The 72,089-nt window shown below is 38.3% G+C and overlaps 3 protein-coding genes, 3 long non-coding RNA genes and 1 other non-coding gene across 8 annotated transcripts; 2 read left to right on the top strand and 5 right to left on the bottom strand.

Annotated features, from left to right (window-relative positions):
- The first annotated feature begins 22,653 nt into the window (after window positions 1-22,653).
- On the top strand, window positions 22,654-24,481 carry LOC111343402 (uncharacterized). The gene is made up of 2 exons (XR_015996351.1): window positions 22,654-23,187; window positions 23,257-24,481. It is a non-coding gene; the product is annotated as an uncharacterized LOC111343402 (transcript).
- A 254-nt stretch (window positions 24,482-24,735) lies between these two features.
- LOC148742575 (uncharacterized) lies at window positions 24,736-26,215 on the bottom strand. Of its 2 annotated transcripts, XM_088757562.1 has the most exons (4): window positions 25,821-26,215; window positions 25,449-25,632; window positions 25,150-25,266; window positions 24,736-25,059 (listed from the first exon to the last, which is right to left on the bottom strand). In XM_088757562.1, the coding sequence occupies exons 1-4, from the start codon at window positions 26,144-26,146 to the stop codon at window positions 24,865-24,867; spliced, it is 822 nt and encodes a 273-aa protein (XP_088613688.1). In that variant the 5' UTR covers window positions 26,147-26,215; the 3' UTR covers window positions 24,736-24,864. The 2 variants fall into 2 exon arrangements, with proteins under 2 accessions (XP_088613688.1, XP_088613690.1); XM_088757564.1 differs by lacking the exon at window positions 25,150-25,266.
- Window positions 26,216-26,793: 578 nt separating this feature from the next.
- Window positions 26,794-27,429, bottom strand: LOC148742574 (uncharacterized). The gene is made up of 2 exons (XM_088757572.1): window positions 26,995-27,429; window positions 26,794-26,921 (listed from the first exon to the last, which is right to left on the bottom strand). The coding sequence occupies exons 1-2, from the start codon at window positions 27,410-27,412 to the stop codon at window positions 26,866-26,868; spliced, it is 474 nt and encodes a 157-aa protein (XP_088613698.1). The 5' UTR covers window positions 27,413-27,429; the 3' UTR covers window positions 26,794-26,865.
- Window positions 27,430-35,013: 7,584 nt separating this feature from the next.
- LOC148742571 (uncharacterized) lies at window positions 35,014-47,154 on the top strand. Its single transcript, XR_015994377.1, has 2 exons — window positions 35,014-35,355; window positions 46,590-47,154. It is a non-coding gene; the product is annotated as an uncharacterized LOC148742571 (long non-coding RNA).
- Window positions 36,563-38,968, bottom strand: LOC148742573 (uncharacterized). Its single transcript, XR_016000218.1, has 2 exons — window positions 38,861-38,968; window positions 36,563-37,253 (listed from the first exon to the last, which is right to left on the bottom strand). It is a non-coding gene; the product is annotated as an uncharacterized LOC148742573 (long non-coding RNA).
- LOC148742572 (uncharacterized) lies at window positions 41,270-41,741 on the bottom strand. Its single transcript, XR_016000217.1, has 2 exons — window positions 41,673-41,741; window positions 41,270-41,641 (listed from the first exon to the last, which is right to left on the bottom strand). It is a non-coding gene; the product is annotated as an uncharacterized LOC148742572 (long non-coding RNA).
- Window positions 47,155-50,007: 2,853 nt separating the features above from the next.
- Window positions 50,008-52,416, bottom strand: LOC111343397 (uncharacterized). Its single transcript, XM_022950565.2, has 3 exons — window positions 52,165-52,416; window positions 51,293-52,025; window positions 50,008-50,087 (listed from the first exon to the last, which is right to left on the bottom strand). Exons 1-3 carry the CDS (start codon window positions 52,336-52,338, stop codon window positions 50,008-50,010), a joined length of 987 nt encoding a protein of 328 aa, XP_022806300.2. The 5' UTR covers window positions 52,339-52,416.
- Between the last annotated feature and the right edge of the window lie 19,673 nt (window positions 52,417-72,089).

Below are 72,089 nucleotides of genomic sequence, written 5' to 3'. Positions count from 1 at the left end.
AGACTGCTTGATGCCAATTTCCCCGAAAACTACGTAATGCAGTTAAGTGGCCACAAAAACATTCAAAGTTTAAGCGCATGCAAATCGGCATCTTTGAGCCACCAACGCCAGATGTCAAATGCACTCAGCAGACGAAACCAGTCTGCAACGTCAAGCTGTACCCACCTAAATTTGGATGATTCTGTCAAGATTCCTTCTCCATCAAACATTGAGAACGCTGTGACGTCCGTCAGTTCTTCATATCCGTCAACTTCCAATGCACTTGAAGCCATCTTTGCTGGTGCTAACATTTCATCTGTATCGGACTGCACCTTTCAGATTATGACTGGGCCGGTCAATATCGTCAACGAACCAGCTTTAAAGCGACCAAGAAGGCACATCATTGAAAGCGACGACGAAGATTAAATATTTTCCGTCCCGCTCGATTTGGCGATGTTTGATCGCTAATTCCTCCCACCGCTCAACTTTTAGTGAAACCTATTTTGCCATTTACCAGAGACGGTTTCGCCGTGAAACGAATTTCCATTAAAGACGATGATTTTAAATTTGTTCAAAACGACAAAGCCTTAAGGTGGCTCGTACCAGTTTCCTCGCGCGGGGAACAGGTCACTCTTGCGTGACGCGCGCGAGAAAAACGTGCGAAAGAAGCGCGAGATCAAAAGATGAAAATTGAAAACAAAGATGGCGGCGCGTGGAATCTTTTCTACTTTTGTGAGAAGTTTACCTAAGAGCTTGTATTTGACGTGTTGAGCGGCCACTGTGAAAGCAGGAGATAGAAACTAAGATAACGAAGACGATTTTCGGTGAAGTAAAGGTTGCTTCACTTCACATTTAAAAGAAATATTCAACCGATATGAAATCTTGCGACGGCGAAAAAAGAAGAACTGAAGTGAAGGATAATCTACCTGAGGTGGAAGAAGACTTTGAAACTTCAAGGAAAATAATATGATTTAGCCAGAATTCATGTGTAGGATTTTTAAGATGAGCTCGGGAGGCTGTCTTTGACGGCTGTTTAATGATTTTCTTAACAGTAAACGACTGTAAACATCAGATCGTAGGTGCTCGCGCGAGCACACGCAATTGTCAGCGGTAGCTAAAACAGATCATGAGCAGATATCGATCACATAGAATCCAGATTTTTAAATGCGCGAGAACGCGCGTGGAAATTGCTAAACTAACGAAAGCTATTGCATGAAAAAAAGTCCGGTGACCCCTTCTTTTTATTGTTCCAATATGATAATAATGTCGAAAGGAATCATCAGAAAAAAAACTAGAAAACTCTACGGAAGGAAATTTGCGATGTGTGAAAATTGCCCTTTTTGTAGACTTTCTGAAATTCCGCTCCGTAGAATTTTTTAAAAATCTTTGTGCATTTTCCTTTTCAAGTGTCAAAAGCAATCTCTGAAAAAAATCAGGGGTTCACCGGGTTAGTTTTCGAATGATTTAAGCCACAAGCTAAAAAATGCGTCTGAATAAGCCTATGAAAGCGTTGCCATGGAAACTGCTAGTAACGAAATGACACTTATTTTTGGATAACCAATGATTATGTAATTGAACCCCGTAAAAGTGTTCAACTGGCCTTGGTCAGTCTTTCTGTTGTATTCTTTCAAAGTTACAAACCATCAAAAAGGTGAAAACCGGTACGAGCCACCTTAAAGTAGGGCACTTTGTTTAACTTATCCCTTTCCTCGTTAAAGCCTTTCAGTCACAGAAGTAAAGTCTCAGTTGACTCTTTGGGACCTTGCAAGAGATAAGTGTTGAGTGAAAATGGAACGTTGGCTTTTTTGACAGTTTTGACAGCCCATGTCACGCTTGATAGATTTGGTATCAATTAAAAGTTCAATTAAAAGTATCTCAAACTGATGCCTGCATTGTAATGACTTACACTTCAAAACGACACTCAGAACTTACGCGTTAAGTTATTATGTTTGTTCTTCAAATTTAAACACAAAACTAAAAGCATATTTCTACCGCCGTAAAATGTACACATGCTAAGCCCTCAGAATCGGGTCCTTTTTTTATCCCGTACATTTTTCGCATAATGTAACATGGAATTTGTGAAACACTTTCAAAGCTTTCATCGGTCGTGTAATAAATCTCTTATTAACCAAGCTTGCTCGGGACCGTACTGGAAGGATATCGGCCCTCGGTCTTTTTTGTATGGACCGAGCTGCGCTCGGTCCGTACTGTCAAGACCTCGGGCCGATATCCTCCCAGTACGGCCCTCGCGCTTGGTTAATAAGATATATATAGCGAGATAGATTTCGCCGAAGTTAAGAGGAAACAATAAAAATTGAAGAAAGGTATATCATGTGTGTGATTGATACTTCCCAATTTGGTCGTGCCATGTGCTTACTGATCGCTTGTTGAGTGCGAGTGATTCTGAGGAAAGGAAGCCCTTGAAAATTGAAACGAGAAAATGATGGGTCACGATCATTTCCTTTAAGTCACCGTGCAGGTGAATTTGAAGTTTTCACATTGATCCACGTGCCAAGCAATGCCTTATTGCTGACACTTAGTCTAGCGTAAAACTGAACGTTATACATGAAAGTTATAAATCTCCTCAGTATCGCTTAACCGTTCCTAGTCGATATGTGATAGTTTAAATTATATAGGCTGTCTCAGTTTCTTATATTTTTAGAAAAATTTTCGACTCTTGGTCATTTTCGTAACACCAATCATTTTCCAATAACCATGTAGATTATCGCTATGGCGTAACACTGTATTTCTCAATGAAATATTCATCGGTCGCGTTCCAAAAAATGCGAGAATAGGACATTTTTCGATATTTCTTCACATTTCTGTGCATCCGTGTGGCTGCCAACAGCTGGGTGATGTGTATGGAATCAGTGAACAGCTTGGCTTGAAAAGATTGTTGTTGAGATTATAGAGACGATTTAAAAAACCTTTTGGCCCCACTCTTTATCGAAGATTTCAAAGTTATGAGAGGTGAGCTGTCCACAGGTATACCTCTCCACAAAACCGTGTGGGTTTGGAGAAAGTGAAAATTAAGACATATTGTAAATGAATAATCAACAAGTGGGCAAATTTCAGAGTAGAATGCAATCAGTATTATATATGTGACAGACCTCTTGTTCTAAGATCAGGAATTAATTAAATAAATCCATTGGAAAAGATTTCTTTCTTGGTATATAGATTGGAGTGAGTTTGACAATGATCACCTGAATGAATTTGAAGGTGGAATAAGCTTGCAATGCTGCACATTCGGAACCAATATTGTTCTGTACTTAGTGATTGAGTTCTCAGATATATTGCGTTGCTAAGGTAGCTTACAGAAATGTTTATATGATGAAGGAGGTTTAACTGAAATAGTAATTCACTTCTAGTCATAAAATGGCGAGACAACTCTTAGAGAAGTGTAACAGTTCTAGTAGAAAGACCCAGGTCGGATCAGGATGACAAAAACCGATAGACCTAACAGTAGAGTGCACATTAAACTGACCCCCAGATTAAATGATATAAATTAACGTTTCTTTGTAGTAAAACAGAAGCTTTGTGTGACCAAGTAAACTAAACGAATTAAACCGATTCAATTAATAATCAATGCACCCGAAACCTATTTAATCTCCCCGAAAATTGAATTGAAAAGATTGAAATAACCAAACCGCAGTGCTCTTAATGTAACTACATGCTGAGGGAGTGAAAATACTTCACAAGGTTTTTGACCCATATTTTTTAATTTTTTTATTTATTTATTTACACCGTCCATTTTCTTTAAAGCGTAACCTTGGGTGAGCAATTTGACAAGATTTTCATGTTGTTACTAAGCTCCGATAAGGATTGATCATGGGGAATACAAACTTACCCAATTAAAAAGGAATCATCAAGTGAGAAAGTTTGAAATGCGCTGTTAGATAAAGCTTTGAACTCCTCCGCTCCCCTTCCCTCCTCCCTCGCTTTATTAAATACCAAGAAAACCTGTTTCTATAGCCACCTTATCTACTGTATAACTTTTTAAGCTTCAACTGCAGCTGAATCAGCACATGCTAATAGTTTGTTAATAAGTTGCCTCTCCTATGAAGCACCCTCATTCCAATGAGCTTCCCTTTTTTCAGCCGAGATTTTGAAGGAGTACCCATGCAGGTGCTTATTTAAAGAAGTACTTTCAACAGAATTGGTTCATTAGGTTTCACAGGAGCCATGCAACATGTCAAGATAAAATTCTCTGATTAGATTATTACATTTACAAATAATTCAGGATTTCTCTGAATTTTTGTAACGCAGTTTGACGCATCTACGCCGCGATAGACTAACAAAATGCGGCGGAGGGGTATGCTCCTATGTAAAAACTTCAATCAACTTTACCGTACGAAATGACCTACGCAAGGATACACTAGAAAATCTTTGCTTGGAAATCCATAAGCCAAATTCAAAATCTTTTGTGATTGTTACTTGGTACAGACCACCTGACTCTCCTATTGGCATTTTTTCACCTTTTGAATCCCTAATTGGGAAATTGGATAGTGAAAATGTAGAATTTTTTGTACTGGGAGACATGAACTGTGACATGATCGCTACTCGATATGACATTGACACATCCAAATTAAGGAGTATTGCTGATGTCTACGGACTCGAGCAGCTTATCTCTGAACCGACGAGGATAACACCCACCTCATCAACTCTAATTGATTTAATCTACACCAACTGCTCGGATAAGATTGCATGTTCGGGAGTTTGTCATATCGGAATAAGTGATCATAGCATGGTGTATGTATATAGAAAACTTGTCCTGAATGGGATGTCTAACGGACATAATTCTATTACATACAGAATTTTCCGAAATTTCGATCGCCAAAAGTCTCGTTATGACATTCTATCTCAATGTTGGGATAATGTATACGAGTCTTCCAACCCAAACGTGATGTGGCAGCAATGGAAATGTACATTTCTGGCTATCGCTGACAAACATGCCCCACTGAAAACGACGCGCGTTCGTTGACGGAGTTCTCCGTGGATTACCTCTGAATTGAAAGACCTTATGCATAATAGAGACATATTAAAAATCAAAGCTCGCAAGACAAATGATCTTAACGATTGGGCATTATTTAAGAAACAAAGATATATAGTCAATAGGCAAATACGCTCAGCTAAGCAAGTTTATTACCAAAATAGTTTTAATAAGCAAACCAGCGACTCCCGAAAGACCTGGCAGACTTTAAACGAGCTAACTTCTCGGAAATCTGGGAAAACGCCAGTGGCGTCACTAAAAGTGAACGGATTGACGAAAACTAATCCGTTGGAGCTATCAAACGAATCCAATAACCACTTTGCTAATATTGGTCCAAAACTTGCCAGTGAGATAAATTGTAATAGTGGTAGCTATCAAAGATATCTTACCGCAACAGATAAACGGTTTAAGCTCCAACCCACCAATCCAACTAAAGTATTTTCACTTTGAAATAAACTAGACAAGTCAAAGGCAACAGGCCTTGACAAATTATCTGCTAGGTTTATCAGGGAATGTGCTGATCTTATTTGTGTGCCGATATGTGATATTTTCGATCAATCTATTAGCCAAGGGACGTTCCCAGACGACTGGAAATATGCAAGGATTACCCCTCTTTATAAACAGGGTGACCGCGGTGATGCTAACAATTACCGCCCATTATCGGCGATTCCAATAATGGCGAAGGTGTTTGAAAGGATAGTTTATGAACAGCTATATGCCTATTTGGAAGAGCACGATATTTTATGTCAAAACCAATCAGGGTTTCGTGCTAATCATTCAACTGTAACAGCTTTGTTGGAAGCGACAGATTCTTGGGCATATAATATTGATAACGAGAAAATCAATGGAGTCATTTTTCTAGATTTGAAAAAAGCTTTTGACACTGTTGATCATCAGATACTTCTATCGAAACTAAACTATTATGGTATACATGGAAAATCTTTCAGATGGTTTCAGTCATATTTGGAAAACCCAACACAAAAATGCTCTGTCAACGGGTTGCTATCCAGTAGCTACTCGTTGACTTGCGGCGTCCCTCAAGGGACCATCCTCGGTCCCTTATTGTTCTTATTATATATCAACGATCTTCCAAATTGCTTATCAAATTGTAAACCGAGAATGTATGCCGATGACACGCACCTCACATATGCGGGAAGCAATCTTGAGAACGTTCAGTTTTGTCTAAATGAAGACCTAGAAAACGTCTTCAACTGGCTACAAGCGAACAAACTCACGTTGAACATGACTAAAACCGAATTCATGCTATTAGGGTCGAGGCAGAGACTGAATACTCTCACAGCTTCACCAACAATTAGAATGAACAATACTCAAGTGAGCCAGGTTACAGCTACAAAATCGCTTGGTGTAATAATAGACGATAAACTCGATTGGCATAGTCACATCGAAAAAATAACGAAAAAGATCGCCTCTGGTATCGGGGCCCTAAAGCGAATTAGGCGCCTGATCCCAGCATCAACCTTACATCTCATCTACCAAGCTTTAGTAAAACCTCACTTTGATTACTGTGACATTGTTTGGGGTAGCTGTGGGAAAACGCTACGAGAAAAACTGCAGAAATTGCAGAATAGAGCAGCCCGTGTGTTGACATTCTCTAACCATGATGCTGATGCAACTGAGCTACTCGAGTTTTTAGGGTGGAAAAATCTTGCACGCCAGCAGGAAATCCATAAAGCCACCATGATGTTTAGATGTCTGCACGGGCTAGCTCCAAGGTATCTATATTCAAAGTTTACGTGGCGTGACTCTGCTTATGACCTCAGGGACTCTGAAAATAAGCTTAATGTTCCACTACCGCGCACTAATTATTACAGAAAAAGCTTTAGCTACAATGGCGCCACATTATGGAACAGTTTACCACGCGATATAAGGAACACAGAGTCTCTGGGGTTATTTAAACGTAAGATCAATGACATTCTTTAAGTCTAACGCACGGCATTCACGGAAAACAGCTTTAGTGTTATAGTATGTAGTTTTAATTTTAAATATCTTAGCGTATGTGATATGTATTTTTATAGGCTGATGAATTGATCGTGTCTAAATAAAGATTACAATACAATACAATACAATACAATACAAACGATTTTAGTAATTATGCCGGAATTATAGTCGATCCTCTGACCACAGCATTATACCTAAAAGTAAGCTAGTATAATTCATCTGAGCCTATCAGTGACCGTCAAATAGCTTCAATTAAGGTCTTTCAGATCTCGCTATTCTTACTGCTCGTCAGTTCTGGATCTCGAGGACTCTTTGGATCTGAAGACTGAGAGGCCAGTCTCCGACTGTTTCTAAATATACTAGCTTTTAAAGTCATTCTCAGTATTACAGTTTTTCGCCCAAACACATACTTATATTATTGAAAATGGTTGAGAAACGCACTATCTTTACGCCCCTTACAATTAGAATGTTCTCTTTGCCTAGCATATGAGAGAATCGCTCAGACTGGGTGCATAGCATCCTCTCAGCGAATAAGCTGACACGTCTCTTGGTGGAGGCGTAGCGTTTTGCGTTCGCAATGATGTTATGGTGGACAGAAGAGAAGACCTTGAAAGGCCCGACATGGAAGGAATTTGGCTTGACGTTTTCCCTCCAAAGTCACGCAGTTTTTTAACTGGTTCTTTCTATCGACCGCCAAACTCATCTAGATATTATGATAAAGAATTTTGTTCAAAAATGAATAACACCCTAAACACTACTGTTTCAAAGGGTCAAGAAGTAGTTTTACTTGGGGATTGGAACACCGACCTCGCGTCGAAACGCACAACTATCCCAGAGTTTAAACATCTTAAATCTTTATTTAAATCACTGCAGTTTACTCAAATAATCAAGGAGCCCACAAGAGTCACCGCGGAATCTAAAACGGTGATTGATCTGATCGCTACAAACCATCTGGGATCGTCACTGGTGCTAGCATAGGCGATCTTGAAATGACTTTTTGTGTGAGAAAGATCAATTGGAAAAAAGCTCCACCGCAACTCAAAACATTTCGAAACTATGTAAATTACGACCCAGATAAATTCCTCTAGGATTTAAAAAACACAGATTTTGTTCTTCCAAATGACCACGGTAACAATAAGGACGTTAATGAGCTTTGACAGTCCTTCAAAGAAAAGTTTACCAACATAGCAGAACGTCACGCCCCCAATATTGTTAAACGCATTAGGGGTTTAAACAATTGTCCTTGGCTCAGTATTTGTATCAAACGTCAAATGAGACAGAGAGATTATTTACAGAAAAAAGCTCACACTACCAGACTTCCCTCAGATTGGAAAAGATACCGCTTTCAAAGAAATCGAGTTACCAATTTAATAAGAAAGGAAAAGGAAAAATACAATCGAAGGCTTATCGACGAGAATACTGGCGATCCCAACTCATTCTGGCGAACAGTTAAGAAAATCCTTCCCTCCGAAAGCAAAAAAACCATCTCCAAAACTCAAAGTCGACGGTCAAGTATTAACTGAAAAGAGCTACAATTACAAATTATTTCAACAATACATTCGTAAATAAAGCTGTCAACCTTTGCAAATCGTTTGTAAATGATGCATCGAAACTCTTATCAAGTAGATCTTTAACAGAAGCTACGAACGCTACTTTTCTGTTTACTGATAGTTCTGAAACTGCTGTTCTGTCTGAAATCCGACGACTTAAATCAGGAAAAGCTATGGGCTCAGATAATATTCCACCAAGACTTCTAAAGGACGCTTCTGCAATAGTCAAAAAACCTATTACAGTAATAATTAATGCTTCACTGTCTCAGAGCAAAGTTCCTGACGACTGGAAAGCTGCGTACGTTATTCCATTATTTAAGAAAGGGAAGAAAGAAAATGTTAACAATTATCGCCCCATATCTATCTTACCTACAATATCTAAGTTACTTGAACGAGTGGTGCATACTCAACTAGTGAGCTATTTCTTAATACCACCAAATCTGAAGCCATGCTGTTTGAAACTCATTCTAAGCTGTCTAAACATAACGACTTTGTTATTAATTTTCACGGACAAAGTTTAACACGGGTGAACAACTTCACTTATCATGGTATTATATTTGATGAGGCTATCTCACGCCTCGCAGTTGGGCAACCTAGGACTGCACACATTCGCCCCGTCCTTAAGGAGCTACACTGGTTACCTGTGGAGCAGCGAGTTACCTTTAAAGTATTACTGTTAACTTTTAAAGCTCTCAATAGTCTGGCGCCTCTGTATCTAAGTCAACTTATAGTCCCATATAGCCCTACAAGAAATCTTAGGTCAGCTAGCAAACATTTATTAGAAGTACCGAATGTGCGCCTGAAGAGCTATGGGGACCGGGCCTTCTCGGTCGCTGCCCCAAAGCACTGGAATGATATTCCCTTAGACATTAAATTAAGTCGATCAGTTGACGTCTTTAAATCTAGATTGAAAACTTATCTTTTCAGACTTGCTTTTAATTGATTTTGTCTTGGTAAGATTGTTAGTTAAATGTTTATTAGATTGTAAACTGAAGCGATATAGAGCTTTTATATATACCGCTATAGAAATAAAGTTATTATTATTATTATCATTATTATTATTATTATTATTATTATTATTATTATCATTATTATCTCTTGGGCTCCCCACATTCAGCGCATTATATCTAAAGCTGGTAAAAGGCTAGGTATGCTATCTCCATTGCCAAGAGATTTAACTTGTCATGCTGCCAAGACTTTGTATCTATCATTCATTCGTCCAATATTTGACTATGGTGAGACTGTATGGAATTGTTGTGGAGTGACAAATGCCAGACTGCTGGATAATTTTTAAAGAAGGGCATCCAAAATTGTTTAAAAATCTAAGGATAGTGGTCAAGCTTTAATGGATCTTAAATGGCCTGTATTACAGTCGAAAAGAGACGAACATACTTTTAAACTGGTTAATAAATGTATATCTGGTAATTGTCCTCAATTTTTTAAGCAATATTTTAATTTTAATAATACCAGAACAAGACAGGGAAATTTGCTTCATTTGCCTCGCGTTAGAACTGAAACAGCCAAGAAATCTTTTTTTTATCATGGATGTGTTGTTTATAATAGTCACGTTAATTAGAATTTTCTGCAATATTGTATTGTATAGATTTTTTATTCTATTATATTTATTTTTGGATCCTATTCACCGGGGCTCCTATTGATAGCAGAGCTTTATGTTCTGATGGGACTACCCTGATGTTGGGATTTCTATTTATTTTTAAATAAAGGTCTTATTCATTCATTCTCTTAGGTATTAAAGGAAATTAACTCAGCCCTTAGCTAGTCTCCGAAACCGAATTAAACAGTCGATGACGGAAATATTCCAAGAATTAGCAAGATTTGTTTTTTTTCAAGGATTGCTGATTTGAGCAAACAAGAGGTTCCAACTAATATGTCGATAGGAACGGGTATCAATCAGCCACTATTAAAAATTAAAACCAGGCGTCAGCGTATTAGTTGGGACTGAGTTGCCGGCGGTTTGGATTCTCCATTCTATATCCCCAAATCGCTTTCATACAAATTTGTTGCTAGATAAGTGACGATCGCTAAAAGTGCCAGAAGCACTTGCACTAGTGTAATTAAATGAAAAACTCTGATCTTTGAAGCCCGGTCCAACAATTCAATGGATGTGACTGTCAGGTTATCCTCGTACTGCACCCGAACTTGTAGCGAAAAATTATAGATCCGTACTCTTAGCGTCGAAGCATAAACTGGTTGATTTTTATTGGACGAGATCTGGCGCCCTTTCACCCACAGGCAATACTACTCTAGCTCATTAACTTGTCAGGGCGGAGTTACGAAACAAAGGCCTCGCCAGTTATTGTTTGTGCTATTGTTTCGTTTTATCACACTTTGCCCGCGAGTTTTAAAACCTAGCTATTGAAAAAGCTAAGGCCTACAGCGGCCGTTTGCGTCCGACTTTCTGCCAAACCATTTAAAATCAACAAACATTTTTTTGTCATTGAATACCCCTCGAGTTTTATTGAAGTTTAAGCATTATGACTATGAAGAACATACTCATACATAGCGTGTACTTCTGAGAAAGCGGTCAAGAACTAGAGATTATTCAAATACAACTAAATCAGTTCACTTATTTTTTTTTTGCTTTTACACATCGGACTGTTATCGGAATGCCACTGTCAGTTTATATTTGTACTGCACCCGAACTAAATTATTACTGAGATGGCGATCACAATGAGAAAGGAGTTTATTAGAATAAAAAAACTAGAGATTATTCAAATACAACTGAATCAGTTCACTTTTTTCGCTTTTACAAATGGGACTGTCATTGTGTAGTAAAGTAACTTATGAAATTCATAAGGTTGTCGATTTGAGTTTCCATTTACTCTAAAGAGGAGTTATTCGGGACTCACCCCAATCTAAATGTTGTTAATAAAATCAAGAAGGCTGTCGAAGCACCATGTAACAGTGCAAGTGTTTCCATCAGGTTCTTTATCGAGTTAAAGTAATGTTTCGCTTAAGTTATAAATTGCAATAACGTAGGTGCTGTGCGCTCTTTGTTAGACCGCGATCCCAAGATCGCAGCCGACACATGCCGATGTGGTTATCATTTCTAGTGATAGTCAGATCCAGTGTATGGTTACAATCAGTGATCGCTTCCGGCAGTTCTACGTTCAATAAAACTTGGCTCTGGACAGTGCAAACCTTCGTCAAAATCACTTTTCTGATATGATTTTTACAAATCAAACGAGAAATACGATACTTAATTATCGATTTCTCTCGCCTTGATGAAACCTTAAAAGTGGGAACCTTCTCCACATAAAAACGTTTGTTTTCAGTCAAATTTAACCATCGGGATTCAAAAAACCAGAAAGACCATGCTTCAAGCTATGGCACAGATTTCGTACTGCGAGGTTTATAGTGCAGAGTTTCTTTCCAGAGGTCAGCTTCTAGTCCTCGTTTGGCGGGTGATAGATTTGTGAGAGCGAACCGGGGGACATAGGAGCGGGGATGTAGAATTAGACCGGTGGTGTTTTATTGGTCGCCATTGATTCTTTTCTCCACTGACTCTAAATTTTTCATTTGCAAGGAATGCAATTCTGTGTGAGACTGTTTCTGTCCCTCCTATTACTCGCGTGGATGTTACAGCAGTAATTAAAAATTTATGTTGGTACTTACAGTCTTTGGAGCTCCCTATTACTCCCCAGGGATAGGTTGAAATTGCCGAGCTTTTGAATCAACATTTTATTGAGATCACGGAGAGTGTGAGGGCGGTGAGCGAAGAGGAGTACCGTAAGAATTTTGTAAACCATCCAAGTATTATAGCAATACTACAACGTAATAGCAACGCAAGTTCGTAGTTCCAGCACACTAATCAAATACAGATCAAAAGCCTGCTGTTGGAAATCAATTGTCGCAAATCGTGTGGCCATGACATGATGACACCTAGGCTTGTGAGGGATTCGGCGGCTGTGTTATCTAAACCTATTGCAAGCATTTTGAACTCGGCCGGACCAACACTCAGGGTCTTAAAATTAATTGAGAAGATTATGCTTCCTTTCTTTAACATCAAAAAATGGTTAGATATTCTAGTCTTCTCGGACAGGGACGAATAAATGGAGGTCACGTCTCCTGCAGGGTTAGGGGTAGGAGACGTTAATTTCCCACGCACGAGATTACTGTGTGATGGATGTCCTCCCTGGGGTGGCTTGGGTGGGTAGGTGAAATCGCTACGGACTAAACACGGCTGCTAGAGGCACCTGTCTGATTTCAACCTTAAAAACTGTAACTAAACACGTGTGTTGTTTGGAAAATAGAGACCTTTACCTTTATCTTTACCTTTACCTTTACTTTTAAATGGTCTTGAAAGTAGACTAAATGAGTTCCAGTTCACTTCTGTTACAACGCCTCGTACAGAAGGCATGTTCGGAGTATACAACCGAGATCAGATGGTTCCATCTGCACTTGAATTTAAATATCTTTCTTCTCGCAGTGCATTGGAATGTGCAATGAAATCCGCTATGGGGCTTGGATTTAAGAGGAAGAGTGAGACGCGTTATGAACACAGAGATGACTTTCAAATGCCATAGCTCTACACAAAGTGGAAAGATGATCATTCTTTTAATAAGGAAAGTTCGCGGGTAAAGAAAGAGGCGTCGGAAATGCGTGACTTTTGCCGTGTGTACGGAAAGGGTGTTAAAGTTAGTGGAGTGAGACAAATCTACAAGCAGAGGCCAGGCTCTCTTCCTTTGTACTGGCGAAAGCCAAGAGCCACGGTGACATTGCACGATCAAGAAAGTGCTCCTTTGTTGCAGTCGTTGGATTCTGTGACACAACAAACTGGAGGGAAAAGAGCTGAAAGGGCGAAAGGGAAAAAACCAGATATGTCCACTGAGCAATCATCCGAGGCCAGTTAGAAAAGTGTGATGGTGGTTGGTCATCGAGTAACCAAAGAAAGCGTGGAGTACCTAGTGAAGGGCACACAAGAGCCTGACAGTGCCGGAATATGGCTCCCAAAAGAGAATGTCGATCTCGCTCTTGTAGCGGCATACACAAGACGGCAGAGGGCTTCTCGTTGCTCAACGTAGTCAACGGAATACTTCAGGCTTCTTTTACTCGTACACGTTACCACAACTAATACCTCATTATCGGAAATGAACGATGCATGCTATGCAACCAAAATACCGCCATTTTAAAGATATTTTGTTTCTTTGTTAAGTAAAATGCAAAACGTATAATATAAACTTTGTTGATATATCCAAATTATTTCGTTACTCCCACCGACGCAGCCCCAAACAGTTTCTTTCGAAACTATCAGCCTTTATTCATTTATAATATTTAAGGTTACACAAGTAGTAAGAAACGGCTAATCTTAGAATATATGCCGGGAATTCTAGAAATTTCGGGGAAAGTATCGCAAAAATTCGGGACGATGATCCAAATTTCCGGGACGACTTAAGTTAAGACCTTGTATTGCTCAAACAGCGTTTGTTAGAGTTGTCACCCCCCGTAAAACTGCATTAGTAAATGGTCAGAGACATGACAAATAATTTCGTCTCGTCCGTCTCGTCTCCATGTCTAAATGTAACTGTTGGGGTTTTCAAGGAAACGTGATTGGCTGTTTTTAATTGCCGTGATTAGTGATTGTAAAATGTTTAAGGCGTGAACTGTGAATAATATGCCAGTCGCGATGCGTGAAACAAAGATACTGTTTTCCGTTATTCGTTATTACTAAAAAGGAAACGCATTTTTTCGTGAAAAATTACTTGCCGAAAATATAAAATCTTTTCACCAAGCCTGTTCCGTTAAGATGGCCGGATTGGTCAGCGTTCTATTGTTTTAGGATCTGTCAATTTGATGCCAAAAGCATGCACATCAGTACGTGCATGAAGGTCTGTAGCCAATGCTTCTCGGCGTACATCTCAAGCAAAAAAAAGAGACTGCTTAAAATCAGCGAGAGAGCCCACAATACGCCATGAATTTTGGTCAGAGGATTCTCTGGTGCAACAGTTGACACTTTAACATCTCAATGTGGATGCACAAGCACGGTTGAACTAATGCATTGGAGGATTATTAAATTTAGGACCAAATTTTATTACATTTAGGACTTTATTACATTTATGACCAAGTGTTATTACATTTAGGACTTGTATTAAATTTATGAAAGCTATTACATTTAGGACTTCAACAAGGTGTTCCTCAGAGGAGTGTCCTAGGACCAATGCTCTTTAATGTCTTCATTAACGATCTGTTTTATCATGTTACGCAAGCCAAGCTGAATGTATCAGATCCTTTAGCAGCCTAGCTACTGCTAAGAAATACCTCAAAACATTCCTTTTTAAGATAGCGTTCAGTACTAGTTTATAATGCATTCCCCCCTCTCCTCCTCGCTTTATTAAATACAAATAAAACCTGTTTCTATTGGCCCTTTATCTATAACTTTTTAAGCTTCAAATACTTCTGAATCAGTACAGGCTGATAGTTTCTTAATAAGCTACCACTCCTATGAAGTACCCTCATTCCGAAAAGCTCCCCTTTTTTCGGCCGATGATTTTGAAGATAACTAGAGATCACTCAAATACAACTGAATCAGTTCACCTTTTTTTTCGCTTTTACAACTGTCAAGTAAAGTAACTTTTGAAATTCATAAGGTCGTCGACTTGAGGTTCCATTTAACTTAAAACTGAAGCAATTACTTGGTATTCGTTCCCATCTAACTATTGTCAATAAAATCAAGAAAGCCTTTGTAGCTTCTTGCTGCATTGCAAGTGTTTCCAACAAGCTCTTAATCGAGTTCAACTGATGTTCCGCATAAGCGTTGCGCTCTTTGTCATATACTGTCTGAGATTCCAAGATTGCGGTCGACATATGCATATACCGAACAGATGGTGTGGTTATCATTTCTAGTGATAGTCATATCAAGTGTATGGTTACAATCAGTGATCGCGTCTGGCAGTTCTACGTTCAATAAAACTTGGCTCTAAAAACTGCACAACTCTGTAAAAATCACCTTTTTGATATGCGTTTTACATATAAAAAGAGAAATACCATACTTCTTTTTATCGACCAATGTTTTCCTTTTTCGTCTGAGAAAAAAAACATTAGTCGAGTAGGTTTGAGGGAAGGGTTTTTTTCGTTGAATATGAATTGGGAATCATTATACAACTAACCAAGATACAACTCTTTGGTAGAAGAATTATTTAGAGGGATAATTCAAGATTTTTGGATATTTAGATTTTCATCATTTTTGTGTCACCGTGATTTTAAATAGCTACAGAAATAAGGAAGTCGACAGTGTATTAGAGATCATAGTTCACTTTAAAAGCCACTCCCTGCTCCGTGAAATATTTTATTGCCGCCACTTTGGCAAGAATTATTAAGATGTGCGCTCTTTGTCATATCGCTGTAGAGATATTTTGGGAAGATATATCAGCGATGCATCGAAAGAAAATTACTCTTATGCTGTAAATCAACGAAGTTGATCGTCTCCCGCCGTTAAATGTGCTCAAGTAATTTTTTGCCCTTTGGGTTATTTTTCTCCGTAATTATTTTATGATCGATTCTAGTTTAACACCCCGTCAAGGAGACTTTTTATTTAACTGTGGCACAAGCGATGGTCACATTTCCCATGTAGTGCACCTTTTCGTCTGGCCAATCGAAGTTATTTAAGCTAGGAGGCCTTCCCGATTATTGTATATAACATTTTCGAGTTATGGAGTTAGGGCTTTATGTTGAGCTTGAACTATTTTAAGGCTGACATCTTTCTAGACAGATATTTAAGGAAAGTTTCAACAGCATTGCGTAACGGTCTGAGATCCCACGATCACATCTCGAGGAATCTTTGGATCGAAAGACTGAAAAGCCAGTCTCCATGTTTCCAATCATATTCACTTTTTAAAAAGTCATTCTCAGTATAAGACTAAACGCGTAATCAGAATATGTTAACTAGCTTGTTTCTGAGAACTGTGGTTTGAGAAACATTCCATCTGTCTAACAGGAAGAAGAATCGTCAAGAGTAGGTGTATATCATCTCTTAAGCAAATAAACTGACACATGTCTTTGGGAAAATGAAATTAAAGAAACCTTCTGCTCTCTTACTTTTTAAATTTTCTCAGCCTTTGCTAGTCTTCAAAACCGAAACAGTCAAGACGGACTAATTCTGAGAATCCGCCAGATCTTTTCGCCGGATCTTCGATTTCGGATATATTACTGTAAAGCTAGCATTTATGACTTAGAGAATCTGAAGTAACAAAATTTTTGATAGGTTTTGTTTTGGTTGGCACGTGCAAGCCTTTAAGGACAAAACTGACGGTGTTTGTTTATAATTAACTGAAATACCAGCCTTTGCATCACCGCGGACATCCAAATAAACTGGATTTTACCACTCAGCTGATAAAAGGCTAAAAAAGGATGTGAGTAGTTTTCCGGTATTTCAATTGGTTCCCGAAGGAATCTATATTGAAGTTGGACTAAAGAGAGTCATGGGTTTGGACGAATATTCTGGCCAATTATCATCAAAATCAGACAAAACTACAGATATACATATACATATATATATATACATATATATCCTGTCAAGAGATGGAGCTTCTCTTGACTTTGTACATGCGTGTGGCTCCCAACAGTTTCCACAATTTTTCCAAAGTGACGTATATGGAATAAGTGAACAGTTCCTAAAGATTGGTGTTGAAGTAGACACGAAAAAGTTAAGGGAGACGCTTTTGACCCCTCTGTTTTTTTGTCTGCCAAAGGACTTCAACATTATGGGAGGTGACCCGTCTTATACCTCTCCACGAAACCGTCGAAAAAGAGATTCCGAACAAAATTTTATATTTAGAAAGTAAAAATTTTATGACATTGTAAATGAACAGTCAACAAATGGGCTAATTTAGTAGAAATCAATTATGTGACAAGACCTTTTGACAGACCTCTTGTTGAAAGATCATGAATTAATTAAATCAATATATTGAATAAAGTTCTCTTTCTCATTATACAGATCGGAGCGAGTTTGACATTGATTGTCTGAATGATGGTCGAATGAGCTTGTGATGCTGCACATTTGGAGCCAATATTGTACTTTACTTAGTGGTTAAGTTCTCAACTATATTGCTTTGCTAAGGTAACTTAAGAAATGTTGATATGATGAAAGAGGTTTAAAATTAAATAATTTCACTTCTAGTCATAAAATAGTGAAACAACTTTCATAGAAGTGAAATAAGTCTAGTAGAAAGACCAAGGAGGGATGGGGATGACAGAAACCGATAGACATAACAGTAGAGTGTACATTGAGCTGACGCGCAAGATTAAATGATATAAATTAACGATTATATGAAGTAAAACAGAAACTTTTGTGACCAAGTTAATTAGACGAATTAAACCGATCCACGTGCATGTAATGATTAATGCGCCCGAAACCTATTTAATTTTCCCCCAACATAGAAGGAAACTGATACACAAATTAAATGCAAAATAAAATTGACCAAACCGCAGTACTCTTAATGAAACTGCATGCTAAGTAAGTGAAAATATTTCACAAGGTTTTTTGACCCATATTTTTTCACGCACTGTTTTTTTTTTTAATCCACACCGTTAATTTTCCAGAAACCGTAACCTTTGGTGAACAATTTTGACAAGATTATCATGTCGAAACTGAGCTCGGAGCTAAAAACCATGGATATCCTGAGATAAAATGGCAAAAAGTCTTGGTTCACTTTAACTTACCTGGATATTTGGTCTTTTCCTTCCCTTCCCACTCCCCGATACAAGGTTGAGTTTGATTTTGAGGCCAAATTCTAGTCCTCGTTTGGTGGATGATGGTTTTTGCAAAAATGAGTGGGGAGGGGGGGGGGAGGATAGATGATGAGTTCGATGGTGTTTTACTGCTCACTGTGGATTTCTTTTCTCCACCGATTGTATATTTCCAGCTGGTGGATTTCTGCTTGAGACAGGTACGAGCCCTCGACTCACTTGTGTGGATGTTACAGTAGTAAATAAAGATTTATGTTGGTTGGTACTTACAGGTTGTGGAGATATCGAACAGTCCTGAAAACTCCTGGGGGTAAGTCCTCTAATTTATTATGGGATAAGTCCCTGTCAAAAAGAAATCATCACATCAGAAAGTTAGAAATGCGCAGTAAGATAAAGCTTTGAGCTTGCCCCACCTCCCACTTCTATTAAGCGCTCTCATTCCAATAAGCGCCCCTTTTCTCAGCCGAAATCTTCAATTAGCGCAGAATGTGGACAAGTCAGCTTTAGGCTTTCCTAGAACAAATCTTAGCCAAAAACAAGATAATATTTGTAATTCACGCTTTCCAAACTCTTAAAAGAAAACTGCGATAGGATTGAGACAATTTGAACTAACTACTTGCTTGCAACTTCGTGTTTATATCATCACAAATACCACATCATGCCATGGACACCTGGACAGGCTATATGAGTTAAATGTTCGTCATTTTTATGCAAAGTTTACCATCGGACAGAATGTGTGGACGTCAATAATTATTCATTAACGATAAAGTGGCAAATTTGAACGTGAAGAGTCCTAAATTAGAGAAGAATGGGTCAAAATCAGCACACAAGAGTTCGTAAAACTCATTCTTGCAAGTTTTAGAATTGTTTGCTTGTCAATCAGCGCATGGCTTTTTTGAGACTACAGATGTATCTACAATTTTACATCTAAAATAAACGATTTCATTCAAGCAGAAGCATTGTCATTTTGCTCTTGAAAATACACTAAACACGGGCATTTTTAGTGAGAAAGTCATTTTCAAGAGCGATTTTCTGAAAAACCTTACTACCCTCGAAAAATCAGCGCACGGCAAATGACAGACTGATGAATCTTTAATCCAAAAGAATCTGTTTTAATTTTTAAAATTGGCCAGAGGGAACCTTTATCCACTTCAGTTTGAAGACGTTTAGTCAAAATTGCGCTCAAAACTAGTGCGTTTTGACAGTGGGTATTCTGCCCAATGATAGCCAGTAAAGAAAATAAAGCAATTTTTAGCATGAAAGAGTAAAAAAGTAGCCTCTAAAGTAACTTGAAAATACGATTCGTTCCACAGAAATAAAAGTAAGCCGTTCACGAGGCACCCTAATCACACGCAAAGAAACACGGCATATTTAGCAGTCCCACAATAGAGATTCGAAATGGTGTTTACGTCAGCGGTCAAAAGTTAGAAAACTAAACCTTTCAAAGAAGAACGACTCTAACGTCAACCGTAAATAAGCAGCTAATCAGTGATTGCGGCCAGATATATCATATTCGAAACTTTGAGCATTGTACTTTTCAACGTGAACTCTCAAAATATAGCATTATGCCTAAAGCCACCAACAGGTAATAATAACAAGGTGTTTAAAGCGGCTTATTGCAACTTCGCAAAAAAAATTACCATTTTATTGGACCAAATTCTTAGTCTTCACGTATTTTTGTCTTATTGAGTGCGTGAGGCAGTAGTGGTACCGGCCGCGGAAGGAGAGATCGAAATTAAATCATTTACATTGAAAGCAAACATACAAGCAATATGGCGGACCAAAACGAACCTCGTGCGTTTAAATATTCTTTTTGCCACGGTAACCCGTGACAAATACGTTTACATGGGAAGGGGAGGGGTGGTGTCCATTTTCTCAACTTATCCTTAACAGTAGCAACGCTTTTAATAAGGTAACCTTGTCTAAAAAGTGTGAGAAGAGAAGAATTAAGAAACGGCGTTTGAAACGTATATGCTGAAAAGGACCCCCAAAAAGTCTTTTTAAAAGTAATAGAAACGCATTTGACACATTTACGATCAAGAATGTTAGTATTCATGCCGGAAGTATGTTGATCATTAGTCCCAAAATTATTCCGGTAAAATTTATCTAAGCCTATCGGTGACCTTCAAACGGTTTCAATTCAGGTATTTCAGATCTCAGTATTTTAACTGCTCGTCACACACAGTTCTGGATCTCGAGGGCTCTTTAGATCTTAGAACTGGAAAGTTAGCCTCCAAATGTTTCCAAGTATACTTAATTTAAAGTCGTTCTCGGTATTGTAGTTTTCGCCCGCACGCATACTCTGAATAATCATAATAATAATCATAATAATAATAGTAATAATAAAAATAATAATTTAATATTTATATTGCGCAAATTAACATGTGGATATGATCAAATGCGCATCACAACACTTTTCGGGGGACTTTGGCCGGACTGCATCAGCAGTTTACAAACAATCGAAGGAAACGTATTTGAAGATGCCCCCTCCCCCCAGTTCTCAGTAAACAGGGCAGACCACATCACAGTAATCTCGTGAGTGGGTTCTTTAACGTCCCCTGCCTAACCAAATTAACTAATTAATAGATGCAGGAGACGGAACCTACGGTTTATTCGTCCTTATCTGAGAAGAACAGAGTGTCTATCCATTTCTTGATACTATAGAAAGGTAGCGCATTCTCCTCAGTTATTTTAAGACCTTGAGTGTTGGTCCGGCCGGGGCTCGAATTATCGACCTCGACCTCCCACACAACAATCCAGCGCTCTAGCCAATTGAGCTAACCGAGAGGTGAAAATGTTAAATGGCTAATTTCATTGAAAATTATCGGGAAACGCATCATCTCTTCACTCCTTATAATTCCAAGAATTACCAAGACCTTTTTCTGCAGGATTGCTGATTTAAGCAACAAAATACTTCATGTAATATTTCGGTAAGGACGGGTGTCAATCAGCTACAATTTAAAAACCACTGAGGCGTCAGTGTATTATGAAGGACGATGGAGTTGTGGCGGTTTCGATCTCCACTGATGAAATCGCTTCCGTTGGAATGTGTTGCTGAATAAGTGAATACCGCTAAAAGTGTAATTAAATGGCATACTATGATCGCTAAAACCCGGTCTAACATTGTAGTGGATATCACTGTCAGGTTATATTCGTACGGCACCCGAACAAAATTATTTCTGAGATAGCGATCAAGATGGGAAAGGAATTAACTAGACTGAAATAAAGAGAGATTATTCAAATATAACTAATAGAAATTGATCTTTTCTTTCCCTGTAGCAGTGCAAGTGTTTCTGTCAGTTTTGTCAGTTCAAGTGATATTTTCCTGGGGCGGATCCTCTGGTTTTATGATCGATTTAATTTTGACTTCCAATCAAGGATAGTCTTTATTCGCAGCGATAGGGTCTAAAAGTACTTACGAGTGACCACGAGTGACCACGAGTGACTGAGAGGCCAGTCTCCAACTGTTTCTAGATATACTAGCTTTTAAATTCATTCTCAAAATTACAGTGTTCGCCCAAAAACATACTTATTACGCCCCTTACAATTGGAATGTTCTCTTTTCCTAGCATATGAGACAATCGCTCAGACTGGGTGTATATCATCCCCTCAGCGAAAAAAGTGACACGTATTTTGGGTATTAAAGGAAACGTCTTGCTATCTAATTTTTTAAATTAACTCAGCCCTTAACTAGTCTCCGAAACCGAAACAGTCATGATGGAAATATTTCAAGAATCAGCAAGAGTTTTTTTTTTCAAGGACTGCTGATTTGAGTAATCAAAAGGCTTCAACTAATATTGAGAATATAGGGACGGGTGTCAATCAACCACTATTCAAAAATTCCAGGCTTCAGTGTATTATGTAGGACAGAGTTGCAGGCGGTTTGGATTCTCTATTCCATATCCTCAAATCGCTTTCATACGAATTTGTTGCTAGATAAGTGGCGATCGCTTAACGTGCGAGAAATACCCGCACAAATGTAATAAAATGAAAAACTCTGATCTTTGAAGCCCGGTCTAACATTTCAATGGATGTCACTGTCAGGTTATCTTCGTACTGCACCCGAACTTAATGATTAGGCAAAATGCCCATTGTTCTCGAGACATTTACTTGTGGTAGCGAAAAAATTATAGATCTGTGCTATTAGTGTCGAAGCGTAAACTGGTTGATTTTCATCGGACGAGATCTTGCGCCCTCTCACCCCAGGGAATACTGCTCTAGCTCATTGACATGTTAGGAACTAGGGCGGAGTTAGGAAACAAAGGCCTCGCCAGTTATTGTTTGTGCTATTGTCTCGTTTTATCATACTTTGCCGGCGAGTTTTAAAACCTAGGTATTCTTCGATTTCAATATACGTCACAGGTTGATATACAAACGCTCTTGACCTCAGTCATGCTAAGCGACTAGGTCATTATCCCTACACAATGCCCGTTTTATGCACTGTATTTCACTGCGGTCACGACGCTACCAGAGACAAAGAGTACAGATACTTTAGATTTCCTAAAGTAATCACATCTCAAGGGGAAAAAACGCAAGAACTGACCGAAAAGCGTAGAAAAAAGTGGATTGCCAATATATCACGTGCAGACTTGACAGAGGAAAAACTTCAACACACACGCGTCTGTAGTTATCATTTTATCACTGGTAAGTTGTTGTCAAGATTCGAAGAAAATTATACTATAGTTAATGTTTGGACGTTTAGTGAACATTTTACTACAAGTCTGATAGTAAATGCTAGTTTAAGTTTCGCAATGTCGCACTCCACGTGCTACTTATAATAGAGAGGTCGCAACCAGTAAACAAATAATTTATTTTGACCAGGAAATCCATCAAGCCTTTATGATGTTGAGAATCCTGACTGGGCACCCACTCTTAATATGGGCCATAATAAAGTGAAAACAGTGAAGACTCCAACGTCTAAAGATCGAGCTGAGCGTGTGACGCGCAGATGTAAGAGGCGCCAATCTTCCACGACAACACAAACAACTAAAATATCTAAAAATGGTAAGAAGCTTTAAATCTATTAGTCTAAAAAGAACGCTCTTAAAGTATACCATACATTTGCCGTTTTAGATCAAGCACAGAATGTTGACCATTCTCATGAGCACGGCGTTCAAGAATCAAGTGTAGTACCAGATACAAATGTACCACCTGAAGTAATAGAGATACCATCGCCCGATCTACAGGAATCACAAACTGAATCTGCCACTGCTCTTTTCAGCGAATCCATAAATATTACAGAATTGTCAACAAAACTCAATGCGCAATGCCAGACAGACCTCAGTTCACAAGATATCAGCAACATGGAGGACTACATCACTACCACAACAGACGAGATAGTTGACTTAAAGAAAACTGTAATTGAGTTGGAAACTAAAGTCCTACAGTCAGCGTTGACGAAGGAAAGTTTTACAAATAATGATGCCAAAACAAAGTTTTACACAGGTCTGCCAAATTTTGCAATAATGATGGCAGTTTTTAATCTAGTTGCTCCCTCTGTCATGGCAACATCAAGAAATTGTATAGCAAAATTTTCAGAATACATATTAACTCGTATGCGTTTGCGTTTAAACCTGCCGTTACAAGACCTCGCATACAGATTTAAAGTCCCTCTCCTACTGCTGGTAGGATCTTTGAAAAATGGGTTGATGCTATGAGTGATAAATTGGGATTCTTGATTTGGTGGCCTGAGCGCGAGGAACTAGGGAAAACAATGCCCAGAGTTTTCAAGAAAAATTTTGGAAATAGGGTCGCTGTGATAATAGACTGTTTTGAAGTTTTCATTGACAGACCATCTAGTTTAATTGCAAGAGCAATGACCTGGAGCAACTACAAACACCACAATACTGTGAAATTTTTAATTGGCATAACACCACAAGGTGTCATATCATTCATTTCCCAAGCTTGGGGTGGTAGAGTAAGTGACAAATATTTAACAGAGAACAGTGGGCTTCTCAAAAACTTGCTGCCTGGGGACATTGTACTGGCAGATCGTGGCTTTGATATCTCTGATAGTGTAGGCCTTTGTCAAGCATCCCTAAAAATTCCAGCCTTCACCAGGGGAAAAAATCAACTTTCAGCACTAGATGTTGAAGAAACAAGGAAGATTGCAAACGTTCGGATTCACGTAGAAAGGGTGATTGGTCTGGTACGAAGGAAATACACAATATTACAGACAATTCTACCTATTGAATTCGTGACCGCAAGACATGGGAAAGCTGAAGCCCCTATTGACAAAATTGCTCGTGTATGCTGTGCGCTTACTAATTTATCAGACTCAGTTATCCCCTTAGTGTAAATAACACATTTATCTAATTGCTTTTTATATAATTTGAATTTTTAAAATCTATATAAAAATAGTGAAGTTGTCCTTCTATTTAGTACTTATTCATTGGGAAATATATTTAGCAAACTAACAGCAATGTAAACATATCAACATTGTAAAAATCAGTATGAAACATTACAAAGAAACTGTTAGGGTTGGAATATTTGTAATTATTGCACCTGTTTGTGCACATTCCACTATATCTGTGAAATAGTATCATTACTAAATTGTGCAAATTTGAATAAGTTAATTATTTTCCATTGTTTGATCATGATCAGCACAATTTTGTATATAATTGTGCATTGCATTTCACAGACAAAATGAATGCATTTTTAAAAACATTAAAACATCCTTCTTCATAATGCAGCCTTAGAGTGCCATTTTCCTAATAGTTCTGGGAGAATTCCCTTTTTAAAAAAACTTGTTGCTTTGATTACTGTATTGTCCCAGAATACAGTGTCTGCAGTCACTCTTTCTATGTGTATACTGCTTTCGGTCCACACAATAAAATCGCAGTATGCTACTTCAGCAATATTGATCTGAGCTTGCACCTAAAAAAATGTACAACAAAACTGGTTAAATTTTTTGTATTAATTTGTATTTTAATTCAATGCTACTTGTTGCGATTGTTACAATCTTACCTGGTAAAAGTAGGCATGGTTCCTATCTAACTGGATTTTGCCATCATTCTCAATTAAGCAACTTTTCTTGTTGGATGCCAGAGTTTCTATTGATTCATTCTTGTGACAAAATGGACACTAACAATACATATCAAAATCAATACAAATATTTAGACATCCGAAATGCAGTTATTCAAAGGCAACTTTGTGTATAACATTTAGAAAAAAAATGCTTGTAATGGGCATTCCTATTTTGTAAGAATCCTTTTCAAAAAGATTTAGGGCCTGTTTTAACATGAGGTAGACTTAATATACCATACCTTCACTTCACACAATCCCTCTCCGCAACAGTCGCAAAGTACAACACTGTCAGGCAAAGCTCCAAGATGAGGCCATTTGGGATTAATGAGTAACCCACTGTCAGCCACTGTAAAGCTTTCATGATGTTCTGTCATTATCTTCACATAGTAATCTCTTGCCTTCTTCTCATGATTATATCCCCATCTGAAATGTACAGAAAAGAATTTGTAACTTAAAGCTGGAAAAAAAGACTTCATTTGAGAATAAATAGCCAATTGCATGACTGTAAATGGCACTATACTGCCTAAATGTATATTTTTGTTTTGTTTTCTAGATGATCATTAGTTTATTTATAAGAATTAATATACATAGTTGCTAACCTTGTTGCTAACCTTGTTGCTACAGAAGAAAACTGATGTGCCTCTGGGTAGCAGATTTGTTTTATTAGGCTTTTTGATGGGTTTGCAAAATTAGTGTGGCATGCTGATCTTAACCTGGAGGCAGTAATTCTTCCAGCTCGCTGCTCAAACCAGACTCTTGATTTGGATTGTTCCTTTGTATCTGATTCAATTGCCCTGCATTGTTTTTCTGTTAGACTGACCGAGGTATTTTCGGCCAAGACGAGTAACTCGGCCAGGGAGAGATTCTGGTTTTTCTGGCTTAAACAAAGAAGTAAGAGGTGGAGCAAGGTGGCACATCTCACTTGGTTTATACCCATCACTATATCCCGGGACTAAGGATAATATAGCTGGTTTTGTGCCTGCCATGGATAACTGATGAAACAAGTTAGCCATTTCTTCATCAGTAGCTTTGCTCGGTGGTCTGTCATTAGCTGGCATTCTCCTTGATGTTGTTGGAAGCACATTTTGTGTCTGCAGCAAGTCAAAATTCTTTTTTTCTAAAGTAAAATCCATTTCATTCACAGGTATGTAAGGGATCTATAAGAAAACACTGGCAATAAGATTTGATTGGATGAATATTATATTTTTTAACTTCTTACAGGTTTATATTGGATTGGATAAATATTATATTTTTTAACTTCTTACAGGTTTATACCGTGAATGACAGAGGATGTCACCCAAAACCCAAACGAAAACCACAACATACAATAAGGTTATACTGCACTTACATCTTTAACATAAGCTGGCATTAACCACTTGATTTTTTCTTGAGTACAAGTTGTCGATGATCGCATCCTTACTCCAGTTTCCAAAGCGAAAAGTGTCGCACAGACGTGAGAGCATGCTTCAGCCAAACTACACGGTTAGGAAAAGAAAAATCAGTCGAACAGTACTAATAGAAAACACCTAAACATGTGGCTCGAACTTGAGATTCTATCTGACAAAATTTCTAGTAAGCTTGTTTATATTTGTGTCAAGTATTCGTACTTACCCCGCCATACAACTGGAGTGAGCTGCGATTACGCTCTCGTTAGTCTCAGAAAGAATCCAAACTGATAAAGGAGTTTCTCTCGCACGTTGCGAGTGTTTGACCTGCATTTAAAGAGTGCGATATTTACACTTCCGTTCAGTGAAATGTGCATGTAAATGTATGGCATTCACTTACCCGAGAGAAGATCAATACTTTGTCTGGCTGCACTTCTTTGGCCAGGATAGAATGAACCCAGCCTGACACAAAAAAGTTGTATGATTCCAACGATTTGTACGCCTTCATCTCCTCTTTTGTTCTCCACGAAGTTTGCACCAAGAGATAGTTCACAATATCTGGGTATTCGGCCGATGGCCAAAGCTTTTGTTAACTTAAACGGGTCGAAACCAATCATCCTAACTTTCTCCACGTATCGCTTCTTCGTAACTTCATCTAACGTCTCGCAATACGCTGAAAGCATTGGAGAATGCACTCCAGAGTCACTGTTCGACGCCATGTATACGCCATGTATACGCCATGTATACGCCATGTATACGCCATGTATACGCCATGTATACGCCATGTATACGCCATGTATACGCCATGTATACGCCATGTATATGCTGTTCGACGCTTTGTATATCAAGCAAGATGGCGCTGATCGGTTACGTCACAGATTTTTACCACGTGATTGAAAACGAAGAATTGAAAATGCTAAAGCCTACAACGGCCGTTTGCGTCCGACTCTCTGCCAAACCATTTCAAATCAATAAAGTTAACATTCTCGTCATTGAATACCCCTCGAGTTTTATAGTAGTTTAAGCATTATGACTATGAAGAAAATACTCATACATTGCGATTACTTCTGAGATAGCGATCAAGAACTAGAGATCATTCAAATACAGCTGAATCAGTTCACCTTTTCCTTTTTTTCGCTTTTACACATCGGACTGTTATCGGCATGTCACTGTCAGGTGATATTTGTACTGCACCCGAACTAAATTATTTCTGAGATGGCGATCACAATGAGAAAGGAATTTATTAGACTTAAAAAAACTAGAGATTATTCAAATACTACTTAATCAGTTCACTTTTTTTCGCTTTTACAAATGGAGCTGTCATCGTGTAGTAAAGTAACTTATGAGATTCATAAGGTCGTCGATTTGAGTTTCCATTTACTCTAAAGAGCAGTTATTTGGGATTCGTTCCAATCTAAATGCCGTCAATAAAATCAAGAAAGCTGTCGAAGCACCATGTAACAGTACAAGTGTTACCATCAGGTTCTTTATCGAGTTCAGGTGATGTCTCCCTAATGCTGTTATAAATTGCGATAGCGTACTTGCTGTGCGCTCTTTGTTAGTCCGCGATCTCAAGATCGCATATGCCGATGTGGTTATAGTTTCTAGTGATAGTCATATCCAGTGTATGGTTACAATCAGTAATCGCTTCTGGCAGTTCTACGTTCAATCAAACTTGGCTCTGGACAGTGCAAAGCTCCGTCAAAATTACCTTTCTTATATGCTTTTCACAAATCAAACGAGAAATACGATATTTTTTTATCGATTTCTCTCGCCTTGATGAAACCTGAAAAAAGTGCCAACTTTGTCCACATAAAAACCATTGTTTTCAGTCAAATTTAACCATCGGGATTCAGCAAACCAGAAAACCAGGCTTCCAGCTATGGCATAGAGCCGTACTGCGAGCGTTTCTAGTGCAGAGTTTCTTTCCAGACGTCAGCTTCTAGTCCTCGTTTGGCGGGTAACTGGGTGGAGAGTGCTAAAAACGTTGCTCGGATTTCGTTTTCACCTCGAAATACATAGGTAAGGATGGGCCTTAACGTTACCAAATATCAGTTAACTTTAATTTCCTACCTCAACCGGAACAAATAACATTGGTCGATAAGGCTTGAAGGAAGGTTTCTTTGATAAACAAGAAGTGGGACTCGTCATACAACTAGCTAAAATAAGACTCTTCGGTAGAAGTATTATATTGACAGATAATTCAAGATTTTCCTGGATTGGTGCATCAATAGGTAAAGGTGAAAATGTAGAATTTTATGATTTTTGTGTCACCATGAAGGATATGAACCCACCGGTTTTCAATTATCCCCCCCCCCTCCCCCTCATTCATCATCGACGACTGTTTTAAATAGCTACAGAAATTACTGAAGTCGACTGTGTATTAGAGATCATAGTCCACTTCAAAAGCCACTCCCCCCTCCGTGAGATGTTTTATTGCCGCCACTTTCGCTAGAATGGTTACAATCCCATCGATAAAATTGTCGTTGCAAACAATGAAAATAAAGCAACATTATCTAAGACTTAACAACGGAGTATCAGGTAAACTGAAGCTTTTCACACATTGTTCTATTAATTTGTGTCCATTTTCTCTTACGAGGGTCACTTTATTTTTCCATATCATATGAATATACTCAATGTATCCAACTGATTCTGCAAAAGACCTCACTTTCTATCGGTTACTAATGTAAAAACCCACGCAGGGTGCCAGTAAGAAGTCGTAATAAGGTTTATATCAGCGGTCAAAATTAAAGAAACCCTATGCACTTTGACTTTTTAGAATTTCTCAGCCTTTACTAGTCTTCAAAACTGAAACAGTCAATACGGACTATTTCTGAGAATCAGCGAGATGTTTGAAGGATTGCTAATTTAGGGTTACTGAAGGGTGCCCCCCGGAAAAATCGTTCCGTGCGTGTTTCTATAAAAGAAACCATGAAAAACTATATACCACTGTAAAGCTAGCGCTTATAGCGCATAGATTCTGAAAATAACCAAAGTTTTGATAGATTTTCTTTTGGAAGGCGCGTGCAGGCCTTTAAAGGCAAAACTGAGGGTGACTGTTGAACTGAATTACCAGCCTTCGCGTTACCGCGGACACTCCAACAAACCGGACTGTATCACTCAGCGAATAAAAGGCTAAAAGAGGATGCGGGGCTTTTTCGATATTCCTCTAGGTTCCCGAGGGAATCTATATTAAAGTTGGACAAAAAATGTTTGGACGAATATTCTGGCCAATTTTCTTCAAAATATGACAGAACTAGATACTCTTTTAATTCGTTTAAGTAAACTCGTGTAAAATCAGACATCAAGGTTTCGGTCTCCAAAGACACTGATTTTAGGTTTTTGTCTAGCATCAAGAGTAAAATGTCAAGGGTTCAAAAAAGTGAACGAAATTTATTAGTTACTTAATTTTTTATAACTATTTGTATCTTGTGGTCAGAAATGTTCGCATGTTAACAAGCGCGTTATCTCAATTTAGCACTTTCTCACATTCTGCCTTTTTACTTGCGCGTGTTTTAGTGCGTAATCAAGTTCGTAGTGAAAGGATTTTTGACAGTGTTCTCCTGTCTAAGTAATCTTTGTTGGATGTCTTTTGAAATCTGCCATGCTTGATATGGAGAAGAAACTAGAGAGTTTAAGGTTTGAATCAATCAATTCAAACAATCACTTTATTTAAACTCACACGAACACAGTGTACTAGAGAAGATTATAATTATTACAGAAGTGTTACAAATATATATATATATATAAGGAATACAGTACAATAAGAGAACAGAAAAAAAATAAAAATAGAGAGTTTAGGGTTTGAATCAATCAATTCAAACAATCACTTTATTTAAACTCACACAAACACAGTGTACTAGAGAAGATTATAATTATTACAGAAGTGTTACAAATATATATATATAAGGAATACAGTACAATAAGAGAACAGAAAAAAAATAAAAATAATTTACAATTCATTGTCACTAAGGATATCTAACAATTGAGGAAGGAGAGGAAGAAAAGAATATCTAAATACATATGCTAGTTGTGTGGAGTTTGGGACAACCAGATTAATAGTTCTAAGAACTAATTGGGTGGGCGTCCCAGAACAAAAAATTCAAACAAAGGGAACACAGTTATGATAAATTAGGTAAGAGAGTATTACTTTCATACTAACTATGAAGAATAAAATATATTTACACAAACTATTTAACACTATTATAACCATCAATCATAGAATTCTTTATATTTTGACCAAAACTAAAACGGGAGTGATTTGTTTAACATCAATTACTTATGAATTCAGAGAGTGGTACATGTGTAACCAAGGGAACGAATAGCATATTGAGTTGTTTGAACTGGGTTTACAAACGCATTCTCATTCAGTGATTGACGTGTATGTAATGTGAATGAACAGAAGAAATTGGCTTTAAAAAAAATTAGTAAAGCAGGAAGAAGATTTTTTTGGGACCACTGACAAACAAAAGAAAGAATCTCAAAATAAATTATGTCAGAGAATTTTGAAGAGGTTGAGAGATTTCAGGAGTGGTTCTGAGTGTGATGCTGCTTCAGAAAATGTCATAACTCTGAGTATACGCTTTTGTAAAGTAAACACTGGCTTTAAATAAGTGGAGTAGGTTAAACCCCAAACTAGGATACCATATGTGAGAAAGGGGTAGATTAGTGAATAATAAAGCATATGAGGTATATCAATGCCAACATATTACCTCAATTTTGAGAAGGTTCCTACATTTTTTGACAGTTTTAGGCAGAGCTCATCAATATGATTCTTCCATGTCAGACTTAAGTCAAAGGTAACACCTTGATATTTTACCGTGGAAACTTGTTGGATATTCAAACTATCAATAACAAGATTAAATGACTTGTGTGGTTTTATGTTTGAGAATGTAAGATAATAAAATTTGTTTTAAGAATACTAAGGGCTATTCTGTTAGATTTCGTCCACTCTGCAACTGCTTTTAGCACACTATTTAACTTTAGTTCAGGATCGTTAAGGTTCTTAAGAGCAGTAAATGTTAGTGTCATCTGTAAATAAGTGGAAGGTGAGCAATTTTGAAGCATAAGGTAAGTCATTGATTTATAACAAAAACAAAGAAGGTCCAAGAACAGATCCTAGAGGAACCCCACAAGTGACTGATAGGGAATCAGTGTCATGGCCATTAACACACAAATTGTTCTCTGTCGGATAGATAACATTGAAACCAATCATAGACTTTACCTCTTTCTCCATAATGATGCAGTTTCAACAAAAGAATAGATTGATTTACTGTATCAAAGGCTTGTTATAAATCAATGAAAATACCACAGCCAAACTCATTGTTGTCAATTGTGTTTACAACGAATAGATACAGTGATACTTTTGAGTGGGTGATTGGTTGAACACTTCTGCCTGAAGCCAAAATGAAGTGAGTAGAGAATATTATGACATTCAAGATAACCATAGAGGCACTTATACATAGCTTTTCATATATTTTCCTGAAAACAGATAGCTCTGATACTGGCCTATAATTATCTTTGTCTTGTCTAGAGCCTTTCTTGAAAACCAGAGTAACTCTTGTCAATTTAAGTTCATTTGGAAAAATGCCATAGAGAAAAGAATCATTAATTAAGGACGAAAGAAGTGGAGAAATGTTGATTTAAGAACTTTTAGCAATGTGACTGGAATACTGCAAGGGCCTATAGATTTGTTATTGTCCATTTGAGATATGTAAGTAGACCTTCCAACTCTCACGATGTCGTCGTGAGACTCACGATTTCAAGACTCATCTCATGGTCTCACGATTTAACTTCCAAATCTCACGGTTTTCCACAATGAACTAGACGCTCGAGGAGCATTCACTCGGGCTTCATTTAAAGCTATAGCATTCGCACAAAACACGAGTACAATTCTAATATACATTCTATGCATAGCGAGATCTGAATTGTTGTACTTTTATTGACACTGTAACATCATTATGTTCCTGTACAGTGGTCATATTGAAAACTTTTTCGAGTTGATGACAGTAATCATCATGTCTTCTATAATTTAAGTACTTACAAACAACTCCTTGGGAAGAGCAAACCAACATTCACGATATATCGCTTGTATAATAGTAATATTGGTTATGTACGAAGGACCAAATCGTACTTTACAAGTATTGAAACCAATAAAAACCAATAACAGAAACAGGATTTTTAACGGAAGAGCTAAGCTTAAATAGTTAACCTTACTATTCAAGTTGCTTCTGTCAGTATCGTAATCCAAGTCGCTGTTGTTGGCGCCACCTTCGAAAATGTGTTCTCGAACATTCTAATTTTATCAGCAAGTGAGGTGTTCGTCTCCGCATCAAAGTTTGCTGTTACATCGGCTGTTCCAGTTTAGCCAGAGTTTTCGTAATTTAAACTTGCATATGGCTCATTTGTTATCTCGCAAGAACTAGTATGAACTTTGCACATTTGGCTAGCTTTCGAGCCATAGAGTTCGTGGACCGGACCATTCCGAAAACTCCCGACATCATTTAGCGTGGGCCCACCACAAACGGCGTGTGCGTTTGTATGTGAGATGAGCGTATAAGAAAGGAATATTCGCCACATGGTCTTCACCAAACACAGCATTCAGTAAATTATTTTATTTACAAAGAGCGGGTTCGTGACGACGTAACGAAAGCTGTCACACTCTCATCCCCAGTTTCCTCAGCTTAAGCAAGGAACGCCTCGGACCATGACCCCCCTTTAGGCGACTAACAACGGCTTGCATTTTAAGACTCGGGCTTTCCTACGAAAGCCCGATTAATTACAATCCCAATCAGACATGGGGTAAAATCTACTCAATTTACAAAATAATAGTTGCGAATGGCCACGTGCATTTCTCCTCACGGGGAATCTCGGCCGAGCTATTTTTAAACCTCGCTCTGAGTTCCAATAAGAGCGTAAAGTTCCCTTGGAAGGATTTATTTCATGTTATCAGTATAGCCATCCTCGGAGACCCAGGGGCTGAGTCGATTTCAAGTTAGGGCATGAAGAGCCCCTGGGGACATTGTCTTACAAGACTAGTTCCAAACGGTCGCACTCGTTCTGCCATCTGATTGGTGCCAGAAAATCTTTGTGTTTTTCTGCCCAATCAGAGTGAAGTGTGCTTTAGAGTACTTTCGTGTGTTTTAACACGGACATATACTAGTAGCTCAGTTGCTCGCTATGTTTGTCTGGACCTTGCAACGGAGATTTGCTTGAGGTGAAAAGTTTCAGTCTCAGCACACAATGTAAGAGAAGTCGATCAGATTGTCCGCGAAAATCTTACCGGAAATTATACTGAATACTTTCGCAGGTATCACTAGAGAACGTGTTTTAAAGTTTGCGAGGTTTGTATAAAACACGATGATTGCAGTCATTGATATGTCGCTTTAAACGTTAAAGGAGATTAAAGTTTAAATCTTTCTAGATTTTTTGCATAATTTGCTGTGACTGAAACTTTGCCAATCCCATGAAGTTATTTCGTCCCACGGGCCACGCAGGTATGTCGAGCAACTGGCGCATTCGCCTACGTAGCTTTCTGTTTTCTGTGCGCGCCAAAATCTAATCTTAGTAGTAAAGACAATACGGCCAAGGTTGCAGAGAACGTCGAGTTCGTGGACGACCTCCAGCAAGTGCTAAGAGAAAGCTTAGCTGTGTTTCCGGTTAGCTAATTAAAATCTGAACAAAAACTTATGAACGAGAACATCGCGGGAAGGAGAGATGTTTTCCAGCAGTTACCGATGGGCTTTGGAAAGAGTTTAATCTTTCAACTGCTGCCTAGAGTGTTGAAATTCTTGAGCCAGGAAGGCCACGGATTCTCTTCTTGTCCCTTGGTCATTGTCATTTCACCTCTTAGATCGATTGTTTAAGACCAAGTTAAATACCTTTGATCATTGGAAATCGATCCGATGCTGTTTTCAGTGGGAAAAACAAAACCAAAGACCAAGAAATTTTGGATGGAAAGGGCGGGTTTACTTTATTGCAAATGTCAGCTTAGTAGAACAGGATCATCTACCCACATCTAATAAGCAAAAGTTTCCACGCTCAGCTTTTCTTTTTTTTCAAGCGAAGATGAGATTCGATTTTGGCACGCACAGAAAGTTGCACAAGAACCAGTTGCTCGACATACCTGCGTGGCCCGTGCGACGAAATAACTTCCCGGGATTGGCAAAGTTTTAGTCACAGCAAATTAAGCAAAAAATCTAGGAGGATTTAAGCTTGAATCTCGTTTAGCGTTTAAAGCGACATATCAATGACTGCAACCATCGTGTTGTGTACAAACCTCGCAAACTTTAAAACACGTTCTCTAGTGATACCTGCGGAAGTATTCTGTACAATTTCTGGTAAGATTTTCGCGGACATGATGGATTTCTCTTACATTGTGCGCGGAGACTGAAACTTTTCACCTCAAGTAAGTCTCCGTCGCACGGTCCAAACAAACAAAGCGAGCAACTGAGCTACTAGTATATGTCCGTGTTAAAACACACGAAAGGACTCTAAAGCACACTTCACTCTGATTGGGCAGAAAAACACAAAGCTTTTCTGGCACCAATCAGATGGCAGAACGACTGCGACCGTTTGGAACTAGTCTTGTGAGACAATGTCCCCAGGGGCTCTTCGTGCCCTAACTTGAAATCGACTCAGCCCCTGGGTCTCCGAGGATGCAGTATAGCGGAACGAACTGAGCGATCCTCTGAAAACGTCCAAGACCCTCCTGTCGGTGTTTAATGCAATGATGAGCACAAATGAGCGCCACATAATTAAGGTACTTGTTTGTCTAATTTCTGTTAATTAATGCTAAAAGGGCACTACCCTTACCAAATCTACATATATGTGACATATATATGTTACATATGTATGCCACATATATGTGGCATATATGTCAAATATATGCCACATATGTGTAACATAAATGTGGCATATGTAGGAATTTGGCACTCATGTTGCATATATATCACATATATGTGACATATATATGTAACATATATGTAACATATATGTGGAACCTGGGAACCACAAATGCACCCTTACCAAATCTACATATACGTGACATATATGTTACATAAGTTCAATCGTTGCACATATATGCCACATATATGTGGCACACATGTGTAACATGTATGTCACATATATGTAGATTTGGTGAGGGCATGCATATGCAGGTCAACCTAAAGGCATAGATGTATTATAGTTGATAATAGCTAGCCAAAAACAATTGCAGTCAATAAAGAATAACCACAATCCTTAATTGAGATCACAAAATCATATATTTCTGTAAGGCATGGCTTTGCGAAACCTGTTAATATGTAAACAAAATAGAACTCATATATATATATATATATAAACGTAAAAAACCTTATCCTTGAATCATGGAGCTTTGTAAACAATTATTTGAGAAAATAAAAATTAAAACTTCGCACTAAAACTTCGTGCAAAGTTTTAATTTTTATTTTCCTAAATAATCGTATATATATATATATATATACATATATATATATATAAGTAGAAGCTTGTAAGGGGTCCCACAAACAATGCTGATCAGTCTCAAACGCGTTGCCTGGAGGATCACTGAAGCGATCGTAGGCTCTTGAAATAACGTAAATAAAAGCAGAAATGTAATGGTCAAGAGGCCAACTCCAATGTAGCTTTAGTGGTCTATTAGCCCAACGTTTCGACCGTCTTGGTCTTCCTCAGGAGCATACTAATTACATACTAATCACATACAAATTACATACTAATCTTATTGTAATTAGTATGCTCCTGAGGAAGACTGAGACGGTCCAAACGTCGAGCTAATAAACCAACAAAGCTACATTGGAGTTGGCCTCTTGACCATTACATTTCTGCAGTTCTTCTAAATTTTATGAGCCAATCTTTTTTCATATTAAACAGTTATATAAAACATGAACAGCCTGTATATGCAAATGAAAAGCTGTACCCAAATGTAAAGCAAGAAAATGCTCATAGACATATATGGTTGTGGCAAACAAAGCATATATTTTGTATTCCTCCTTAAACAAAGTGAATGACTGTTTACATCAATAAAATGGCCTGAATTACAACGTACCGCATCAAAGTGATGTATTTCAGTTTTATCCTACAGGCAAATTTTATTTCCATTTGTTGTTGGATATATGGCTATATGCAATAATGATAGAGTTTAATTAATACAAACGAAAATAAAAATTGAACCTAGGATAAAACTGAACCACAACATGTACACCAGTGACATGTACTTGGTAAATTACAGGTCAGTTGGAGAAACTTCTCTTGAGTTAAAGCACATCAATTGCCACAATCAAGTTTTTTTCTATTTTCAAGGGCATTATAGATAAAAAAAGTAGATAACAATCTCCCTCAATGGATGGTCCCGCAAATATGCAACATTCAAAAACATTAACTCAGAACCCATCAAACAATAAACCAGACATTCAACTGAGAAAATGATAAGTCTATTGCCCATATAGGTTACTGATGAGCGCATGAACTTCAATGGAATGTATTGGACAAGATTAAGGGTCATAAAACGCAAGTGCATGCTAACGATATAGTGTCAACATTCTTTCCTTTTTGAAATTCCTCTGTGGCATCCTGTGCAGGTGTCCTGGATGGTTTTTTGCACAAGGGCCACTTTTGAGTTCTTGAATTGGGACTATACAAATGCTGTCAAATGAGAAGCAAGATATATACTTAGAATCATAGATTAGTTTGTGATATATCTTAAATATAGTAATACTAACAAAAGGTTGCCACTCATTGGAACCCAAAAAATTCCCTGACTTTTCTCTGACTTTTCACTGACCTCAAAACATTTTTCACTGACCTTGAATTAAATTAATTACCAAATTATCGAAAGCGCAGTGCACAAAATATTATTAGCACAGAGTCAAGCAGGGTTTGATGGTTTGTTTTATTTCCTTGGGGTGCACAACTCAAATATAAAATGGCTAAGGCTAAAGACATGCAGGGAACAATTTATGAAATTTCTCGGAATAGCATAGTTCTATTGTTCTATGATACACTTCTCCATCGCTTTTAAGCTTTCTATCCGATTTGCTACACTTGATCGACTACTTCACAAACCTCTGTGGAACCCTCAAATCAACATTCCCCTACTTTTCACTGACTTTGACGAGAACTAAGATTTTCCTTGACTTTTTGCAAAATTCCCCTGTAACTCTTCCCTGACCTTGAAAAATTTGCGGGGTTTACAGACAGATGTAAGGAAAATTAAAAACACGATCACCCACTTTTCAGCTTACCTTTATATATCCCCCTCAATTTTAAATAGAGAAATGCTTGGGCCTCCATATTACCGTCACCATTCAACGTTTTTGCAGATTTTGGAAAGATTTTCGTATAACCCCCTACCAGTCAAAAACAAAGCTGTAGTCCCAAAGGAAATACGTTGTTTTTCCTCTGCTTTCCTTTATCCAAGAATTGAATACATAATCAAGTATGGGGATATAATACGGAAGTCTTGTCCAGATTTTTATATTACAGACGTTTTTTGACATTGCGTACAACTCTCGCTCTGTTTGCCCCGTTTCCAAAATGGCGGATTTTAATAAACAGTTTTATAATAATAAACAGTGTAACGTGGAGAAACACTTAGCTAGAAGCTAGTTTACAGGTTTTCCACGAAACAACTTAAACAAATAATTCAAATTGAAAATAACGTTGTTAAGAATCCCAACTGGCCGAAGGCAAACCAGTTAGCTATATTTCAAGCATGGCCGAGGATTTGAAATTCGGGGCTAATCCAAGTAGTCGCCAAGGCGGGACTTGAGCCCAGGAGCGACAGATTGCAAGTCTGGCACGCTGACCACTCGACCATGCTGCCCTCCTTTTACCGCGAAAAGAGCTATTGCAGCATGGAAAAGCAAACACTGTACCGTCCTTTGTTATTTAGTGGCCTCTGTATTGACATCAATGAAAACAAACGGAAATTTCGGCTCATCCTCGGTGTAAAAACCTGTAAAGCTCACGAGTGACGTAAAACAAAGACAACTAAACATTAAAAACAAAAGCGTACAGCAAAACAATTCCTCATGACACAAAGAAAACCTCATCAGGTTTTTACACCGAGGATGACCCGAAATTTCACGCTCTCAAAACATGCCGAAGGTAGCGAATCTTTATGGCAAAGTTGAATCCGCAATCGGCCTAGCTTTCAAACAAAATTCCTCTGGAACCAAGGTACAGCGGAAAGCATTTATTCGCAGCTAAGACAACTATCCATATAACGCAGTTAATTTTGCATGACTTACCAAAGCCGTTAGCGAAGCGAGAAGGCGCCTTTGTTTCTCTCATTATGAGAAAAGTTGTCCAAAATGGGAGAACACTAGCGAAATTTATCCGATGAAACAATGCTTCGGTGTCACAGTGATATGTGTACCCCCGTGATATGTGTACCCCCGCACACATATCACTAGTGATATGTGTACCCCCTCCAACTGGCGGCCAGTGATATGTGTATCCCCCACCCCCCTCCCCTCCAAAAAATAAATAATTACGGCTAGCTTGTGTTAATAGACGCAAATCGTTCACTGAACCATCTTCCACAATCAGAACTGTAAAGACACGACTCGCGAGTCCGACAGTTCTTATGGGCCAGTAGCAAACATCAAACAATCTATTGGTAATATAAAGGAATCGAAATAGTCATGTAAACAAAAATATATGTTGGGGATACACATATCACTGGTGACTGCAATCGTATCGGCTTTGTCGCCTGTCTAGCACTGAAATTACTTGCCACTAGCTCCTTTACTGGCTAGTACGTAAGTGCATGAGATATTTCACCAACTGACAGCAAGTTTTATTGATTCCCAATCATATTTGTCACTGACAAATTTAAAAAGTACACAGACGACATCGCACTAGCCAGGGGATACGTATATCACTGAGATCTCTCGTTCAGTGATATGTGTATCCTCAACATATCTCGGGGTTAAGCATATTACGGAAATCGTAGTAAGTGATATGTGTATCCCTTGGTAAAGCAAGCGCTGTTGTCTTTCTAGCAAATTACTAGCTAAGCTTATATATGTCTAGTAAGTGTATTATTGATTCCAAATTGACAGACGACAGCGAGTTAGTCAGGGGATACACATATCACTGCGATCGCCGTTCAGTGATATGTGTATCCCCAATACATCTAGGGGATACAATGTGGATACGCATATCGCGGCAATCGCAGTCAATATGTGTATTGTTATTCAGTTGCATTGTGATCTTCTTCCGTTTATATTTTGGATCGGAAACTTTAAAATATAAAACCACAAAATTTGTTCCTCGTAGCCATGTTTTCTTTGAAGGTCTAAGAGGCCCGGGTGCAAAGCTTCAGTGTTTTGTGTATCCCTAGCAGGGGTACACATATCACTAGTGATATGTGTGCGGGGGTACACATATCACGGGGGTACACATATCACTGTGACATCGGCACTTGCGACTCAAAAACTCCCGCTCTTGTCGACGCTCTTGTCTAGTCACATGAATATTACCACGTGATGCGTGCCCTCAGGCATTGTGGTCTTTCGTGATGAGTGCCCTCAGGCATTGTGGTCTTTCGTGATGAGAGGGCATGCGCTTTACATGCCATGTAAAATGGTGGAACGTTAAGAAGGCGAGATGGGCACAACATTCATCGAAGAGAAGTATCCCTTCAAAAACCCAAAAGCACTTTTTATCGACAGCAGGATAAAACGGTACAACTTACCTCAGATGAAGATGAGCAAACTCCCGAGGAAAGTGGGAATGTTTCGCTAGGAAATCGCAAATCAGAGTATTCAGATGACCGTGATGACAATTAATGCGGACTTGAGTATGTCGGAGACTATGTCAGATATGTCATTGCCTTCATCTCCGGACCATCAAGGAATGTCTTCGCCTGAAGACAACAGCGATGATATTTTGGACATGAATTGGAGCGGTGTCTCTGAAGGTGATGGAAGAAGCTATCGTGAAAGCTTTTCAGATGATGAAGAGAAATCAGTTGGTGGCGACATCTCCAATCAAACAGAAATTTTTAAGGATCCCTTTGTGTACCCAGGTTCACTACTTAAACTGTCTGAGAGCGTTCTTTTGATCCTTACTTTGGTGGTTGCTCGCAATCTAAATGGAAATTGTCTTTTAGGTGTAATTGCTTCGATTAATTTGCACTGTATTCCTGGATTACTTAGCAATTCAGTGTGTCAGCTCATTGAATGCTCTTAAAAAGTACTTTGCAGACTTGATACATGCATGGGCCATAAGGTAGAGTTGTACACAAGCCATGAGACCCACACCATCAGAGCTTATCCTTGCTATATGGTTTGCCTGTTTTAGCTACATGTATTTAAAGAATTAGTGGCACCGAAATTCAGGTATTTCTCTTTGGTATTTGTAGTTCAGAAGAATCTCACTTTTTATCAAATAATTTAAGCAATTTTGTTATGATGACAGCATAAATAACCCAGCCTAGCTTCACCAAAAACTTGGATTGCATTAATTCATTTGAGAGAAAGGTTCAAGCAGGATACATGCAAGCTATCGTTTAAGTAGAGGCTGATAGTTTCTAAAAGAAACTGTTTGGGGCTGCGTCAGTAGGGGCAATGAAATAATTTGAATATATCAACAAAGTTGAAATGGTAAATTGGCCACTGTTACGATTATAAAAGCTGACGTTATCATTTAAGTAGGATTGGCAAAATGTTAAATATTTAATAGTTCACAATCAGATCTGCATGCATGAGTATATATAATGTGCTTATAGAGATTGATATAAGCACTTTTCCATTTTAAGTTTGTTATTCATACAGTGTAATAAAAATGAAAACAGCACTGCATCATGTAATATTTGAACCCTACAATGGAATTAGGGACTCCTCAATTTACTGTATCAGTCCATGCAAGGCTATATCGATAAATATGAGCAAACATAAATGCTACATATATGTGCAAACTTGCATACATGTTACATATATGTTTTCATCCTCGCCAATTTTCATATATGTCACATATATGCAGACATATGTGACATATATGTAGAAATGACTGTAGCATTTTAACTATATGTCACATATATGCACATATATGCACATATATGTGACATATATGTGCAACAATTGAACCTATGTCACATATATGTCACATATATGTAGATTTGGTAAGGGTAGTTAAGGCAGTTTGAACACTGCTACGTATAATTGTTAGCGTTGAGATTCCTTCGTTTTGAACCATTTTTTGTAAACCTCTCTATTTGGTCCTGAAAACTTGTTTTGTAGTTTTTTATCAGCTGAAACACAATGGATACATCTCCTAAAAATACTTGGCAAGTTTGTTGATGTTAAAGACTATTCATATCATGAATTATAGATAATTTAAACTGGGAGGAAAAGTCAAGGTTGATTCAGAGTGACCCAGTGACGTGTGCACAACATTTTGGTTACCAGTTCAATCAGCTTTTAAGGCGCTTTCTAATGAGCAATGCTGCTCCCTTAGGAAAAATTTCAGACTGGTTTCAGAGTTGAATACGAGCAGAGAGGTTCACCACATATTTGTATGTTAATTTGACTTGAAGTTACACCAGTGTATTATTCACAAATAATCACTTGTGAAAAATCAGTTAATGATCCAGAACTGGGACTGCTTGTCAACAAACAGATTCATAAGCACTCTCAAACTCGCGTAAAAAATCAAAGATGGAATGCAGATTTAATTATCCACAGCCTCCAATGAAATCAACCAGAATTCTACGTCCTATTGGCAGTGATGTTTCTGAAAGTGACATATTAGAAAACATAAAGAAAATTGCAAACACATCAGTAAGCATTAGAATGATTTGAAAGAGGCAGATGACATCACTTTTGAACAAATGCTAATTAATCTGGACATCACTGAACAAAACTATTATCTTATAATGCTATTTGATCCAACCTAAATTCTCCCACCATATTTCTGAAAAGAAATCCTAATGAACAACTACAACAGTGCCTGTCTAAGTGTATGGAGAGCAAATATGGATATAATTAAAGTTTGTTTTGGATGTTTATGCTTCTGCAATGTACATTGTATCATATATTTCAAAAGCCCAGATTAGGGAATGAGTCAGCTTTTTACAACAAGCATACACCACTTTCATAAATGACCGCCGGATTGACACTCTTGTGTTTAAATTCAAATTAGCCTCACTAGCCTCGCTTGAGATAATGTATTCTTTTGAATTTTGAACTGGAGAACGAGGCCAGAAAGGCTAATTTAAATTTAAACAAAAGAATGTTAATCCAGCAGCCATTTTATGAAAGTGGTCAATGTGAGGGGGCAAAGAAACAAAATTGCAGCATGAAGCAGCAAGAGAGTGATATTGAGAATAAGTTTTTAAATAGTGGGGAGATCAGTGCTCAAGGGGCAGTTTACATATAGTTCTTCAGCGACCAACAAGGAAAAGCTCTAGAGAGGTAATTTTTATCACCACTTCACCCCCTGAAGAGAAAGTTCAGCTTTTGAAACCAATGAATGAATTAGAAGAAATGGGGGATGACTCTGAAGACATTCACTCTACTGGTCCTATTAAGAGCTACATAGAAAGACCAACAAGCATAGATAATGTTACTGGCTGATTGGGCTGCATTGTATAATTCACCCAAAAACTCGTTTGGGAAAAAATCTAAAAGTTTGAACACAGATAACCTTCTGCTTGAGACAGGGAAAGATGGTGTTGATGATGAATTTGCTGATTTAGACTTCAGACTGTAGGCAAGCACAATGCAAAAATTGCAAAACCAAAGCAGCATATAAAGCCTAAAATAATTAGAAGTGTTTGGTTCAATGTGAAATCTTACTCTGAAGAACATTTCTGTGAACTTATTATGCTTTTTACTCATTGGTGAAATGAAAAAGCTGATTTAATAGGCAGTAGCTCTTCATATCAGGAGCATTTCCTTCTTTTGAATGAAAAAGTAGACAAACAAATGCATCAGTATGCTGTCTGCAGTGAAGATATGAATGACATTGAACAGCATTTACATGACACATAAGTTAGTAATTCCCTGCAGTATGACTTAGTAGCACCAAATGCGCAGAATGTTGAACTGCAAGATGAAGGAAGCTCTTGGTAATGAAGATTTACATCCTGATTTCAATGAACATTGACCTTTCAGATGATATCAAAATTCCTTCCACATCATGCCACAATGAGCCACCTATATTAAGTGAATTACCAGATGATGACTGTCGTGGAATGGTTCAGATTTGAAATAAAAAGGAAAAAGAGTCTTTTTTATCACATTTTGCACCACAGTGAAAGCACAGAGGCTCCTTTTTATTGCTTTCTGAGTAGTGGAGCTGGTGTGGGCAGATCACATCTTCTAAAAGCCTTGTATCAGGCAGCCCTTAAGTATTTTAACACAAGAGCTGGCGATGATTTTCATCAGATTAAGGTCTTACTATTAGGTTCAACTGGGAAAGCTGCTTACAACATTAAAGGTAAAACTATTCACAGTGCACTTGCTATTCCTGCCTATCAGTCATTGAAAAATTACAAACAATATATCTTGACTTAAATAGACAAAACACCTTGAGAACTCACTTTGGAGGTGTCAAATTGATATTCTTGGATGAAATTTGAATATGTTTGCCATACAGCTTAACAATAGGCTTAAAGATAGTAAGGGTTGCAAAGATGATTTTGGTGGTGTTTCTTTTATCACCAATGGTGATTTGTTCCAGTTAGAACCAGTAATGGATGACTATACGTATTTAAACACCCCCAAAATTCAGTTTACACAGTTCTTGTTCCAATTTTATGGCAATAGCACTTTTCAATGTTTGAGCTCACTGAGATCATGTGGCAAAGAGATAGCAAGTTGTTCACAGAACTTCTTAACAGGTTATGTGAAGATAAACACATAGCAAGTGACGTTGTAAAATTGAAAGAAAGAGTTGTGCAAGAAGACACAAACAACCCATTTGATGCACCCCTGTGACCTATATTTACAAATGCAAACTAAGGTAGATTAATTTAATGATGAAGTACATTAATGTAGCTATTGAAAACAAAAACAGAATCACAGCACTAGACAGTGTTTTTGGAGCTAATTCTTCTGAGGTTTAAGGAAAAATATTAAGACAAATTTCAAATGACCCAAGAAAAACTAAGGAGTTGGTATTGAACCTCTACCTTGCTGAAGGTGAATTCAGCTTGTAATGAATATAGAAACTGAAGATGGCATATGACAAATGGATGGTGCTGGGAATATCATCAAATTTGTGTAACTAAATCAGTAAAGCAAACAGTCTCAGGCGTGGTTTGGGTACAGTTTGATCACTCAGATTTTGGTAAAAAAAAAAAAAAAGACATGAGAACAGACATCTCTATACCCAAGGAATTGACCATAGGGCATGGACCCCAGTAAAACCAGCTACCATACAATTTTTTGTTGGTAAAAACAAAGCAACTCAAGTTGTCAGAAAACAGTTTCCATCATGCCCTGCAGCAGCAAAAACAGTTCATAGATCACAGGCGGATACTGAAACTAAAACTGTTGTCAACTTAAGTACTAAGAGAACCATTCCACATTTACACTCTGTAGCACTAAGTAGAGTTACCACCTTTGAAGGCTTATATATAACTGATCTCTGTGCAGACAAAATTGTTATCCATGCCATTGTTGAGAAAGAAATGTAGTGATTAAGAACAACAATACTGCTAATCTTAAACTTTGTATATCACCACTTAATGGCATAGCTAGTTCAATTCTAAAAATCTGGTACCTGAATGCAAGACCACTGCATAGACACAAGACATATGCAAAGACTTGAACTATTCAAGTTCTGATATCACTATTTTTGCAGAAACAAGATTTAGTTCTCAAGATTCTTGTGACAAATATAACATAGTTGGTTAAAATCTCTTTTGGAATGACAGTCCACATACATACTGTAGTCTTGGATCAAGACCTTTTGGTGGTACAGCTGTGTTTAGAAAAATCCCATATTGCCCTGGATATCCGTTCTGTTACAATGTACATGGTATTGAAATAACTGGGATTGAAGTCACAATTTGTGAGAACAGTACAGTCTTGGGTATTTATTGCTCTCCAAAATTCCCAGAGGACAACTTTGTCAAGCAGTCTCAGAAGTGCTACATACCATTTTGACAGAGAGCAACATTATTATTGGAGACTTAAATGTAAATTGGCTTATTGAGGCAGACAAGCTACCTTTGTGGAATTTACTATTTAGAGATAAATGTAACAAACAGTTGATATCAACATACGCAACTTACAATAGAACATTAATTGATCATATATTTACAAACATCTCACTTAAATATACAAGCAGGTGTTTTAGAGACTTCACAGATCATAACGCAATATGGACCTCATTTCTTAGTGATATTAACTGATTATTTTTTATCGAAAATTCAGACAGATTTAAAGACAAAAAATAGAAATTGATACCCCGTAGTGATTCAAAGAATGCTCATAAACTCAGTCAGCCAGAGTCTTAGTCACAAGGCAAGGTTGTACATTACTGTCATACAATGGAAAATTAGCCAACATACGTGTATAGATTCATATTTGAAAGAGACCACACAAATGACAAGACTGCTTTCATTTAATTAGAAATCAGCAGTAATAGTACTAATAGCAATAATAATTAGAGTAATAATTTTCATAATAGTAAAGTAAACAAACTGTCTTTCATTTGATAGCTAGTCAAGAAGTGGCTTGTGAAATGTGAGTCATTATCCAGTATCACCAGTTGTTACGAATTATTTTGCTTGGAGCGCCCGCTGGCCATCGCAACTGTTGAAACGCTATACCCAAGACTGTTTGCGCGCGAACACTAGAATTGTAACGTTGTTGTGTTTACCTCGTAAAACTACAATTCTCGTTTTATTTGGTCTTACCATTGCTAAATCCATTTAGTAGACTTGTTTTTCATAGGACTATCATTGTAGTACTGTTAAAATTTCAAAATTCATGTTCCTTCTTTCCCCTTCTCATCGAACAGATTTCATTCAGAGGCATCACTTAGAGAGGACATGTGTACATGACAACAGCACTGTCTTACAGTTCTCCTGCGATGAAGAATACAGCTTACTGAAGGGTCTCCCAAGATTACATCAAGTTACTTCTGTCAAGTTACCCCAGCAAAACAACATACTGCACAATGCATGTTACTTCAACTACAAAGTTATACTTGGACAACACTTTAATCTGCACTTTTATTTTATACGGATATTACATGATAGAGATATTTTATTTTATAAGGATTCCATTAACGACTTCATGACGCATACCTGAGCTTTAAGAAGTTCTTGGACAACACTCCAGTATATCTCCCGCCATATTTCGCATTGTCGTTTAGCTCTCGGCATTAACTTGGATGACGTGACACATTGCGCACGCTGTCGTTTAGCCTACCTCATTGTTCCGCTTCGTAGGCACGCTCTTGTTTAGTTCACCTCGTTGTCACACGGTTGGCGCATATATTTAACGCGGCTCTTTTTTTGCCCGCTCGTTCTTTTTATGTATGTCTCTTGCCTTCGGTCAATAAACGTCTTCTCTTGCTCGGAGTTTCGGCTCAACTTATTGGCGTCCGGCAGACGCGATTGTGTCTTTCGTCAGCTTCTGCAGATGGGGAGCTTTCTTACTTTTGATTTTTTCGTTTATCGAGCATCGTAAGGGAGTTAGAATTGGAGTAATATTATTAAATATATCACATTCACAAATGCACTTTCAATACGGCCTTCGCAGGATTTATAATTGAGAGAATTCGGAAACGTAACCATTGGCAACGTTTATCACAACAGGTTAATCGTAACACTCTTCGTTTGCTGCAGCAACGGAAACAACAAGATCTCAAACATTTAAAACTCTGCCCTGTACACCATTAACGAAAAGCAGCGTGTTAATCGGGAGCTCTTTTCAGAACTCATAGAATCCTCGGTCAATACGGAAAGAAGTGTGGATAGAAATACGAGACGTAGTCCAGTGTTTTTCCCCCTTCTTGAGAAAAAATGAAATATATTTGTAGCGTGGCAGCTCAAATTTAACACTTGCCTGAAGATTTTAGACTTAGTGTTCAGTGAATTGTTCTAAGTGAAATGCGGCCGAATTGAAGCTTATACAGAGAAACTTGCAAGTTTCTTCACGTGATAAATTAGGGAACAAAGTGCTCGACGCGTGTGTTTTAGGAAGATAGCTGAATTCAAAGGAACATGAAAATTGCACGGGATGATAGCGCCGTAAAACTCGGCTGCAGTGACTGATGTGGCCTTCCACTTAACGCATTAGAAAGGATATCAGAGCAAGCTCTTAGTTGTTCACTCGAAGGGTAGACGATGTAATTTCTGAGGCTTGCTTCACTGCGATGACCAGAGATCGCCATGATGAGCTAGTCGAGATGGACCCCAGTATGGCCGCAGTCGCTCAGACTTCATAAATTTTAACAGTTATGCCAGTTTAGGTTTTTTTATCGACTCGTGAATAAATTACACGACCCCGCACGGATCGCACAAATCGACAACTCAGCTTTACGAATAGTTATAATCCGTGATTTTGGACAACCCTCTAGGCTGCCGCGAAAGATTAAATAATATCAATCAATATCAACGATCATTTAAAATTAGTAAACCAAGTTTGCGTCGAAATTTCCAACCAAGTAAAATAGAACAATTACCGAGTCACGTGATGATTAATTCACCCGAAACCCATTTAATTCCCTAAAGCGTATAAGGCAACTAATACGCAAATAAAATTGGAAAAGATTGAAATAACCAAACCGCAAGACTCGTAGGGTAACCGCATGTTGAGGAAGTGAGCACACTTCACCAGGTTTTTGACTTATATTATTAACTCGGCATCGGTGCAACAAAATAAAATGTGAAATTTCTATTTTTTTAGGTACAATGGGGCACACGTGAATACATTATGGACTGCCACATATAGAAATAAACTCTTACAATTTCCAACTGCCTTTAATTCATTTCATGAGAAAAATCTTAGCCAAAAACAAGGTAATTTCTGTGATTGATGCTGAGTGAATGCTCTCAAAAAATGTGGAACGTTGACTTGTCGATAACACATGGCATTGGTAACAACGTACGAGGAATTAATTATTGCAGTTTTCAACGAGACTTATGATTCCAGACCTGAGGCTGATCGTTGCAAAAACAAGCTCCAATGTTTGATTTTAATTTCCTTAGCGCGGAAAAGTGTCTTAAAACGGCAAACAGCGTGAGATGCATGTTGTGAATATGATGAAAAAGAGGTGACAAAGTGAATGCTTTCCAAACTCTTAAAAGAAAATTGCGGTAGGAGAGAATTCATTTTAACTACCTGCTTGCCTGGAACTCAGAGTTTAGAGCATCAAAAATACCACATCGTGTCATGGACACCGGAACAAGTTATATGAGTTAAATGTTGGTCATTTTAACCAAAGTTTATGGCCAGTAAAGAAAATACAGCAATGTTTGGCGTGAAATTATAATAGAAGTGCTTCCAAAGCAACATGACTAAAAGATTCGTTCCACAGAAATATAGGTCACAGCCGTTCACAAAAAGTTCCCTAATCACACGCAACGAAACAGGCACAATCAGTGTAATGTGTTCTCATCGACGGAGGCGGACAGCCCAAGGGAGTTCTGGAACAAGTATCGTCCTTTCCTTCATACCAAAACAAAACAGGCTGATGACATTATTCTTGAAGAAAACAATCAGATCATAAATGATAAGTGTGAAATTGCCGAGCTTTTGAATCAACATTTCATTAAGATCACGGAGAGTGTGAGGGCGGTGAGCGAAGAGGAGTACGGTAAGAATTTTGTAAATCATCCAAGTATTATAGCAATACTACAACATATTAGCAACGCAAGTTTGTAGTTCTAGCACACTAATCAAATATAGATCGAAAGCCTGCTATTGGAAATCAATTGTCGCAAATCGGGTGGCCATGACATGATGACACCTAGGCTTGTGAAGGATTCGGCGGCTGTGTTATCTAAACCTATTGCAAGCATTTTGAACTCGTCCATTGACCACGGTGTGTATCCAAGCGAGTGGAAAAAAGGTTAGGTAACACCCTTGTTTAAAAAAGGCGATGAATTCAACAAGGCCAACTATAGGCCCGTTACAGTCCTTACAGTTCTCAACTATGTATAAGAAAGGCCGTTGATGGTACAAATGAAAGAGTTTTATCGCGCCATCTTATCTGATTTCATCAGTTCTAATAGAAAGTTCTATAGTTGTAAGACAGCCCTGTTACGTCTGACAGAGGATCGGAGGAGCATGCGCGATAGGGGGAATTGGTTGGTGTGGTGTCTATGGATCTTTCTAAAACGTTTGATCTTATACAGCACGACCTATTGTTGGCAAAACTCAAGGCTTACGTAGTGGGTGAGAAAGGCTGCACGCTTCTAAGGGATTATCTAACTGGAAGACAGCAGAGAGTAAGAATTGGAGATACGCACTCCAGGTGGCAGAGCATAGGCCGAGGTGTGTTGAAGTCCTAAATGTAATAACTTTCCTAACTGTAATAAAGTCCTAAATGCAATAAAGTCCTAAATGTAATAACACTTGGTCCTAAATGTAATAAAATTTGGTCCTAAATGTAATAAAGTCCTAAATGTAATAACATTTGGTCCTAAATGTAAAAACATTAGGTCCTAAATGTAATAAGCCTCTTATTACATTTAGGACCTAATGTTATTAATGCACCAATGCATTAGCTCATTGGATTGAGCTAATGCATATGTGTTATAGTGGACATCCATATTGAGGTGTTAAAGTGACAGCTGTTGCACCGAAAATTCCTCTGACCAGTATTGATGTCACATTGCGAGCTCGCTGATATCAACCAGTATTTTTTTACTTACTAGTCGCCAGTCGAGTAGCATTGGCTGGAGACCGTTATACTGACAGCTTCTAATAGAGTCCTAAAGTGCTTACGTCACGTTTCCATAGCACCGGAATTCTGTGGTCTAAACAAACCAATATGGCGTCCCTAGCGTGACACATTGTCGTTGACCTCGAGCACTTCAAGAGCTATAATAGCGCATTTTATCCTCCAATAATAGAAATAAGATAAAGAGATTCAAGATAACCTTTGGCCTTACTATTGAAGAGTATAATAAGCGGACAAAAGCACCTGGTGAGCAATAATTCGAGTCAAAACGCCACGACGAAGTTTGCGATGGGCCAGTGTTTTCATCCAGATTGCAATCACACATCTGAAAGCCACTGCTGCCGATTCTTTTCGTTTCCAGACCAGAAAAAACATAAAACACTCTATGATAAGTGGATATCATTTGTAAGGTGAGTATTTTTCGAAAAATATATATTTCGATGCTGTACCATCGATTAGAAATAGCTGTTTTTTTTTTATCTCAAACTGATTCACGATTAGCTGTTTATCTTTCTTGTCTTATTTGTTTTCTCGCGGCTTTGCCTTTCCTTGTCTTCAGTCTTGATCTAAGATTATTTAGTTACTAAAAACCTATATGATAGTTGTGAGTATCAAAGCTTTTACACTAACTAGTATTAAGTAACAAGCTCAGAGAAATACTCGCTTCGCATTCACGTCTTAGACTACAAGGTTAAGCATGTGACCAACTAAACTTTGGGTTTTTTAAGCGCAAGTATAGTAACTGCTTCTGTCTTTTTCTGTTATAGGAGAGGAGATAGAAAGCCCAGCAAACATTCGCGGCTTTGCACCCAGAACTCCCGACTCGTGTAGCCAAAGGCCGGTCTGTACAGGTGTAAAGTTTGTGATGTTGGTGAAGGATTTCAGGGCCTCAGTCTCATTGTCCTGTCCCCATGCAATTGCTTTAACTCCACTCAAGTTGTATTCCCCAAGTAGTCGCTTGATAAGAGACGGTGTAACTCTTTTTGCCTGGAGGACGGAGCCAAAATTACTGGCAGTCGGGCGGCCTCTACGAGCTTGGTGCCATGCAGGGCTGTTTCGCTGGCCAGCCGTGAGGGTGCTCACAACATTTATGGTTCTCTCCTCTACTTTGGCATTCTCAATCAAGTACTCTAATTGTTTTTCCTTCGTAGATGCCATAAGGAAACCTTCTGAGTAAATGATATCCTCAATCGTCTTGATCGGGAGAGGGGTAGCAGGTTGTGGTTCGGGACTCAAGATCCAGCAGGTCCCTGTAAATTTGCCATAGCGCTTTAGTCCGCTGTACAGCCACATCCGATCTTCTCGGCTAGGATCGCGCGCCAAAAGGCTGTAATCCTTCTTCTTCGGTGGCGCTGGAAACATCTGGCTTGCAGACTGTACGCTTTCTGCCTTTCGCTTTCGTTTCCATTGGCATTCCAGGTCCGTCCTGCTAAGGTTATGGATGCCATAAATAAATATGGCTGCCGCGTGACTGCACTTGAACTCGCCGCGAGGACACTCGCATTCTGTGTTTTTTATTTCAAGGTTTTCATCGAGATAAATCTGATAAAAAGACAATTCGAAACAGACACGTAAGTTGCAATATATATTCCGCAATATAAACGTTAAATTGGAGGTGAAATCGGGGTTGGGAGTTCTTCGAATTGAACATACGTGTTGTGATCCCAAATTGGCAACTTACTGTGACTTTGTAGTCCTTATTTTTCATGCTTGCTTGGACTTCACCTTTGATGACTCCCCTGGAATAAATAAAGCTTTGGACATGGTCGGATTTGAAGTGGTTTTCTCCGCGATCAAGCGATTTCCGCTCTCCAGAAAAGAAAGAAACGAGTGAGCATATCGATAAAGACGCCATGTTTGAAGTATGAGTTTAAACTGTTTAGACCAGAAAAAAATGCTGTCATGGCAACGTGACGTCACACTTTAGGACTCTATGACAGCTGGCAGAACAATGAGTACGCTGACCAATACCTCCATATATCACTGGCTCAGACTCTTAAGTACAATCTGTTTTGGAAAAATGTGATAATGGTATACTTGTATGATCAGTGATGGAGGTACAAGTCATAAACCAAATTAAGAACTTGGACAAGGAAGTCTGCAAATTTGTAGGTCGGACAATTTGCGGGCTTGGATATAAATTTTTTGTCTTTACTTCTTAGACCAGACCTTGTCAGCATGCACATTTTGTTTTCTAATTCGCATCTTGACCGGCTCTCCAGAAAGTTATTGTTTTCAAATTGTCGAATATTTTCTTGGTTATGTGAAATTATACACTCAGTGACTTACATTTAACAGGTGTAAATGAAAAGAAGCTGCTGACCAGCACATTCAAAAGGGTTATCTATGTCAAAGGTTGTTAATGATGTACCGATCTCCAAAAACTCACTTACAAATTTGTGCTTTTGCTTTCTCAGAGATATGAGTAAAACTAATCGTGTTAACCGTTTTTTAATGGTCTACTAATTGGTTTAAAGAAAAAGAAAAGGAAACATGGTTTGCTCGACGCACTGATCTCCTTAACGATCAAGCATTAGATAAAAGAGCATAACCTGACTCTGAAACGGACTTTTCTTCAACTTAATCGGCACTATGAGTGACGTGCTCGTAAAGAGCAGAACTTTTCCGTTTCAAATTAGCTGGCAGTAACACAAAAGATTTGCCCATTAACGTTGTACAGTATTGACTGGTTAAACTGACTTTGAAAAGATTCTTGAGTTTGTATAGCAACAATCGGATTGTTGATGATAAAGTGCGAAAAACATTTCACGAGCTTGTGAAATATTTCCAAAAGTTTTCTTTGAGATGCGCATCGAATGTAGTACGCTAATACTTGCTTTGATTTAACATAAGACTGAATATTTTAGTCGTTATGGTTTTAGCGTTACAAGCATTATTGCGGGATAGGTCTGTGGGCCATAAAGATCGTGAAAACTCCGAAGGGAACAGGAAACTCTCTGCTTTAGCAGATGACGTCTATGAAGCCCTGCTCGACCTTGTTGAATACGTGCAGCTGCCGTGCGATACTGGAGAGTCTGCAAAAGGATAGCAGTCAAAGAACTGAGACCATGGTGATAAGGCACTATATTACGAGGACGTCGAATGTTAAAATCATCAGAGGTAAACAAAGTAGAAGTTTAAAAATTTGAAAGGACGAGAGTCTAGTGTGGGGATGCTGGCTTTCTCTCTGTGGGACAATAAAGCGAAAAGGCATAGCCAACGATGGTGATGAGCTAGTAGATGTTTAGTTTGTTTTCGACGTAAACATCGACTTATTTGGTGCGAGAAGGGATGTCGAATGTCACATTGCAATTCTTCTTCTTTGTAATTGCAGTCGCAAGTGTGGGCCCTGGTGATGACTAAGATTAGACGCAGCTGGGGCGGTAGGTGCCGAGCATTCTGACTGTTCAGCATAACTGCACAACAATTGAAACCAGCGGTCAAACGTTGGGCATGTGCGAGTGGATCAATCTGGCCTGCCGCGCACAAACTCCCTGCGCAAAATTTTCAACGGAAACATCAAGAATCAACCGCTGTTGCCAAATAAATAGAGGAAAATTTATATAAGTTTGCAAAAGGAATTAAAAGAAGGGAAAGGAAAAACTGGAGACTTTCCAAACGCAAAACTTATTCAAGTACTTTATCCTACAGTTTAAGCTTAACTATCAATCCGCCTCTGCGCTTCTAAAGCACAGTGACGTACTCGCTTGTGTGGTTGATCGTAACTTTTGGACAATGTCTGCGACGAAGTAGCAGAAAGCAGTAGAAGGGCTAGACAGTCAAAACGAAGAAAAATTTTAAACGACCTTCTTAGGTTTATTGTGCTACAAAACACAGCTGGCTCTCTTTCTCGATTCGCAAAATAAAAAAGCCATTCTTGGTTCTTATTAGAGCGAAATCAGTCTTTTTGCTTTAAGGATAAAATCTAGCCCAACTCGAGGTCATTTACCGTCGTTTCTTTCAATTTTGGCTAATTTTCTCATGCTGAAATTATCATACACATTCAATAGAATACATTGTTTCAACTGATACTGTTTATCTGAAGAAGAATACCTTCCCTAACCTCGAAAAAATCCGTTCGAAACATCAGGAACACTAATTTAGCGGACGGTGCTTATTTACCCAGATGGTGACCCAGTGTCGAAAACGTTTGGTTTTTACTTTTCAAATAAATTTTTGCTTAGTAAACGGCTCATTTTTAAACCCGTGCTAAGATTGAAAGGTTTTAAAAGTAATTTTTTTCTTTGAATTTCTGTCTGTTTGTTCTCAAGGTCATATTTCAGAGTATCCGGCGCGAATTATGTAGTACCGCTAGGATGAATTGTCTTAAATCAAAAGGGAAATTTCCCTTCTTAAGGCACATCACGCTACATTTACTCTTTCTCAAAAACAATAAAAGGACTCGGTGGAGCGCAACCTCAGTCGCCTTCCTAACACTGAGAACAAGTTTCAGGATGAATTCCGTGATGTACTGGCGCATTTCCGATGTATAAATCATTTACGCTAATCAGTCTCATTGTGCGCCGCCAAGAAACTTGAATTTCAAGGTAGATATATTACAAGACTAACCACCATTTAGATGCATCTTTCTTGACAGAACAAGAAAGATCGCTACACGTTGTCGCTTTCTGATCGATGTCCCTTCTTAGTCCCTTTTTAAACACTGCCACGACAGAAAAGAGGAAGCGAATACCTTCACCAAATACCATGACGATGGCTCATCGCGGTAAAGAAGAACATTTTCCAACCTTTTCGCACAGCCTAAGAAATATCTCTCAAAGTCTAACTTAAAGTAAAGGCAAAGAGTTGCATTTAAGACCATTTAATTAATGAGTTTTAAGACTAAGGAAAGTACATATACTGCGGGACTTTTCAAAAGCCTTCAGCTGCCAATATTTCTGCGTCACCACTTTCGATTTCATCCAACATATTGTCCACCAAAGCTTGCGGTATATTTTAGAAAACGCTAACGAGGAATTAAATAAAGTGTCCTATGTATTGAGAAGAAAATGCAAAGAATACGCCTTTATCTGCTGTCGATTAACGGGTTGTATCCCTGAATATAGGCAATGTTGAAATCTATGTAAATTCTGTTTGGAAACAGTTTCCGCTTCAGTTCTTTCACACGTCCTAGATTGTTCCTAGTCTGAATGGGTAAACAGCACTAGTGGTAATATTAAATTAACTACATCGTTCGTTTACAACTGGTACAATGCTTCCGCAAATTCGGATTTGTCTTCTCATAAATTTCTTTAGGATCCCAAGGTTAAGAGTTTTCAGTTTTCATGTCTTTTAAATCTGAGTAAATTTACATTAGTAAATGGTCAGACATGACAAATAATTTCGTCTCGTCCGTCTCGTCTCCATGACTAAATGTAAATGTGGGGGTTTTCAGGGAAACGTGATTGACTGTTTTTAAGTGCCGTGATTCGTGATTGTGAAATGTTAAAGGCGTGAGCCGTGAATGATATGCCAGTCGCGATGCGTGAAACAAAGATACTATTTTCCGTTATCCGTTATTACTAAAGGGAAAACGCATTTTTTTTCCGTGAAAAATTACTTGCCGTAAATATGAAATCTTTTCACCAAGCCTGTTTGGTTAAGATGGCCGGATTGGTCAGCGTTGTATTGTTTTAGGATCTGTCAGTTTGATGCCAAAAGCATACACATCAGTACGTATGAAGGTTTGTAGCCAATGCTTCTCGGCGTACATCTCTCAAGCAAGAAAAAAAAGACACTGCCTAAAATCAGCGAGAGAGCCCACAATATGCCATGAGTTTTGGTCAGAGGATTCTCTGGTGCAACAGTTGTCACTTTAACATCTCAATGTGGATGCACAGGCACAGTTAAACTAATGCATAAAAGGCTTATTAAATTTAGGACCAAATGTTACTACATTTAGGACTTTATCACGTTTAGGACCAAATGTTATTACATTTAGGAAAGTTATTACATTTAGGACTTCAATAAGGTGTTCCTCAGGGGAGTGTCCAAGGACCAATGCTCTTTAACGTCTTCATTAACGATCTGTTTTATCATGTTACGCAAGCCAAGCTGAATGTATAAGCTGATGACCACCAAGTGTACTACTCAAACACTGATCCAGTTATATTGGAAAAATGTATTTGTAGTGAGGTAGCTAAGGTAAGTCAATGGTTCAAAAATAACGCTATGAAAGTTAACGTAACTAAACATCAAGCGCTTATTTTGGGAAAAACTGATCACAATTTCTCTTTCCCAACTAAAAATTCTCTAGACATTCTTGGTATGAATATTGATAACAGGCTCTCTTTCGACAAACATGTATCCACTATATGTAAAAAGATTAACATTCATTTTAAAGTTATGCAAAGATTCCGAAAACTCGTCGCCAGAGACACTCTATTAAAGCTGTATAAGGCCTTCATCCTGCCGCATTTTTATTACTGCTCCTCTTTGTGGCACTTTTGCGGCACCCGCAATTCTGGTAAAGTGGAGGCGTACAACAAGCGGATTTTAAGGTTTCTTTTACAAGATTATGAGTCCTCGTATAATACGTTACTGAATAAGGTCAACTTAAAATCTCTTCAAGTCAGACGCCTACAGAATACTCTAATCATATTGTACAAGAGTTTATTTTTTTACTGACTATCCAGGATATTTAAATGATATTTTTACGTTTACATCTACGTCCTATAACTTACGTGGTAGTTATATCTTGTCCCTTCCAAAACCTAAAACTACTGCATATGGCTTTTAATCTTTCTCTTACTTAGCCGCTAACTTATGGAACTCTCTTTCGGACATCCTCCCCCCCCCCCCCCCTTCTCCTCCTCGCTTTCTTAAATACAAATGAAACCTGTTTCTATTGCCACTTTATCTATAACTTTTTAAGCTTCAACTACTTCTGAATCAGTACAGGCTAATAGTTTGTTAATAAGTTACCACTTCTATGAAGTACCCTCATTCCGAAAAGCTCCCCTTTTTTCGGCCGATGATTTTGAGGAAGCGCCCGGGCGCTTATTCGGGGAAACACGCTAAAACGGAATTGGTTGATTAGGTTTGACGGAAAATGTTTTAAATTGAAAATCAAGTGGGGCTTGCCAGGCAACTTGAGTAGATAAGATTCTCTGATAGAAGTATCACATTTACAACTAGCTCAAGACCTCTCTGAATTTTTGCAAAGTAGTTTGACGCATTTATATGCGCTCAAGAGTCTTAGTAATTCTGCCGTAATCACACTCGATCCTCAGCCTACGGCATTATACCCAAAATTATGCGGTATAATTTATCTGAGCCTATCAGTGACCGTCAAATAGCTTCAATTAATGTCTTTCAGATCTCACTATTTTCCCTGCTCGTCAGCTCTGGATCTCGAGGACTCTTTGGATCTGCTTTAGCAAATCGGACTGCCATCGTGTATAAAAGTAACTTATGAAATTAAGAAGGCCGTCGATTTGAGTTTCCATTTACTCTAAAAAGCAATAGTTTGCAATTCTTTCCAATCAAATATTGTCAATAAAATCAAGCAAGCCGTGGAAACTGTCATCGGGTTCTTTATCGAATTCAAGTAATGTTTCGCTTAAGCTATAAACCACGCTCATATTATAACGCTGTAAAGATATTTTGGGAAGATATGTCAGCGAATCAGGGGTGTATCGAGGAAAATTACCTTTATGCTGAACTATAAATCATCTACGTTGATCGTCTCTCGCCGTTGATACCTGTGCAAAGCTAGTTTGTTGCCCCTTTGGTTTATTTTCTCCAACTCGGAAATGATTTTACCCGGCACCAACTTTAATTTGACTCCCTATCAAGGAGACTTTATATAACTGTGATAAAAGCGATGTTCACATTTCCCATGTCGTGCACCTTTTCGTGTGGCCAATTGAAGTCATTTAAGCTAAGAGGCATTTTCCACTATTGTATATAGAGTTTTCAAGTTCCGGAATCAAAATCTTTATAGTGAACTTGAATCATTTTTAAGGCTGACATCGTTCTAGAAAGATTTTTAAGGAAAAGTTTCAACAGTATTGCGTAAATGGTTTGTCGCATTTACGCATAAGAGCTTCAGTTATTATGCCGGAATATTGCTTGTTCCTCCGATTACAGCATTATACCCAAAATTATGCCAGCATAACTATCTAAGCAGTGACCGCCAAACGGTTTCAGTTAAGGTCTTTCAGATCTCCCCTTTTATACTGTTCGTCACAAACAGTTCTGCATCTCGAGGACTCTTTGAATCTGAAGAATGGAAGGCGAGTCTCCAAATATTTCCAAGTATACCTAATTAGAAGTCATTCTCAGTATTACAAGTTTTCGTTCGCTCGCATACTCTAAAAAAGTGAAACGGCTTATTTCATTAAAAATGGTTAGGACACACACCATCTTTTCGCTCTTTAGAATGTTTTCTTCGCCTAGTATATGAGAGAATCACCCAGACTGGTTGTATATCATCTCCTCCGCAAATAAAGTGACCCGTGACGCTGGGATCCTAAAAGAAACGTTATGCTATGTGATTTTTTTTTTCATTTAACTCAGCCCTAAGCTAGTCTCCAAAACCGAAACAGTCATTCCAAACAAATTCCAAGAATCAGCGAGTATGCTTTTTGCAGGATTGCTGATTTAAGCAAACAAGAGGCTCCTACTAACATTTCGGTAAGGAAGGACGTCAATCAGCCACAGTTTAATAACCAGGCGTCAGTGTATTATAAAGGACAGCAGAGTTGCCGTTCAATGCATTCTCCATTCTATAACCTCAAACTGAGTCGCTTCCATCCGATTGTGTTGCTAGTGGCGATTGTGTTTTTAGTGGCGATCACTAAAAGCGTGAGAGACGCTTGCACAAATGTAATTAAATGACATGCTCTGATCTTTGAAACCTTGCCTAATATTTCAGTGGATGTTACTGTTAGATTTATTCGTACTACACCCGAGTTATTTCTGAGATAGCGATCAAGATGGGAAAGGAACTCACTAGACTTAAATAACTAGAGATCATTCAAACACAACTGAATCAATTCACCTTTTTTTTCGCTTTTACAACTGTCAAGTAAAGTAACTTTTGAAATTCATAAGGTCGTCGATTTGAGGTTCCATTTAACTTAAAACTGAAGCAACTATTTGGTATTCGTTCCAATCTAAATACTGTCAATAAAATCAAGAAAGCCGTGACGGTCGTAGCTTCTTGCTGCATTGCAAGTGTTTCCAACAAGTTTTTAATCGAGTTCAACTGATGTTCCGCATCAGCTTTGCGCTCTTTGTCATATACTGTCTGAGATTCCAAGATCGCGGTCTACATATGCATATACCGAACAGACGGTGTGGTTATCATTTCTAGTGATAGTCATATCCATTGTATGGTTACAGTCAGTGATCGCGTCTGGCAGTTCTACGTTCAATCAATAAAACTTGGCTCTACAAACTGCAAAACTCAGTAAAAATCACCTTTTTGATATGCTTTTTACACAAAAAAAGAGAAATACGATACTTCTTTTTATCGATTAGTTAACTTTAATTTCCTTTCTCATCAGAGACAAAAAACATTGGTCGAGTAGGTTTGAAGGAAGGTTTTTTCGTTGAATATGAACTGGGAATCGTTATACAACTAGCCAAGATAAAACTCTTTGGTAGAAGTATTATTTAGACCGATAATTCAAGATTTTTGGAAATTTAGACTTTTATCATTTTTGTGTCACCGTCATGGATACGAACCTACCGGCTCCGGATAGCGGCCACCCCATCCCCCCCCCCCCTCATTCATCAACGACGACTGTTTCAAATAGCATCACAAATAAGTAAGTCTACACTGTATTAGAGATCATAGTCCACTTCAAAAGTCACTCCCTGCTCCGTGAAATATTTTTTTGCCGCCACTTTGGCAAGAATGGTTAAGATGTGCGCTCTTTGTCATATCGCTGTAGAGATATTTTGGGAAGATGTATCAGCGATGTATCGAGAGAAAATTACTCTTACGCTGTAAATCGTCGAAGTTGATCGTCTCTCACCGTTAAATGTGCGCAAGTAACTGTTTGCCCTTTGGGTTATTTTTCTCCGTAATGATTTTATGATCGATTTTAATTTAACTCCCCATCAAAGAGACTTTTTATTTAACTGTGGCACAAGCGATGGTCACATTTCCCATGTAGTGCACCTTTTCGTGTGGCCAATTGAAGTTATTTAAGCTAAGAGGCCTTCCCCGTATTTGTATATAAAATTTTCCACTTCCGAAGTTGGAGCTTTATGTTGAGCTTGAACCATTTTTAAGGCTGACATCCGTTCCCACGATCGCATCTCGAAGTATCTTTGGATGGAAAGACTGAAAGCCAGTCTCCTTAAATCCGATCATATTCACTTTTTAAAAAGTCATTCTTGGTTTGGGAAACATGCCATCCGTCCAGCAGGAAGAAGAATCGCCCAGAATAGGTGTATATCATCTCTTAAGCAAATAAATTGACACATGTCTTTGGGAAAATGAGGCTAAAGAAACCATATGCTCTCTTACTTTTTAAATTTTCTCAGCCTTCAAAACCGAAACAGTCTAGACGGACTAATTCTGAGAATCCGCTAGATTTTCTCCGGATCTTCGATTTCGGATATATTACTGTAAAGCTAGATAACATTTATGACGTATAGACTCTGAAATAACAAAAGTTTTGATAGTGTTTGTTTTGGTTGGCATCTGCAGGCCTTAAAGACTAAACTAACGGTGTTTGTTACACTGAATTATCAGCCTTTGCGTTACCGTGGACAACCAAACAAACTAAACTGTATCACTCAGCTGACGAAAGGCTAAAAAAGGATGTGAACCTTTTCCAATATTTCAATTGGTTCCCGAGAGAATCTATATTGAAGTTGGACAAAAGAAAATGCTTCGACGAATATTCTGGCTAATTTTCATCCAAATCTGACAAAACTACAGAAATATGTATCCTGTCAAGAGAGCCTCTCTTGACTTTGTACATGCGTGTGGCTCCCAACAGTTTCCACAATTTTTCCAAAGTGACGTAGTATATGGAATCAGTGAACACTTTTAAAAGATTGGTGTTGAGGTAGACATGAAAAAGTTAAGGGAGATACTTTTGACCCCTCTCTTTTCTTGTCTGCCAAAGGACTTCAACATTATGGGAGGTGACCTGTCTTAGACCTCTCCACGAGACCGTCGAAAATGAGGTTCGGAAGAAAATTTTATTTTTAGAAAGTGAAAATTTTATGACATTGTAAATGAACAGTCAACAAATGGGAAAATTTAGTAGAAATCAATTATGCGACAAGACCTCTTGACAGATCTCTTGTTGAAAGATCATGAATTAGTTAAATCAATATATTGAAAAAAGTTCTCTTTCTCCGTATACAGATCAGAACGAGTTTGACAATGATTACCTGAATGATGGTCGAATAAGCTTATGATGCTGCACATTTGGAGCTAATATTATACTGTACTTCGTGATTGAGTTCTCAGATATATTGCTTTTCTAAGGTAACTTAACAAATGTTGATATGATGAAAGAGCTTTAAAATAATTCCTTTCTAGTCATAAAATAGTCAAACAACTTTATAGAAGTGTGATAATTCTAGGAGAAAGACCAAGGACGGATCGGGATGACAGAAACCGATAGACATAACAGTAGAGTGCACATTGAGCTGACGCGCAAGATTAAATGATATTAATTAACGATTATATGTAGTAAAACAGAGACTTTTGTGACAAAGTTAATTAGACGAATTAAACCGATCCACGTAATGATTAATGCGCCCGAAGCCTATTTAATTTCCCCACAACATAGAAGGGAACTGATACACAAATTAAATTAAAAGTAAGATTGACCAACTGCAGTGCTCTTAATGCAACTGCATGCTGAGGGAGTGAAAATATTTCACAAGGTTTTTTGACCCATATTTTCTCACGCACTGTTTTTCTTTTTTTAATCCACATCGTTAGTTTTCTATAAACTGTAACCTTGAGTGAGCAATTTTGACAAGATTATGATGTCGAAACTGAGCTCTGGTAAGGACTGCTCTTTGGAGCTAAAAACCACTGATATCCTGAGATAAGATGGCAACAAGTCTTGGTTCGCTTTAACTTACCTGGTTGCTAGGTCTTCTCCTTCCCTATCCTTCCCTACCCACCACCCCCCCGCCCCCGATACAAGATTGAGTTTGATTCTGAGACCAAACTCTAGTCCTCGTCTGGCGGATGATGGTTTTTATTAAAAGGAATGGGGAGGGGTGGGGGTGGGAGGATAGATGATGAATGAGATGGCCTTTTATTGCTCACTGTGGATTTCTTTTCTCCACCGACTGTATATTTTTCATTTCCAGGTGGTGGATTTCTGCATGAGACAGTTATGAGCCCTCGACTCACTTGTGTGGATGTTACAGTAGTGAATAAAGATTTATGTTGATTGGTACTTACAGGTTGTAGAGATGCGAAACAGTGCTGAAAACTCCTGGGGGTAAGTCCTTTAATTGATTATGGGATAAGTCCCTGTCAAAAAGAAATCATCACATCAGAACGTTAGAAATGCGCAGTAAGATAAAGCTTTGAACTCGCCCCACCTCTATTAAGCGCCCTCATTCCAATGAGCGGCCCTTTTTTCAGCCGAAATCTCAAATTAGCGCAGCATGTGGACAAGTCAGCTTTCGGTTTTCCTAGGAAAAATCTTAGCCAAAAACAAGATAATTTCTGTAATTAACGCTTTCCAAACTCTTAGAAGAAAACTGCAGTAGGATTGAGACAACTTGAACTAACTGCTTGCCTGGAGCTTAGTTCATATCATCACAAATACCACATCATGCCATGGCTCCGGTTGTTCAAAGGGCGGTTAACGCTATCCAACGGATAAATCTTAATCCAGCGAATAAGTGTTACCAAAACGTACTGCACTATCCACTGGATAGAGATAATCCAGTGTATAGCGTTATCCGTCCATCGAACAACCGGGGCCTGGACAGGCTGTATGGGTTACGAGCGACTTTTTTTCAAGACCGCATAAGAGGTGGCACATCGACCGAAAAATGACTGTCCTCATATTTCAGTCAGAGATGCCTTATAGTAAACTTAGAAACTTGATAAAGTTTTTTTCTCCAGACTTGTTTCTTTATCATAGTAAATCCACGAAAACTGAAACGAGCGTCGGTAGCCTTAAAATGGCGGAAATCATTGCCCCGGGTACTGAAGCAAATAAACTTTGCTCATGAAAAGCACAAAAGCAAGCAAGCTCGTATCAGTCTGACAAATTTGTATAGGAGGGATGGAGGTATGACTTAAGTCTAAAACGGGACCGTTTCATTTAATTTTGACAGCACGGAACGCTTTTAAAAATCACCAATATTTCAAAATCCAAATATCGCATTTTTTACCACATTTTCAATTATCATTTTCACCATGCGGTATAACTCGGAATCGGCTCAGGTTACGCTAATGATAAGTGGAAATAGTGTTGTTTTCGAGGATATGAAAATTAATTTGAGGCTTTTCATTTCAGCACAGAAAAACCAGGCTGAACTTTGTGAAAATCGCAACATCGTCATATAAGTCACGACATAATCTGATTAGGCACCCCGTGGTTAAATCCGGAATGCCGAACACATTTTAGAAGTTAGCGCCGTGGTCGAACAGGAAATCAATACAGTAAGCTAGCCCTTCATAGCTAACCACGGCAGATTGGTTTTTATCTCTGCTTTCGTTTCAAATTCTCATCCTTTTTCCATGGCGGAATTGTTTACAACAACACATTCCTTAAGCTAGCGGAGGGCGTCTGTTTTTCTTTGCGTATTCGAACACCTACAAGTCTTAAGAAAGTTCTGAGGTAAACTTGAGCTTTATTGTGGAATTGAAAGAGGACAATTCAATCATTTATAACGGTAAGTCAAATGTTCATTTCCGACGACATTGAAGACGGGAAGTAATCTGTGTGTAGATTTGACACACTCAAGCATTTGTCACCCAAGGCTGAAATTATTTCAATCTTGTTTCCATCTTGTAATTTTACGGCCTCGAATATCGATGGAGAAGGTTTCTCTAAAAACCTTGTTTATACGATCATTTTTCTTATCTGTTTAGTCATTGCTATGAAACTTGTTAACTTAGCTGCGGGGATCTCATGTAGAGTTGAATGTAATAGTCACATTACTTAGAGGAGCAAATAAGCAGAACTCAAAACAACAAATAGTTCTAGAAAAAAAGATTAGGGAAAGGATCAAATTCAGAGTAAAGGCGAAACACTGGCAAAGTAAAAAATGATTGAAATAGGAGAATAATATCAAGTATGGAGCTGGAAACAGCAGGAAATAGATATTGGAGTGCCATTTGAAATCACTAATGACTACAAACAAAGAATCTTAGCTGAGTTAAGAGCGTTCTTCCCAAATTGAGAGTTCTAGTTACAAAACTCACGTAAATTTATTGGGCTGTAAACTGTTCTCAAATTAAAACAACCAGGTCGAGAAAAGGTAATTCTTTTGATGACCTTTGATATTTCAGCTAATGTCGTGCCGTAAAGTCATTTCTGAACACCTAAACACTGTGGGCAATACCGATGTTGAGGCCAAAATAGATTTCATTTCAGATCGAGCGCCAATTCTTAACACACTTTCCAGCAATCAGACGAGATCACCAGTTCCGAGCATCCCTGTTTTTTAAGGCGTTGGATGAAGGAGAGGGTCACAAAGATGCCATGCATTCTAGAAGAGTTATCCAGCCATGCTAAACTGAGGAAAAACGCGCAGGCCTAATCGCAGAATTAGGAAGTCATTTTTGAGAACAATTTTCTACCTAACCCATTTTTCAAATTTTCATTGTTAAAAATTATCATTTCGAGGAAGATTTCCAAAATGCTGCAAAGCGCCGGTCTAGTCAAACTGCCAAAATGGCGCGGAACGTTGTTCCGGATATTCTTTAAATTTGTGGTTTGCTTACAGAGACTTGATGTGTCAGCCTTCTTAATTACAGAGGCTGTGGAAAGGAAGACAAATGAGCAGTTGCCGCAAACTGATTACTTCTTAGTAACCAAGTGCGAGGGCCGTACTGAGGATTATTGGCCGAAAATCGTAGTCGTATAAAGCGAGCGCAGCGAGGTCCGTACAAAAATACCGAGGGCCGATAGCTTCCCAATACAGCTCAAGCAAGCGATGTTACTTAGTATTTATCATGGAGTTCGGGAAAACCTCTTTAATTTTAATTTCTCGGCTTTTGCTAACACTAATAAACGGCTTATGACCGCTTTCGCGGAAATGGTCCGTATGGCAGTATCCAGACCAAGTAAGAACTAATCAGAATGCTCGGATTTACCTCAAAACTGTCCTGCCAAAAGTTAGAATTCCTGCAGGGAGGCGATTTCGAAGCTTTGAATTGAATTATGCATAATTTTTTTTCTTCTTGCATAATACTTTCAGTATACTTCCATCTAACGATGTCATTTGTTTGATAATAATCACCGCAAAAAATCGTGCCACAGTGTCTTCTTTCACACAGGACTGTGTCTAATGACTTTCCGCTAAAAATAGTTAACATATGGGGGAGGGGGGGAGGGGGGATCGAGTCCTCGTACAGTTGTATCTCTACTTTTCAGTGAAACACTCTTCTAAGGAAACATATTCAATATTTATCTAATAACTAAGTTTTTAAAAGTGTTATTCTCGTGGCCCAAAGAACCGCAATAAGGGAACAATCCAATGTGTTTTTGTGATTGTAAATATTTCGACCTTGCGTGACAAACGTTTGATTATGCTGTATTTATAGAAGTATCAGATTGCTTCACGTTTTAAAGGTCTTCGGCAAAGAAAATTTCACCTGCCGTCATAAATTATTGAGTTGTCCCCTTTCAAGTCCACAATAAAGCTCAAGTCTACCCCAGAACTTTCTTTGGACTTATAGGTGTTCGAATACGCAAAGAAAAACAGACGCCCTCCGCTAGCTTAAGGAATGTGTTATTGTAAAGAATTCCGCCATGGGAAATGGATGAGAATTTGAAACGAAAGCAGAGATAAAAACCAACCTGCCGTGGTTAGCTATCCAAGGCTAGCTTACTGTATTGATTTCCTGATCGACCACGGTGCTAGCTTCTAAGATGTGCTCGGAATTCCGGAATTAACCACGGGGTGCCTATAGTAATCAGATTATGTCGTGACTTATATGACGATGTTGCAATTTTCATAAAGTTCAGCCTGGTTTTTCTGTGCGGAAATGAAAAGCCCCACTTAACTTTTATATCCTCGTAAACAACACTATTTCCACTTATCATTAGCGTAATCTGAACCAATTCTGAGTTATACCGCATGGTGAAAATGATAATTGAAAATGTGGTAAAAAATGCGATATTTGGATTTTGAAATATGGGTGACTTTTAAAAGCGTTCCGCGATGTCAAAATGAAATGAAACGGTCCAGTTTTAGACTTAAGTCATACCTCAATCCCTCCTGTAACAATTTGTCAAATTGATACGAGCTTGCTTTCTTTTGCGCTTTTAATGAGCAAAGCTGATTTGCCTCTACTGCGGGGCACTGATTTCCGCCATTTAACGGCTACCGACACTCGTTTCAGTTTTCGTGGATTTTCTAGGATAAAGAAGCAAGTCCGGGAAAAAAACCTTACCACGCTTCTAATGTCACTATATGGTATCACTGGGCAAAATATGAAGGTTTTCAATTTTCCGATCATGTGCCACATTTTTCGATTTTCACTCGATCAATTGAAACATTAGCTCTGAAATGTTCGTCACTTTTATGCAACGTATATCATCGGACAGAATGCGTGGACGTCAATAATTATCTATAACGATAAAGCGGCAAATTGGAACGTGAAGAGTCCTAAATTAGAAAAGAATGGGTCAAAATCATCCCACGAGAGCTCGTAAAACTCATTCTTGTAAGTCTTAGAATTGCTTGCTTCTCGATCAGCGCACGGTTTTTTTGAGATTACAGATGTAGTTACAATTTACACCTAAAATGAACGATTTCTTTGAAGTAGAAGTATTGTCATTTTGCTCTTGAAAATACACTAAATTCGGGAATTTTTAGTGTGAAAGTCATTTTCGAGAGCGATTTTCTGAAAAACCTTACTACCCTCGAAAAATCAACACACAGTAAATGACAGACTGATAAATCTTTACTCTAGCAAAATCTGTCTTAATTTTGAAAATTGGCCAAGGGAACCTTTATCCATTTCATTTTTAAGACGTTTAGTCGAAATTGCGCTCAAAAATGGTACGTTTTGACGATGGGCATTTTTCCCAGTGATAGCCAGTGAAGAAAATACAGCAATGTTTAGCATGAAATAGTAATAAAAGAGCCTCCAAAGTAACTTGGATTTACGATTCGTTCCACAGGAATAAAAGTCACAGCCGTTCACGAAGGCATAATTAGCAATCCCGCGCTAGAGAGTCGAAATGGTGTGTACGTCAGCGGTCAAACGTCAGAAAACTAAACCTTTCAAAGAGAACGATTTTAACGTCAACCATAAATAAGCAGCTAATCAGTGATTGCGGCCGGATACATCATATTCGAATCTTTGAGCATTGTACTTTTCAACGTGACCTCTCACAATGTAGCATTCTGCCTAAAGCCACCAACAGGTAATAATAACAGGGTGTTCAAAGCGGCTTACTGCAACTTCGCACAAAAAATGATCATCTTATTGGACCAAATTCTTAGGCTACACTTATTTATGTCTTATTGAGTACGTGAGGCAGTAGCCAAGCTTTTAATAAGGTAACCTAGTCTAAAAAGTGTGAGAAGAGTAGTATTGAGAAATGCCGTTTGAAACGTATATGCTGAAAAGGACCCCAAAAACGTCTTTTTAAAAGTAATAGAAACGCATTTGACACATTTACGCTCAAGAATGTTAGTATTCATGCCGGAAGTATGTTGATCATTATTCCCAAAATTATGCCGTTAAAATTTATCTAAGCCTATCGGTGACCTTCAAACGGTTTCAATTCAGGTATTTCAGATCTCATTATTTTTACTCTGCTCGTCACAAACAGTTCTGGATCTGGAGGACTCTTTGGATCTTAGAACTGAAAAGTTAGCCTCCAAATGTTTCCAAGTATACTTACTTTAAAGTCGTTCACGGTATTACAATTTTCGCCCGCACGCATACTCGGAAAATGTTAAATGCCTTATTTCATTGAAAATTATGGGGAAACACATCATCTTCTCACTCCTTTTAATTGTAATGTTTTCTCCGCCCAGCATATGAGAGAATCGCTCACACTGGGTATATATCATGCCCTCAGCGAATAGCCGGCGACGAGTGTCTCTTTAGGATACTATTCCCGCCATAATTCGGTCACAGTCTCCCTCACGGCTGGCCGAGTCGTCAGATTGAGGCTAAGTCAGCGTGCTTCGCGTAGTTTTCCTTGCAAACTGTTGTTTCCAACTTCACACATGACTTCAAGCCATAATTTTAGCAATCCAAATAATTTCAAATCTACAAACAATTTAAGAAAACTCAAATAAGAAGAGCTGAAGGCGAGCTTGAGGAATTTTGGCGAGCCAACAAGCGGAAAAAAAGATCTTGTCCTGCGTTGCTTCGTTCTTGTCGAACGATCGAGAGGCGGTCCTTTGATTGATACAAACAACTTTTCTGTGCCTTCTACATCCTGTACAGCTGATGTTACTTATGAAGTAATCATTAGGTAAGCTAATAATTGCGTGTGGAGCAAAGACCTGAAAGAACTACCCGCGTTTACGTTTGTCCAACTCTATGATTATCTTGCGAAGAAGACAATGAAATACAGCAACCTCGATGTGTAAGCAAGCGCTAGATACAAAAAGTTGAAAGCCTTCAACCTTTTCAAAGAAGGCCACATCAAGGATTTCAACTTTTCCAAAAAGACAGCCATGTATTTGTTAAAGCAGAGGTTCTGACCTCTATGAAATCCGAGAAATAGATGTCTGTTTTGGTTTTTAATCGAACGAACAACGATATAGTAAAGGCAGCTTGAAAGTGTCATGCGGGGTAAGTACTAGTAAGAATTTTTTTTATGATTTCAAGATACAACTTGTCATTTGGGAGCCTCGAATACCTCGTCTACAATGGATGGCTTATTCTCTTTCCAAAAGTACAATAGTATTATTAGCTTTTCTTGCCTTTAAATGGTACAAGTTTGGCTTGGCCCAAAGAATAATTATCTCTTTTCAGAACTTAAGTATTTCTTCCTATTGTCTGCGTTGTATCTATTTTAACAATGAAGTATTTTCTCTGATATTAGTTAAGATGTTGAAGTACATCAAATATAAAACAGTGTGGACTGTTTTATATTTGCTAGGAGAGGTGAGAATGGAATGCGTCGACGTAACCATATTGGAGGAATTATATTCGCCATAGAGGATTTCAACCGCTCTGGCCTGAGAGAAAAGGACCAACCAGTATCATGCACATCAAAGCTATGCAGCTGGAATGTTCCCAGGAATATGAAAGTGGAACCAAGTCCAATTGAAATTATAACATAACCAAAGTAAAGCGCGCGCTCTGATTGGTCAATTTAGCGTTCCCCATTTGCCCATGGGTGTACGCTGCTGACGTGAGCAAATGCAAAGACTATTTTTCCGCGCGCGCTTGTTTTTTCTGGTCGCGTAAGATTTGTTAAATAAACGGGAACTCTTTAGCTACAATGTGTTAATGTTATGTTATAAAACAAATGGTAAACACCACAGCGTACACTATTGAGTTATGGATGCACTTGGGAGGTTTGCTAAGCACTCAAGAAGCTAGAGTCGCTCTCGATAGCCGAGAGCCGAGATAGCCGAGAGCCGCGATAGCCGAGAGCGACTCTAGCTTCTTGAGTGCTTAGCAAACCTCCCAAGTGCATCCATAACTCAATAGTGTACGCTGTGGTGTTTACCATTTGTTAAAGATAGTATCTCAGAAAATAAGATATGGCAAAGCCACAACATCGAGTGCCAAGATCACAACTAATGACCCACGTGCCCCAGCAGATAGGGATGTAGACACCCAAGCTTTGGCATCAATGGGAGAAAAACTGTCTAACTGTTTACATAGCAGCAGCTATTTTCTCTTTCACAATATTAAGCCATCAGATTTTTTTTCAATTCAAATTGAGAGTATCTGCGAGTCCATGAGTCCATTCCCAATGATGCAACTGATGTAAATGAGCTTGAGCATGCTAAAGTTTGTTACTGAGATGTTCCATTCAATGATGACTATAACATTAATAGCAAAGCATTTGAGCAAATCATTGACTGTTGTGTTGAAGGACAAGAAATATCTGATGAGGAAATGAAATAAATTGAAAGGGAAACTAGAAGTCAGAATGAGAACAATGCATGAGAAAAGTTACGAGAAACCGTTCTAACTGCTTCCAACTTTAAGAAAGCTATTATTAGAAGGAAAGAGCCAGACCTCCTTCTGAAAGATATAATGTACATAAAAGAAAAACAAGAAGTTGTTCCATCACTTGACTATGGGATACAACATGAAAAGGATGCTGTGGACTGCTATGTTGCTCTTCATCATGCAGCAGGCAATATCAAGCTTACGGTGACTGAAGTGGGTACATATATATCCAAGAAAACATCAGGTGTAGGAGCCAGCTTAGACAGACTGGTGTATGATCCCTCCTCCACAAATGGAACAGAAGGAAGACTTGAAGTTAAATGTCCTCACTCCAAGCGTGGTATGAGTGTCACAGAGGCTTGCTTGCAGTGATAGTTCTATCTCAAACTTGTAGATGGACACCCAGTTTTAAAAAGAGTGCATGCATATTTTTATCAGATCCAAGGACAAATGTGTGTCTATAATCTTCCATGGGCAGACTCTCTTGTGTGGTTTGGCCATGATGATGTTGCTGTCCAAAGAGTTAGATTTGACCGTAAATGGTGGCTAAAGGAAGCAATGCCTGCTCTGATGTACCTCTACAAGAGGGCTTTCTTGCCAGAGGTTTTCACCAGGCGAGTGAAACGAAGAGTTCCCCTGTACAGACATTGTGGCTGGTCTTATTATGGACAATCTAAAAGACTAAGGTCCTCATAACTAGTTAGTTTAAATAAATTACAGTCAAGACACTAAAAAATTGTCATATGGAATCATTTTCTTTTTGATTAATTGGTGATTTCTAATAGTTTGCTTGTGAACAGACCTTGGGTGACATGTTTGTCAGTGTTCTTATATTCAGTATAGATATAACTTCTGCAGCATTTGTGTTTGGATGGCTGATCACTAAATATTTATGTTTTAAATAATATTCAATGTAATATTTTACAACCGTAAAGTAAGAAAACATTTTAAAAATAAGAAAAATTCCCAAAATCTTCTTATATCATTTTAATACTGTAAAAATGTTTTATTCAAAGGATTGCAGTTTAAAAAATAATTTTTTCAGTGATTTTTAAATAATAACTCCACACAATGTTTATGTTTGCAAGTGAATGATTAATAACTATACCATACATTACAATGAGATAGAATAAATATATGAAAATCGTATATTTTGAACTGCGGTATTTGATACGTATGATGCACGATCCTCGCAGTAGATAGCGCTATTTAAGCAATAGCGAAAATTAGACCTGAAAAAAATCAGGCCTGTACGGGACTCGAACCACTGACCTCTGCGATACTAGTGCAGCGCTCTTACCAATTGAGCTAACAAGCCAACTGAGAGC

This window comes from Stylophora pistillata, chromosome 1 (assembly GCF_964205215.1).
Source record: "Stylophora pistillata chromosome 1, jaStyPist1.2, whole genome shotgun sequence".
Taxonomy (NCBI): domain Eukaryota; kingdom Metazoa; phylum Cnidaria; class Anthozoa; order Scleractinia; family Pocilloporidae; genus Stylophora; species Stylophora pistillata.
This window is presented reverse-complemented; position numbering and strand designations above follow the sequence as displayed.

Coding starts and splice junctions, on each gene's coding strand:
- LOC148742575 (XM_088757562.1), bottom strand. CDS start 26,146: ATGGGTATAAACCAAGTGAGATGTGCCACCTTGCTCCACCTCTTACTT. Junction 25,267..25,448: donor AGGGATTGTGTGAAGTGAAG/GTATGGTATATT, acceptor ATGTATTGTTAG/TGTCCATTTTGTCACAAGAA. Junction 25,060..25,149: donor ACCATGCCTACTTTTACCAG/GTAAGATTGTAA, acceptor ACATTTTTTTAG/GTGCAAGCTCAGATCAATAT.
- LOC111343397 (XM_022950565.2), bottom strand. CDS start 52,338: ATGGCGTCTTTATCGATATGCTCACTCGTTTCTTTCTTTTCTGGAGAG. Junction 52,026..52,164: donor ATAAGGACTACAAAGTCACA/GTAAGTTGCCAA, acceptor TCTTTTTATCAG/ATTTATCTCGATGAAAACCT. Junction 50,088..51,292: donor ACACGAGTCGGGAGTTCTGG/GTGCAAAGCCGC, acceptor TATTACATTTAG/GACTTCAACACACCTCGGCC.
- LOC148742574 (XM_088757572.1), bottom strand. CDS start 27,412: ATGGCGTATACATGGCGTATACATGGCGTATACATGGCGTATACATGG. Junction 26,922..26,994: donor AAGTATTGATCTTCTCTCGG/GTAAGTGAATGC, acceptor CTTTAAATGCAG/GTCAAACACTCGCAACGTGC.